This window comes from Lontra canadensis, unplaced genomic scaffold (genome assembly GCF_010015895.1).
Source record: "Lontra canadensis isolate GAN:19392208 unplaced genomic scaffold, GSC_riverotter_1.0 scaffold45, whole genome shotgun sequence".
In the NCBI taxonomy this organism is placed as follows: domain Eukaryota; kingdom Metazoa; phylum Chordata; class Mammalia; order Carnivora; family Mustelidae; genus Lontra; species Lontra canadensis.
The window spans coordinates 9,850,331-9,920,657 of record NW_022631039.1 but is presented as its reverse complement, the minus strand read 5'-3'; the positions used below and the strand labels follow the sequence as shown (position 1 = coordinate 9,920,657).

The 70,327-nt window shown below is 53.0% G+C and overlaps 1 protein-coding gene across 2 annotated transcripts; it reads right to left on the bottom strand.

Moving 5' to 3' along the window:
- Window positions 1-51,821: 51,821 nt before the first annotated feature.
- Window positions 51,822-67,968, bottom strand: TMEM130 (transmembrane protein 130). 2 transcript variants are annotated; one of them, XM_032872678.1, is made up of 8 exons: window positions 67,718-67,968; window positions 61,305-61,610; window positions 59,853-60,012; window positions 56,538-56,704; window positions 55,671-55,755; window positions 54,323-54,525; window positions 52,425-52,537; window positions 51,822-52,093 (listed from the first exon to the last, which is right to left on the bottom strand). In XM_032872678.1, exons 1-8 carry the CDS (start codon window positions 67,800-67,802, stop codon window positions 51,905-51,907), a joined length of 1,308 nt encoding a protein of 435 aa, XP_032728569.1. In that variant the 5' UTR covers window positions 67,803-67,968; the 3' UTR covers window positions 51,822-51,904. The 2 variants fall into 2 exon arrangements, with proteins under 2 accessions (XP_032728569.1, XP_032728570.1); XM_032872679.1 differs by having other exon boundaries at window positions 51,822-52,057; window positions 67,718-67,967.
- Between the last annotated feature and the right edge of the window lie 2,359 nt (window positions 67,969-70,327).

Below are 70,327 nucleotides of genomic sequence, written 5' to 3'. Positions count from 1 at the left end.
AGGTTTGCATTTTTCACACTGTGTCCAGAAAGTTTCTCAAATCACGCCATTAGCTTGGCCTCCCTCCCAGTCCCACAATTCAACAGCCACACACGAGGTTGATCCGGAGGGAGGGTGGGAGCAGGAGGCCGAAGCAAGACCCCGCATCCTGCCCCAAGATGGAAGCCTGGGCCTCTCCACACTGGCAGGAGAAAGACTTGTTTTTCTCGAACTACGTTACCAAGGATACGGCATCCAGTCCTCCGGATCTGAATGAAAGAGCCTGGTTTCCGGGGTTTTTTTGTGCATTTCATAATTTAGAATGTGTTTGGCTTTCATTTGCAACCTGGCCTGCCAGCCCATCCTCCCCACAGCTCTGCAGAGCTAACCTGTAATGAACACGAATAAATCAAACCTTCTATGCTCTAGCTGCCTCATGGGGAAGAATTCGGGGTGTTGGGAGGATCAGAGGATTCTCCTGGTTGGGGTTTTTCAAGACTTACCCTGGGAGCATCACCGAGGGAACTTGTGCAAAATGCACGCTTAAGGCTCCCCGCTCACAGGGTGAGGCCTCGGTGGGTTTTGCAGAAGTTCACCAATTGTTTTGGCACGCATCTTGCTTAAGAACCTGGATTCCAGCACCCTCCCTTCTGGTGAAGAAACTGAGGCCCAGGGTAGACAAAGGAAGGTCTCCAGGAGCAGCCCCGAAATTCATTAGCGGCAGCTCCAGGCCTAACACCCCTGATAGTACCATGGAGATAGGAGCAGAGGTCCTATTCCTGGCTCTGCCTCTAGCTGGCTGTGTAATCTTGAGCAAGTTGCTTGATGTCTCTGTGGCCAACTTCCTTAGCTATAGAATGGGGACAGTGACAGTGGATCTTCTTGTTGGGTTATGGGGAGGCTTACAGGAGATCATGCACGTACACAGTGGCATATGGTGGGACCCCAGCAGTGTCCAGTATTAACTTCATCATGTGTGTTTGTTGGTCCTGCATTAGAATGAAGAAAGTGGGGAAGTGGGGTCTTGGAGATGCCTTCCTGCCTCTGCTAGCAACCCCAGACATTTCCAGGGACTGTCATTTCCTAGCCCAACTCTTGCCCAGGCTGCCCTCAAGGGAGCAGTGAGCCATGCAGGATACCCCAAGGGCCTTGGGCACACAGGCCTCCCTACTGGTTTCTGAACCTGACATGTACACCCAGCTCCCCCTCTTTGGCTGTGTCAACCATGCACCCAGAGCCCTAGAAAGCCTCTGGAAATCCTGGGAAATTATTGCCCATCTTGGAGGTGGTATGAGTTTCCTGTAGCTGCTGTAACAATGTGTCATAAGCTGGGTGGTTTATAAAAACAGAAATTTATCCTCTCATAGTTCTAGAGACTAGAAGGCCAAAGTCAAGGTGTCAGCAGGACTGTTTCTTTCTGGCAGCTCTGAGGGAGAATCCATTCCATGGCTCTCTCTCCTGGCTTCTAGAAGGTGCTGGCAATCCTTGGTGTTCCTTGGCTGGTAAGAGCATCATTTCAATCTCTACCTCTTTCCCCCCATGGACCTATGTCTTCCCTTCTGTTTCTTATAAGGACACCTGTCATCGCCTTTAGGGCTCGCTCTGTTGATCCAGGATGATCTCATCCCAAGATCCTTTAATTAATTAACATTTGCAAAGATCCATTTTCCAAATAAGGTTACATACCCAGGTTATAGGGGGTTAAAATGTGGATATATCTTTGGGGAGGGCCACAATTTACCCCACCACTGAGGGGATTTCAATCTCTGTGTTTCCCCGATTCTAAGATTCCATTTCCTCCCACATTTTAATGGTCCTGAAATCTGCATGTATCTCACAACCAATGACCATCTTCAGTGCAATATTTCTGCCTCCCCCAAGCTCTTATTAAATTAGGGGTGGTTGTTTCTTCTTATCTGTGATGACTTGACGAGGAGGTGGGTAGCTCAAGGCTCTGGTCAAAGGAACCCCAGAGGGCCTCCAGGCTGGAGACTCTTCTTGCTGGAGGCCAGCCCTGTCGCTTCTCCCTCTGCCACCTGCTAGCTAACATGGGGCACCCCGGTTGCATCTCAAAGGGCTCTGGACCAGATCTCCCCTGTAGGCAGGGCCAGCCTAGCTCTTTCTCACCACCCCTGGATGGCTCTTGGTTCTGTGGCCTACACCCCATCAACTGTAGCTCTCCAGGCCCAGAGAGGAGAGGATCCTTCGAATGTCACTATAAATGTTACCTCTTCAGAGAGGACCACCCTGTCCCAGGCAGCATCCCTCCCCTCTCCCCTTCTCATCCCACCATGCACACACACACAGCTAGTCCCTCTTGATCGTGACAGTGGTATTCATTTTGTTCATTTTTTTGCTTTGTTTTTGTCACTCTTCCCACTGGACTTTGGCTCCATGATGGGCAGTGCCCAAAACCCACTCATTCAGTCCAATTTCCACATTTCCAATTGGCCACAGGAAGTGCCCAGAAGTGAGTGAATTAGCAAAAGAACACATCAATGAAGAGGGAACAAGTCAGTGAGTGACTTCGATCCACACAACACCCTGGAGAGACTCTTAACAGCCAAAGACACTGAGCTCAGTAAGTCATGCCTGACGTGGGGACTGCACAGACAATAAGTGGGGCTCCCAAATCCTTTTTTAGCAACAGACAAGTGCCATCAGATACAGCTCATGGTGGAGTCGGAGCTGGCCCCTGGCCCACAGAGGGTCCCTGTAAGGAGACCCTTTCAGAGCCCTGACACTCAGCCCTGCTCCTCAGGGTGCAGCCTGGGGGATCCCGAGCAGGGAGGTCTGAGACCCCCAGTCTGAGAGTCTCCTTGCAGACCTCTCCTTGCAGGGAGCAGGACTGACCCGCCCTCCCCCATGGCTGTACCCTGAGACCCACTGCTCCCAGGTGGTGATGGAGGGTGACAGGGTGGAAGGTGGAGGCTCCACGCCTCCCCAGCAGCCTTGCTGAGCCTCCCTTAGATTACATAGCATCTAGGATGCTCCACCCCACATACTCTCCACTACTCTTGCCTTCCCTTGGGTCCACCTTGCACGTGGGCAGACCGCCCCCCCAACTTTTCCTGACTTTTCCCCATTTTTTCCCACAAGCGTTTATCCTAATAAAATTTAAACATGGGTCATAGCTTCCATTCTTGGGGGTGCAGAGGAAGTCCTGTCTGCTTGTGAGGGAACCTACAAGGCTTAAGCTCCAAACAGTCACTCTCAGGGGGAGAAAGGACAAAGATGGGGTCCCTGGGGAGGCCCACGAGCCTGGCAATGTGCTGGCAACTGGGCCTGATGGGTTGGGAATGCAAAGAAGCTTGCAAACTAGAGCATTTTCAGTTGCCAGCATTCCAACTCAAACTGGCAGATGTAAAAAACGAAGGGCTCACATAGTAACCGCAAAGTCCAGGGAAGCCTACCTCCCGACCCAGGCGGGTCCAGGGCTCCGGCCTGGGATTCGACTTTCCCGGGAGCTGGCCATCCGCAGGGAGGCTTGCCACATCCCAACTTCTAGCACAGCCAGTCTGCGGAAAAGCGGGCACGGAATGCTGTTTCTGATTGGCTTGGCTGGGGGGGGGGGGGGTGTCACATGCCCACCGCTGACCAATCACTTTGGCCAGGGAGATCAAGTGTCCTGATTGGCCAGGCCTGGATCACGTGGCCGTTCCATGTGGGAAAGTCTGGGTGCTTGCTCCTCAGAAAGGGGAAGCTGGAGGGTGACGGCGGAAAGCGGCCCTTCTCACCGGGGCAGGGGACGCCCCAACCTCAGGTAACAGGGTAGAGGGGAGCCCAAGGCCTATGGGGGCATCCGTTATGCAGAGTCTGAGCTCAGACAGGGACAGGACCTGAGACGTGCCGATACACCCCAGAACTTTCCAGAACCTCATCTGCCTTCTCTCCGAGGTCAGTGGGAACGCGTGAATGTGAGGAGGGTCAGGTGGGGCTTGGTCTTGAGGAAATGGCACAGATGTGTGGGGGAAGCTTTAAGAAGGAAAGGGAAGAGGCCGAGTCCAGGGCTGGGAGAGCAAGGCGGGAGTGGGGAGGGGTTGAGGGGGGCGGGGACGGGACGGCCAGGAGCTTGAGCACAGAACCTCCCGAGTGCATGCTTTGTGCATAAATGTCCACCAAAGACACAACCCTGTGAAGCAAGTAAATAACAAGGAACAGAAATCTGACCAGCCAGGTTAATCTTGATAAATAGGTCTATGCCCGTGGCCCCTCATCCTCTCAGAACCCACAGCCACCTTTGATGCCTTTCACAGCTGGGCCCCAATATTTCCTGGTTTGGGACAATAGGGCCTTTGGATTCTTTTTAATGGAAGAATCTGGAAGCTAATTAGGCCATTACTCTTCAAAGATTTAATTTGCTTTGATGGACCCATCTATAATCATATTTCCAAACAGCTTCTATTTAATTACTGCACAAAATGAATGAGGTCCTTGAGCAATTTGTGTCTGATAAACTCACCTCCTGTTTTAGTTCCCGAGACAAAGAAAGATAAGGGGTGGGGGGCTGGGGGGGGGGCACCAGATGGAGGAGGTGGGGGTAGGGGCTGACACATCAGGTGGCCATTGTCCCACCAGGAGAAGTGTTGTAGGGATCTTGTCTCTGAGCACTGTAACTCCAGCAGGAAAGACCCCGGTGGGAAAGGTGAGACCCCACTTCCCTCTGGAAGAAGATCATCAGAGGTTTGGAGGTGGAAGCCCCATGAGGGTAGGGATTTCATCTGGCTTCTTTACTGCTATAGCCCAAGTGCCTGAACAGAGCTGGACAGAACTCTAGGTGCTCAGTAAATGCCTGCTAAGTGGGTGCCCTGGGTGAAGTTGACTGTGTTCTTACACCTTGAGATATGGGAGAAAAGTGTTGATTGACACCATGGCCCTCCGCCATCTGATCACCTGATCGGCTAGGGGTTCTCTTGTACAAGCTCAGCATTCATTCTCCCTTCTTCAGGGGATGGTACTGTCACTTTGTTATGAGGGGTCCCCTTGCTCCCTGTAATCTGTCTTGGTGGGTATTATAAATTGAATTGTCTCCCCCTCCCCAGATTGGTATGTTGGAGTCCTAACCCCCAGTACTTGAACATGCGACCTTATTTGGAAATAGGGTCATTACAGATGTCATTAGTTTTGGTGAGGTCATACTGGAGTATCTGGGCCCCTAATCCAGTATGATGGTGTCCCTGTAAAAGGGAGAAATTCAGACAGAGACACACACACACACACTCAGACCACCACGTGAAGCTTGGAGTGATACTACAACAAGGCAGGAAACTACCAGAAGCTGGGAGAGAGGCCAGCAACGGGCTTCCCCCAGGGCTTGCAGAGGGAAGATGGCCCTGCTGACACCTTGATCTTGGACTTCAGCCTCCAGAACTGTGAGACAATACATTTAATAATAAGTTACTCAGTTTGTGGCACTTTTCTCTAAATAAGCTATACACCCAATGTGGGGCTCAAACTCAAAACCCTGAGATCAAGAGTCCCATGCTCTACTGACTGGGCCAGCCAGGTGCTCCCTGTTTGGGGTATTTTTAATGGTGTAAAAGTCCACAATGGACTGATATCATGGGAGCGTCAGTCACAATGCCCCCACCTGCTCTGGCCAAGACGCTGACCCGACGCCCCATCCCCAAAATTTGAATCCCGAGGTTGTCAAACATGAGTCCTGCCATACTCCGCCAGCTGGGTGATTTTCCTGTGGGGAACCCCCTTCCTGCCTCCCCCCTCAACTCTGAGCTACCTCAAGCCTCCTAATAAGGAGGGGGGCTTACTGTATTCAGAATTGTCTTCTGTTGCTGGCCATCAGATGTTCCTGACTAACCCCAGAACTAGAGAGCCACTCCCTCTAAGGCAGGTCCCCAGGCAGAGAGGGGACATGAGGGTTGCTCTGCGTGGAATCATCTGCTCCTTCCTGCCCCAACCACACACATTATTCAGCTAATTTAGATCATCTGCTTGGTTCAGGGATGCTGCAGTGAATAAGGCAGCAGGAAGAGAGATGATTAAAGAAGCAATTTCAGTACAGCAGGGTGGGCGTTAGGACGGGAAGAATGAGGCCATGTGGGTGCACAGATGAGGGGCACCCAAGTTGTGGGTAGGGTGGCTGGTCATTAATGAGGAAGGAGCAAGGTTGCCAAGGGTAGGAGAGAAGGAAGCTAGGGTGACCAGCTATCCCAGGTTGCAGGGACTGTCCCAGTTTTAGCACTGCAAGTCCCAAGTCCTGGGAAGCCCCATGGCGCCAGGGTTGTTCTCCCCGAGACGGGGCAAAGAGTGTAGGACAAAGGGTACAGAGAAATTGAGAAGGGGCAGGATCCTCAGGAGTCTTGCTGTCGGTGGAGGAAAGTACGGATTTTAGCTAAGAGAAAGGGAAGAGTTGGGGGTGTCTCATGGTGGAGTGGGGCATGCTCTGAGCTCTGTGACTTTTCCAAGGGCTCCTCTGGCTGCTGTATGAGGAATGGAGTATGGGGGCACGTGGGGGGCAGGCAGACCCCTCACACAGGTGCACTGCAGGCGAGGCCCCAGGTGGCCGTGGAGGTGATTCAGGCAGTGATTCTGAGCCTTGGAGAGAGTGGTAGCGGCAGACCAGCTCAGACAACCTGATGAGGGCCATGGGTACGCTCCTCCTAAAGAGCCACAAGGCTGCACGCTTTCATAGGCTCTTTCTTGTGCCCCTGTTGCTCCATTGCATGCCATTTCAGGAGTTTTCCAGACCCCCAAGATCCACCATGGAGCCAAGATTCTGAATCCTCCATTAGAGCTCTGGGCAGACACATACTGTGTTGGCATTTGCCATTTCTTTGTCAGTCCTGCATCACGCCTCCCCTGCCTGTCCCTGCCTCCCACCGTGATGGCCAAGGCACTGGACCCCCCAGCTCTGCTCCCCAGTTCAGTAGGGGCAGAGGAAGACCACCAGGCTCATCCATCTGGCTCTGACTCCAGGGTCTCATCAGCCTGGGGCAGTGGCACAGTGCCTTATCTCCCGCCTGAGCCACGACCGATCCTCTCCCAGGCTGTCACAATGGTCCCTGCCTCCCATGCATTTCCAACCTGGTCTCCTCCAGTCACTTGTCACCTGTCCCTCCAGTAAATCTTCCGCTTAGGCTAATTGTCAGGTCAGCTGGTGGACCCCAGGTTCAAACTTGGCTAGATCTGATGCCCAGCACATCGCTTTTTAAAAAACCTCAACACCTGCAATGTGTGTGTGTGAGAGAGAGAGAGAGAGAAAGAGAAGAGGTGAATGTCCAAGAGTCTCCTTTCTATTTGAAGATGATATTACAGATGAAGGAACCGCCTGCACTTGACTGAAATACAAATGTGTAAGCAATTCTGTTCCATTCCAAACTCCACAGAGGAAATTGTGCCTGATGTGTTATGACGGCTTCTTGGGGCAACACAGTGGATATGCTCTCTCTTCTCCAAGGGGAAGTCACAGTCTTTAACTTTACCACCCAGCATGCAGGCCCAGGAAAGAAATCACCTATCCAATGTGCACATGATGATGCTGTCTCCAGGAATCAGAGGCAAAGCAACCAGGCAAAATAATAAGTTAACATGACCCAAGAAGAGAAAGGAGTTCCCTGCCTTCTCTCGAACGCATGGAGACATGGATTACTGATGGGGTTTTAGGGTCTCTGGAAAGGAGACACAATGTTTGGAGCTCCTGGGAGATAGTTATCATGGGATGTTGGCACAAGCTGCAGGAGTCTGTCGGGGTGACCCCTGGGGGTCCAGAAACGAATGTGAACTATACATTCCACCAGTAGAGACTTCCTAAGGTAGGACTTGAAAGCACTTGGAATTTTCACAGCAAGCATCTGGAGATCTGGCCTTTCTCAGCAGGGCTCAGCATGGACCTCAGATGGACCCTATCTGGGCTGTACCCACACCACCACCCCACACCACCACCTCCAGTGAGTGCAGATCCCCCCACACTGAGATGAGACATGGCTTTTCTGGCCCCATCCCCTAGCCTTTGAGCCATGCCACTGGCTGCCATCAAGTGCCCAGGATTCTCCAGGGACTCTCTGACTGGTGCTTCCCAGACCTAAGCAGTATTTGGGCTTGACCCTGGCCTGGCTGTCCTGCTGTCCTTCTTGCTGCCTGTGGTTCATGAATCAGGAAGCAGCAAAGGCAGTGATCTGGCCCAAATGGTCACTGAGGACACAGACAGTGCTTTGGGGCATAGCAGGAGGAGACACAACTTCACCCACAGGTCAAGGTGGAGGGAGACATGAGCCAGTCCACCTGCCATCTGTCCAGCCTGGAACAATCCCAGGAAACAAACCGACTCAGCTTGAGCCTGAAAGTTGGAGGCAGCACCAACTGACTTCTGTCCCACTGTCCGGCCATCTTGGGCAGGAGTCTGACCTCACCAAAGCTCTTCCTCCCCCCTCCCTGGGCTCTTCTGGTGGTTAAAATATGTATTCATTCTTCTAACAAAGTACCACAGACTGAGAGGCTTGAACAACTGAAGTGTATTCCCGGACAGCCTGGAGGCTGGAAGCCCAAAGTCAAGGTGTCAGCAGAACTGGTTCCTTCAGAGGCCTCTCTCTGTGGCTTATACACAGCCGTCTTCTCCCTGTGTCCTCATGTGGTCTCTGTGCGTGTGTCTGAATTCTAATCTCTTCTTACAAGGACACCGATCATAATGGATCAGAGCCCACCCTAATGACTCCATTTTAACTTAATCACCTCTTTAAAGACTCTGTCTTTGGGGCTCCTGGGTGAATCAGTCGGTTGGGCATCTGACTCTTAATCTCAGCTTAGGTCTTGATCTCAGGGTTTGAGTTCAGCCCTGTGCTGGGTTCCACACTGGGCATGGAGCCTACTAGACAGAAGAATAAATAAATAGATAGATGGATGGTTGGATAGGTAGATAGATGGAAGACAGATAGAGACCTTGTCTTCAAATACAGTCACATTCTGAGATCCTGGGGTTAGGACTTTGACATAATGAATTTGGGGGTTATGTAATTCAGTCCATATCAAATGAAATGCTTCACAGAGACCCCCAGACACGTTGAAGGTGTTTGGGAAGCAGTAGTGAGTATGATTCCTTTATTTAGGGCAGCTCAGAAGGAAAGCAGAGACAGAGTATAGGAAACATTGCAGAATTCTGGCATCTTTTCCCAGTCAGCCCTTCTCTCCACCAGGAAGTCATCCCGGGCTTCATGGTTGATTGTTCCAGAGAGAAAGTAATTCAGTTTATAGCCTTATGCAAGCCTGCATCTCCCTAGAGTTTCCAGGGATGGGCTAGTGGGGCCTTGAGGCGGGAATCCCAGGGCCACTGCCCCGCAGCTCTAGCCAATGGCTGGTGTGGATCATGGAATGTTAGTAGAACCTCCAGCCCATGTTGGGATCGTGCTGTCACTGCCCTGCATCCTCCCATGTTGGCGTCCACCGAGTCACCAGGCAGGGAGGCAATCAGTTTTGCCCCTCTGGCTTTCTTTTTCTGACCTGAACCTGTTGGCAAGATTTCTTCCCAGATGACTGTTTACCCAGGAAGGGCACTGCCCCCAAAGCAGGAAGCAGGCTCCTGGGCTCTCTTCAGGACCCAGCACCCTGAGAAGGATCAGAAGGGAGAGGTTTCTTGGTGCACCAGACTGATTGCAAAGCAAGATTTCAGAGCAGCTCCTGGCCATTTTTCTGGTGGTCTCCCATCTTCCCCACAGATGTTTAAATCTGCCCAAACCCAAGATAGGCTTTTCTATGCTGGTTATGTCCAAAGTGGGATCTTCTTGGCCTTCACTGGCCTTCCTTCCCATCATACATGATTGTCCTTGTCTTCCCTGAAATTTAATGCGGTCTATCAGTTGGAAGATATTTTCCAAAACCGTCAGCAAATTGGTTATAATTTTCTGCCCGCAAAACACAACTAAGACCTTTTATTAAACATTTAAAAATTGGATTGCAGGGCCACACACCCCACCCCACCCCTGCTGCCCCAGAGGCCTGTCTCTATGAAAACAGTTATTTTGAGTCCAGACAATTTGACTCTATGCATTAACAGCAACGATGCCCCAGCCATCACCACTTGTGTTCATTATGCACAGAACTGTGTCTTTGCCCCCACTAAGCCACACTTTGAATAATGGAGTTGCTGCTTCTTCCCATCCTGCCTGGTGGATCTCAAAAGCCATAAACCAGCATTTGGGGTGAGGCTTCAGGACCTGGATTGTGTAAGAATGGAGGAAAGGCAACCCCCCCCCAACTCTCTCCTTCCCCAAATCATGTGCTATCTCCAGAGGAGGCTTTGTGTCATGTTGCCTACCCATCAAAGAGCTCCTTTTCTTCTTTCCCTTGGAAATTTGATGAGATCAAAGTGTCAGCTTTCACCAGCAAAGCCTGAAGAAAGTGAGAAGGCAGATGGGCCTCGCCCACCTCCATGGCCCGGAGCCATGCTGCCAACGCCTTTTGAAGGAAATGCTAGACTCTTCCCGCATGCACCTGGTTCCCCTGCAAATTCATAAATGGCAACGCATGGAAGAAGTGGATGAGTTCCTCAAAAAATTAAAAATAGGACTGCCATATGATCCAGTAATTCCACTTCTGGGTATTTACCCAAAACACTTGAAAGCAGGGTCTCAGAGAGATGTTTGCATACCCATGTTCCTAGCAACATTATTCACAAGAGCCAAAAGGTGGAAGCAGCCCACATGTCCATCAGCAGATGAGTGGGTAAACAAAATGTGGTCCATCCCCACAATGGAATATTATTCGGCCTTAAAAATGAAGGTAATCCTGTCACATGCCACAATAGAGATGAACTTTGAGGACATTATGCTAAGTGAAATAAGCTAGTAGTCCGTTTAGAGCCTTGTGCAAGCCTGGATCTCAGGCAGATTCTTACGACTCCACTTACATGAGGTTTCTAGAGTAGTCAGAGAAAGTAGACAGAAGTCAGCAGGCTCTCCTCCAGCTCCCAAATGTCATTGGCCACAAGGCTCTTCCGTTGGCTCCCAGCACATGTGAATCTGTCCTGCCCATGTGTGGATCAAGAGCATGCCCACGGCGAAGTTGGAGGGGCTCAGCCGGGCTGCCCCCTGCATGACACGCACTATGTGGCATGAAAGTTTAAGGGGTCTAGACTACTGCACTGGCTCCCACCTCGGGCCAGTGTACATTCAATGTTACATGTGCCATGAAGATTCTGATGTAGCAAGTGTGGGATGGTCAGAGGTCAGAGGGGACAGGAGCCCTGTGAAGGTCAAAGTCCCCCAGTCTTGGCTGAGTGTAAATCAGTAGAAATAAATAGAAGAGCATGGGCCTTGAAACCAGGAAGCATGGGTTCACATCCTGCAGGACTGGGATGCATCGGCGCATAACCTGGAGGCTTATCTCAAGATAATAAATTCTACAGGAGGGTGTCTGGGTGGTTCAGTGGGTTAAAGCCTCTGCCTTCGGCTCAGGTCATGATCCGGGGGTCCTGGGATAGAGGCCCGCATCGGACTCTCTACTCAGCGGGGAGGCTGCTTCCGCCTCTCTCTCTACCTGCCTCTCTGCCTACTTGTCATCTCTGTCAAATAAGTAAACACGATCTTAAAAAATAAAATAAATCCTACGTGATGGGGAGAGTGGTGTGTAGCCTATGAGGCTTCACCCTTGTGAAATCCCCTCTTCTTGCATGTGGGCTGGACCTGGTGACTCACTTCTTTAAAAAAAAAAAAAAAAAAAAGAATATGGCAAAAGTTATGAGCTGTCACTCCCAGGATTAGGATACAAAAAGACCGTGACTTCCACCTTGCTTGTCAACTTTTGTCCCTCCCTTGCTCCAAGGAAATTAAGCTGCCGTCTTGTAAACCATCCTTTGGAGGGACCACATGGCACAGAAGAGAGGGCAGCTTCTGGTCAACAGCCAGGAAGGAACTGAGACCCTCAAAGAACGGAATCCTGCCAACAGCCTAGTGACTGGATGTGAAAGTGGACCCACCCCAGTTGAATCTTTGAATGGGACCACAGCCCTGGCCCACACCTCACTCACAGTGAGAGGCTGTGAGCTGAACATCCCAGCTAGGCTGTGCTCAGATCCCTGACCCACAGAAAAATATGAGATAATAGACATGTGTTGTCTCAAACTACTACTTTTGGGGTAATTTGTTATGAAGCAAAGGACCGCTGATAGAGGGGGTGCACAATTTGGCACACAGTAATTTCCCGACATTGGTTCTTTTCTTTTTCCTTCCTGCCACTATCCTCTGTCTCGTAGCTCTACCAGCCTTTGGAGCTCCTGCACCCAGAGAAGACCAGCACCGCATCAGAAACGTTACCATGCTGAGTGACCCTGAGTCATCGGAGCAGGTCACACTGTGCCAACCCGTAGAAAGCTGGGTGAGTCATGCCATTGTGAAAGTTCACCTTGAAAAAAATGAAATCATCCTAAACATAATAATCATTAAAAGTCAGGTCATTTAGTCAAAGAGAAAGAGCTAGGATACATCACAGAGAACTGGAGTTTCCCTCTTCACCTTACAAGTAGGGAAAACTGAGGCCAGAGAGTGGGAAGGACTTGTGTGAATAGCAGAATGAGTTCGCAGAACCAGGCAGTTAATCGTGAAAAAGCAACACTTAACCAGGTGTGTCTGGGTGAGCAGAGAATGGAGTCCCTGCAATTGGGCCAGACTCAAGTCGTGATTCCTGGGAGAGAAAAGCCGGGCTTCAGGAGGTCCTCGGGGGTGCCTGAGATAAAGAGGATCCTCAGGAGGGAGAAGGGGCACCATTTGCTTGAGCTCAGGAGGATGGCACGCATGTGTGAGTGGGTGGTTGGCTAGAGGTTACACGAGTGAAGAAAGGACTCCTGTTTTTGGAAAGCCAGATGCTCCTGGACTCCCGTAGACACCTGCCAGAAGGCGGTGCAGCCATGGCAGGGAGGGGTCCCAGGCTGATGGGAGAGGCCCCCAGGCCAGCACCTGGCTGGCCCTCAGCACTCAGGGGAGCTCTTGGACCATCTTCATCTCTCAGGAGGTCCTGCCAACCCTGAGAGGCCTCCCGTGGGATGGAGGGAGCCCAGGGACTCTAAAGATGGCTGCACGCTGAAGCTGCTTAGGAGAAGGTGGAGAGTAGGGATGAAGTCTGGGTGCCATTAGCTCCCCAGCACCTCCATATGATGCCCGTGCTCCCTACCTCTGAATCTGCCCCTTGCTGTCTGCTGTAATGTCCCCTGCAGTGGTTCCGCCACCATGGAGAACAGAATGGCGCTCCCTTTGAGAGGTAAACAGAGAATCAATGTGTGCCCCACCACTTCACCTCTAGAAACATACCCAAAAGGACTAAAAGTGAGAACTTGAAGAAATATTTGCTTCTAGCACTGTTATTCACAGGAGCCAAAAAGAGGAAGCAACCCAGATGTCCAACAGACTAACGGATAAACGAACTGTGGTCTCTCCACATAATGGAAGGTTATTCTGCCTTAAAAAAGGAAGGAAATGCCAACACGTGCTCTACCAGGGAAGAACTTCGAGGACACCAGGCTGGGGGGATGAGCCAGTCTCAGACAAAGCTGGCATGATTGCAGTCGTCTGGGTCCCCAGAGTTGTCGGATGCAGGCAGGAAGCAGAATGGTGGCTGCTCGGGACTGGGGGAGACAGGCAACGGGAGTCCATGGGTCATGGGTGCAGACTTTCATTTTGGGGAAGATGAAAAGCTTCTGGAGATGGACGGTGGTGGTAGTAGCACAACAGTGTGAGCGTGCTGAGTGCCACTGACCTGCACCCCCAAAAATGGTTATAACAGCAAATTTTGTCTGTATTTTGCCACACACACACAAAAAAAGAATAAATCAGGGGCGCCTGGGTGGCTCAGTGGGTTAAGCCTCTGCCTTCGGCTCGGGTCATGGTCTCAGAGTCCTGGGATCGAGCCCCACATCGGGCTCTCTGCTCAGCAGGGAGCCTGCTTCCCTTCCTCTCTCTCTCTGCCTGCCTCTCTGCCTACTTGTGATCTCTGTCTGTAAAATAAATAAATAAAATCTTTAAAAAAAAAAAAGAATAAATCAACTCGCTAGTGGTTAAGGGGCTTTTGCTCTCTCCAGAATGAGCACCCTCTTCGTGTCTGAGCAAACCCAGAACCTGTAGTCGCAGTGTCCTCGCGCTGAGGCAGCCCACCCTGGGGTCTGCAAGAAAAATCCCGGTCTGTCTCAGTAACCACCAGGCAGAGAGAGCCCGCGGGCACTGGTGGCGGAGACTATCTTTCGAACTGAGTGCTCTAGGGAGGCATCAAGTCCAATGCCACACAAGAAGGTCACATTGCTGCCTCTGTTCTTTGTGTCCAGCTGTGTCAGAGGCTGGCGGAAGGTGTGAGCAGTATACAGACCCATTAGTGCACATGTAGGGACAGAGGGGGGCACTGGGTCTGGACTGAGGACCGTGAGGGAGGAACAGGCAGCTCTGTGTCCATGGAGCCTTTTTAAGACCATGAACTATGTGTGGCTCAAGCCTGTCCTTCCCTGTCCCTGGTCCTCAGTTTTCTCTGCACAATGAGGGTGGGATGGTCCTTAAGAGCTATCCCAGGACAGCGACAGTCTGCTGTTCTGCTTGAGGGATGAGCATATCCTAAAGGTGTGGAACATCTCAGCCAGTGTAGTGTAGCAGACCCCTGTGCTGTCACCTGGCCAGTGGTTCTGAGCGATCTGGAGAGCTTATCGAATTAGAAGTGCCCCACATTGACCCCCCAGGAGCCAGCTTTGGGGGGCCTCCTGGTGGGGCCTGCTCCTGTCTTCATACAAAGACTCCTTGATGATTAAGATATACCATCCCAATGCTTCTGAGCCTGGGGTGGCCCCCAGAGCTCACTTTGCTGATGAGACCCCGGAAAGGTGAATATGGTATCCAGAAAGATCTTCCGAAAATAATCTGGAGGAGGCAGGTCCCATTCCTCTCATTTCTTGGGATCCAGCTAGGCAGGGCCAGGCAGGAGGTGGGGGAGGGGAGCATGGCGAGACCGGTCTGGGAGCCATCTCTGTCCCTGAAGCATCTTCATCGCCATGACAACAGTAGCTGTGCTCTCTGGAGTGTTCTAGGCGCTGATGCTTTACGTGGGATTTCTAATCCCTCAAGACCATCTTTCAAGGTAACTGCTACTGTCCCCACTTTATGGGTGAAAAAATCAAGGTTCATAGTGGTTGGGAGACTGGCTTAGGGTCACACAACAGAGAAAAGGTAGGGCAAGGATTTGAACGTGTACTAATCACCACCCCCCGCCCCATCGTGCAGTCCCTGAGATCCAGAACCCAAGGGACACCTTGAGCAAGGTGGATGACAGGAGCTGAGGCGTACCCCCATCCCCCGTGAGTGTGACGGGTCCCCTGAGCAGATTCTTAGCCCTGGGCTCAACGGATGCTGCTGGCCCAAAAGCCCAGGAGCTGGTCCAGCCCCAGAAGCAGGCTACCGTGCAGCACACCCACCAGCATCCAGGAGCGGCGCTGTCTAGATAGCGGACGCCAGCAGCAGCTCCAGAGGGCCTGAACAGTGGGCGCGGTCCCTCCACTGTCCTGTACATCTGTGCCCCCTATTCCCGGCCAGCTGTGACCTGCCCAACCCCCGAGAGGCTCGGCTCTACCCACAAGTGTTGGCCCAGTTTCCAGCCCTCTCAGGGAGGTGCTGAAAACTCTCGGCACGCATAGGCTCGGTTTGAATTAGGTTGCTGTTGATGTTATTATTTGGGGAGGAATGTTCATTTCCAGCCCCCACGCTGCACACACAGATGAGGGCTCATATCCAGGACTGAATGCCAACTGATTCCAGGGAGGTGGCGGCGGAGTGAACTCCATTCCTGGGCTGGAGTCCAGGGTCAGGCTCAAGCCCGATGGGGAACTCCAGGGACTTTGGTGTGTGGAGCAGGCTGGTGAGACCTGTATGGGCTGCGGGGAAGGAAGTGGACAGGCAGGCTTGTCCAGGTCTTGGAAATGGCAGCATCTGGTCTAGGGTCTAGGTTTGCCTCCCCGAGCCACCAAGCCCAATGTGTGAGTCCCACAGGGTAGCAGGCTAGGCCTTGCCAAGCCTGGAAGGGAAGCCTGGTGTGCAAATTCAGCTTTCTCTGAGCACCACCCACAGGCTCCCGGGCCAAGGGCCTGTGGTGAGAGAGGGCAAGGTCCTATGTCTCCTGCAGGGATGGCTTCTCCCCTCCAGCTCTCTCTGGGACTTACCCTTTGGCCCTCTCCTCTGGGTATGTCCACATCTCTGCTTTGGCATACAGATATCTGCATGCATCAGAGCAGAGACGCTCTAGCATGTGCCTCTTGGACACACACCTGAACTACACTTCCCAGCCTGCGAGTCCGGCCCATCAAATCCTCCTCCACCCTCCCTCCTTTCCCGGATCCCAGGGCTCCAGGGGAGATTGGAGCCACTCGATGGAAGAAGCCTGGGCCCCCACGTGACTGTGTGGAGCCGAGCACCCATCCAGCCCACATCAGGCTCAGGCATGAGAAAGAAGTTAACCTCTACAGTGTGGGAAGTCACTGAGACATACTGTGGGTTTTTGGTTTGCTGGAGCCCCCCGGGCTCGCAGGAGGCCGATGGAATGAGGGCTACCCAAGGCAGTAGCAGCTTCCTGTGGCTTCACGAGCAGCAGAAGGAGAGGAAGAAGAGAACAGGAGAGGAACAAAGAAGGAGAGGAAGGAGAGAACAGATGCTTCCTTACAGGGGCATCTGAGGACCTCCAGGACTCCGGGGGCCTTAGTGGGTAGGGGGATGGGTCCCATGGTACAAGTGAGTCACAGGGCCTGCACAGAGCTGCAGCACTGGCCAGGGTTCTCTGTGAGCCAACAGCTACAGCCCTGAGACCCCAGAAGGCCAAGGAGACCCAAAGCTGCACATCCAGTGACAATCCACCCCCTCATCCCCAACTTTGCCCTTTCCTCTGAACACTACAGGAAATACTGCCACCGGCTGCCCAAAGTTCTCCTTGAAGATATGGCAGAGTCTTGTGTTGGGAACGTGGGCAATCTGGAGTTGCCTCCCCATTGCACAACCAGCTTGCTCCGGACATTAGCTTTTGAACTCTGTCAAGCCTATGTGCGAGTGCGTGCCTCTGGGTCTCTTCTAAGGACACTGCTCATTGAACCAAGATTTAAATCACATGAACTACCTGCACCCCATTCTCCTATCCATGGGTGGGGGCAATGGAGCAGGCTTCTAAGATGGCCCCGGTGAACCACGGCCTCCTGGCGTTCACACCCTCATGCGGTCCTTCCCCCTTGGAGCCAACCCCGTGATTCGACTGTGGCAGAGACATGCCGGTTCCAGGTCTGGCCTGTCAGAGGGCTGCCGGCTTCAGCTGCTTCCTCCTGGACCCTGCACCTTGGGGAGCTCTGTGCCCCATCTCCAAAACGCAGGTCCCCTCCAGGAAGATGACCCAAGAGGCACTCTTGGACTGCATGGAACAGAGAGAAGTCCAGCTGTCTCAGGGTCCAATCAAGCCCACAGATGACAGCAGCCCAGCCACTCTCTGGAGGTTTGCAGTGGAATCAGAAGAACTGGCCTGCTGAGCCCAGCCAGCCCAGCATAATGGGCTGGCGATATCATCGATAATGGGCTGGCTGTTTGGGGCAGTCCGTTAATTGGCAGTAGAGAAAGGAAATTGTAGGATTCATCCTCCACCTCCCTCGGGGCTGAAATCTGCAGAAAACCACTTGTGAAACGTCAGTGGGAGATGACCCTAAGAAGCACCTTAAGCAAGGCACTGGGGTAGGATGCTCTTTGGGGAGGCTCTCTTTTCCAGCCTCCTCTAATCTGCTGTCCTTTCTTCAATATTTGGAACAAAGAATTGTGGAATTGTCAGAAGCAGCGGGACCCCAAGAGACTGCAAACTTGGGAGCTACAGGGACACTGGGCTGTGTCGGGACAATAAGCCTGCTCCTCTGTCCTGTCCCCATCTGGGACTCCTTCAAAGCCCTCGCATCGCTGCTGAGAGTGTCCAGGCCAGAGAAGTGGCCTTCCAGGGCTCAGTGCTCCAGGCTGAACCCTGGCTGGGCAGAGAGAGAGGGGCAGGAGAGCCGCCCCCCACTCAGCATCCTGTCCCCTCTGGCTGCAAGCACAGCTGGACGAGGGCTGATGGGTCGTCACGATTGTCATCTGCCCTGGCAACAAGCCAAGGCTGTTACTGAGAGTGCCATTGCCATGGAAACCATGAGTCAGGGCTGCGCTTAGCAGAGCCACACTTGCCAGGGGCTCTCAGGTCCTCTCGTCTGCCAACGCGACATGCAACCCCAGCACAGAGCATCTCCTTGGGACTCATTAACAGGGCGGAGTGGGGGTGACAGGGAGGGGGCAGGTAGAGAGGAAGGGACAGGGAGAGAGCTGGAGGGGAGGTGGAGAAACCGCATAGCCCTGGGACCGGCATAAGGGCTGCCAAGCCCAGACCACAAAGACCAAGGGGTCTCTCCGCAGCGGCCAGATCTGCCACTTACCAAACCCAAGAGGCCAAACTCCCAGAGACCAGAGCTCAGGGCTGGGCCCCACAGATGCCGCCGTTCAGCAGCGACGGAGAATCGGGTTGCCTCTGGATCACGCGGGTCGGCCAGAGGAGGCCACCCAGCACAGCTGCTCGTTTCCAGGGGTGCAGGGAGGCTTGAGGACTTGCCCAGGGTCACGCAGCGGGTCCATGTGGGACCAGGAAGGCAAGAAGAGGAGACGAGCTCATCCCTGTCCACACCAGTCTCTTCTAGCTCCCCATTGTCCAGTGGTCGGGGGGGTGCAGGCCTGCCGGCTTCGGAGGAGACTAGGTCCACACGGGAGTCCCCAGCATGGCCTGGCCCCGGCAGGAAACAGCCCCAGCCCCAGATCTGCCCTGGGCACCCAAGTTGTGTTGGTGAGTCAGCTGCCGGGTTCCCAGGCTAGCTCGCACAAACCTCATTGCCACACCCCTTCTGCCCCATGGTCCAGAGTCTGGCTCCTGCAGAGACGCAGGGAGACCGCAGCCCAGGGGGGGCCTAACCATCTGCAGAGGCACACGCCCACAGGTGAGCTGCTGGGGAGGACTGCCCTTACCCGCCCTCCCTGGGTGACTCTTCTCTCACACCTTTACTGACAAGGCCAGTGAGGTGGCTCACCACAGGCCACGGAGCCCGCCTGAGGGAGAGCTGCACTTTGACCTGAGGACGGCACGGTGGCCACTCTGCCCCCAAGCACAGGCAACAGAAAGTTAGATGAAACGTTCCAACTGCCAGGAAAGAAAGTCAAGTCTCGTGTGCTGTCTCCCTGGGGACAGTCTACCTCTGGCCCTCTGGCAACAGAAACAAGAACTATGGGACACTGGAAAGCCAGCCGGAGGAGGAACAACGTGGAACCCGCCCCCTCTTGTGGCACAAGGGTGTGGACTTTGGCAGGAATGAACAGATCGGGGCACAGGAGGGGGCATCTCTCAGGTTCGCTGTGGCCCTTCAGATCTGCAAACCTGGGGGCTCCTGGGCTGAGACACCCACCCATTCCCATGCCAGGGAGGCCTGGGTCCGAAAGCCCCTTCCTCCTTTTCTCTAACAGACACCTCGTCCCGCAGATCCGGGCCCCAGCCTGAGCTTCTCTCTCCAGTCAGGTAAGTGTGATCCGTGCGGAGCTATGAATGGGCACGGATGTGAGCTGGTATCACACAGTCTCCCTCAAGTCCAGCGTTTCTCACCTTTTTCTTTTTTTCCCATTATCACCTATCTGAGGAGACTTTTTAGACGTTTTTTAAATAATCGTCCCAGCCCCCATGAAACTAAATACAAGGGAATATGATTTTGTTGGGTAGCAGGTAGCATTGAGCTTTGTGATAGACACAAGCCACCACGATAGCTAAGACGTCTTTGTGCCCTCCTCCCAGAGCTAATTTAGCCCCTTGGGGGTGCTGTTGCCCCACTGGTGCGCGTTGGGGATGGCTACCATTCACTTGCCCCTGTGACATTCTATGGCAGGCCCTTGGACCCCGAATCTCTTTCTGTCCCGTCCTTGCCCTGAGGTCCTCATTGTAGTGGGGGCGACACACAGGGGAGGGGTGATTCACAGATAGGGTGCTCAAGGCAGCCAGGCTGCTCCTGCTGGAAGGAGAGCAAAGAAGCATCTCTCAGGAGCAGGCAGCCTGGTCCCCAGAGTGTGACACAACACTGGCAAGTGTCAGGGTGCAGAGGGGACCCTGTCTCGGAAGCAGACTCGAGGGAGGACAACGAAGTAATTCTTCCCAGATTGTTCACAGATGACACACTCCCGTTAGCCACCCAGGACCCTTGCCGAGGGCAGCCTCTAAACCGGAGGCAGTGGAAGCGGTCACTGGGAGAGAAGGGTGTATCGTCCCGGCCGGCGCGCTGGACCAACCTCTCTGCAGGGAACAGTTTTCTGGTCACCAAGACACAGGACAGGACCGGACATGCGCCCCCAGCTCCTGTCTCTTGAAGTCCCAGCTCTGTGACCACACACTTCTCCTGCCTGCAGACAGGACTTCCTGCGAGGCTCGGGGGCAGATGCAGCACCCGCGTCCCCTCTGGCTACCGGGCTTCCAGCTCCCAGCCTCCATGTCTAGTGGCCCCGAGGACTTTCTCTTGGACAAGCAGCTGGCCAGAAGTCTCCAGGGCCAGTCCCCAGCCAGTGACTGCTGAGGGCAGTGGTGCAACAGTTCCCTGCCAGCCCCCAGCAGGGTGGGTAACCCCAAAGTGTGTGCTCCACACTGTCTCCCAAGACTTTCCAGAAGCTTCCAGCTTGTTTCCTAGATGTGAGCTCCCTTGATACTTCCCCTTTCATTGGCTACCTCACAAATGCCCCCTGGACACTTCCCAATGAACGGGCATTCGACTCCTCATACCGGGTCTGTTATTGGAGGAGCCTGGACTGAGATGGGTTCCCGTCCTGCCTCATTCTACGACCTTCATTTGAGGTCCTCGGTTGCCGTCTGCTCCGTGGATCACACTCTGCAAGCCAGGGCTGATTATGGGTCACTCTCTGCAGAGGGCTAGACGAAGCTCAGGGGCAGCAGAGAATGGAGTTAGGGTAGGCTTGGCAGAGGAGGGGCCACTTGAGCAAGGTCCCGAAGTGTAAACAGGAGTTTGCCTGTGAAGGAAAAAAGCGCAGGAAGGCCTCCACCTCCCCCATCTTAGCTCTGAGCTATTTGCAGAATGTGCCTGGACAGTGAGTGGTACCCACCTCTTACCCGCGGGATTCCAGAATGGGAACCTGCATAGCTCTGACTGGCCACTCAGCTCTGAAACCTGCAGTGGCTCCCCATGGCTTGCAGCAGGTCCAAGCTCTTTGGCTCTATAGTTGGAAGCCATGTGCAAACAGGCTTCACTCGGCTCTCATGCCATTGTGGCTGCCGACCACCCTCCCCAATGAGCCCAAACTGGCCAAATTCAGTCTGTCCTTCTGGGCCATCCAAATGCCCTCTCCCCCAGGAAGCCATCAGTGATGACCTTACAATAACAGCTCAGTTTCGTGCCCTTGGAGCCCCGTTGCCAGACTCCAGGGTGCCTCCCAGCTCCAGACCAGGGAGAGTCACTGATCTGGGTCAACCGGAAACTCTGCAAGGTCAAGACCCATTGCACGGGGTTCCCTGTATCCCCACATCCCGGCAGTAACAACAATGACGCAGTGCTTCTGGAACATTTCAAACCTCCCTTCCATCTCCCCTTTGACCTTGCATGGAGATCTCTGCTCCACCAACAAAGGCTGGTCCAGATGGCCTTTAGGGGGAGCCCATGCAGCCCCCACTCCCTCCGTCGGTCCCCCACCCCATGTCTGGATTTACTATTTGATTCATGGTTTATAAGGGGAAGGATAGAACTCATCAGGAAGGCCGCAGCCATGGCAAGTGCTTTTTTTTTTTTTTTTAAAGGTTTTATTTATTTATTTGACAGAGATCACAAGTAGGCAGAGAGGCAGGCAGAGAGAGAGGAAGGGAAGAAGACTCCCTGCCAAACAGAGAGCCAGGCGCCCCTGGCAAGTGCTTTTTAATTGAAAGATGAGGGTCCCACTCTCTTAGAGAAGAACCCCTCCTTCCCTCTTTGCCCCAATGTTACAATGTCAGAGGCAAGGGTCGGCGAAGGAGACGCTCCAAGTGGGCACAATCTGGGGGACTCAGGATTGTTCATGAGCCCGAGGCCCAAACCAGGAGTTTGAATGGATTCCTTAATCAGAGCTCGACTTTGTTCATGGCAGCCCACCTGAGCGGGACCCCAATAAGACCGGGCAGCATTGTTGTCTTCATGCTTACGAGGTGGATTCCCTGGAAGAGCACATTCTAAATGAGATTACATCTTATACATGTTTAATGTACTGTTCTCACCATTTAAAATGCAGCTCTATTAAAATAGCAGGGAGGGAAAATTGACTCTCGGAGCTGGGTGTGGAGAGAATAGATCACTAGTGAAATGAATAATATATTAACAGAATAATGATGTTGCTTCTCATATTAATCGTATAAATCACAAGATTCTCAAGCTGTCAGCAGAAGTTTAAAAAAAAAAAAAAGCCAACTTCCATGGGGCGCCTGGGTGGCTCAGTGGGTTAAAGCCTCTGCCTCCGGCTCAGGTCATGATCCCGGGGTCCTGGGATCGAGCCCTGCATCGGGCTCTCCACTTGGCAGAGAGCCTGCTTCCTCCTCTCTTTCTGCCTGCCTCTCTACCTACTTGTGATCTCTGTCAAATAAATAAATAAAATATTAAAAAAAAAAAAAAAAAACAACTTCCAGCTTTCCAGGTGGAGAACACTGAGGTCTGGGGAGAGGGAGGGGGAATGAGGGAGCTGGCTCCCCCCCACACACACCGGGGGTGGGAGATCACACGGGTTATGAAATGGAGGTTTTCCGGGCAGGCTGGTGAGGCTGCCAAGGACCTGGGACTTGCCTTGGAGGCGGCCGCAATGTTGCAGGAAGGCCGCAGCTTGGTTCCAGCCTACATCTCTTCCTGGGGCCAACCGTTGGCCTGGGATATGAGAAACATGAATGAGACATGGTCCCCCACCCCCAGGCCAGGCTAGAGGGACAGTAATGCATCTGGAAGGCTCCAACCACATGACACCAGCTGGGACAGAGACTCAGGCATCGAGGGTCAAGCAGCCAGTCCTGCTCGTAGGTCTGCAACTGCAGTTATATGTTGAATGAGCAAGGGGGACACGGTCCGGACATCCCAGTGCTCTTGAGAAAAGAAAGGTGCTGTAGAAATGTGGGAAGCTGGGTGTATGGGTGCACCAGGGGCCCTAAGGAGTGAGTACAGTGGTTGCAGTCAGTGGACGCCAAGGGCTTATGGGTATCCGCACACCTTTTGCACTGAGCTCTGGGGTGGAGGCTGGAGAGGTAAATCCAGGCAAGGAATTGCCCTCGGAGTGGGGTGTGGTAAACCAGAAATTGGGGCTGGGAGCTTCCTAGAAAAGTTCCTCCCATCCCCTCAGGAATGCTTATTATCGGGACTCAGCCCTCACGGCCCCTTTGCAGGCCCGTGTGCCAGCCTTCTCCCAGGTCTCCCACTACCGTAAGGAGCGCTTCCCCCAGGGAGCTGCAGGCCCATCAGCCCTGAGTCCCAGAATGAACTCAAAGGGCAGAGCTAAGCCCCACCTGCCTCATGGAGCAGAGGTGCCCAGCAGAGCCCAACCGGGTTCCGGGGCCCACAGTAGATCCACAGGTCCACAAGCACGAGTGTAAGCCACTGTGAGCCACTGAGTTCTGGGCTGGTTTATGACATGGCATCGTTGTGGCCATTTCTGGCTGACCCAAAGTCAGAGCCAGGTTCGCCAATGTTCTAAACCACCTCCCACGGATGCTCATACAGGCCCACCAACTCTTTCCAGCTTGGATCCCACTGACAAATCTGAGGAATTCTTTCTGTACAAATAAACCCCCCTCCTGCCATGGCCACAGCCAGTGTACTCCTCACCATGGACGTCGGAGTCAGGTCTCAGGTCTAGGCCCCCTTCCCCGCTGGACCCTTGGGGCCCGGGCCACCGTGTGCACCCACCAAGGCAGGAGTATTAATAATTTTCAGAACCAACATTTCTGAGCTCTGATAGCATCCATCCCTTTGCTGCGCCATTTCTCGCCATCCTCATTATCCATGAAGGGAGCTCAATTTTTGGAGGAGGAAAGCGAGGCTCAGACCAGTCAAGCAACTTGCCCAGTATTACACAGCTAATAAATGCTGGAGCCATTTCTCCAACATAACTCGCTACAGAGTGTTCCCATACCCTGTACCGGGGGTTCAGTCCAACATCCACTCCTCCACCCTGGGCCCTGGAGGGGGACCTCTGGGTGCCACCCAGCAGTCCACCTCGTTTCCTCCCACCTGGGAGGTCAGCCCAGGCTCATGGAGGAAGAGGGCGGGTATGTTGAATCCGGCCTGGCCAGCCGGCCCACAGGTAAGACCGGACCAGGCAGACAGGTAAGCAGGCTAGGGCCTCACCAGGTCAAGGGCACCGATGTGTCTGTGGAAAAGGCCCCACCTCCGATCACCTTCACTGCCCTCTTCCGCACGCTCAGAAACGGGCAAACCCCACCCTCCGTTTTCCTACACACCCATTCTAACCACCAGGAGGTCTGCCTCTCACCTGAGAAATCATTGGCAGGACATCCCTATGGGATTATTGAACATGCTCAGAGACAGTGTCCCCCGGATGTCCACAGTGGTGGCTCACCCAGGCCTGCGGCCACAGGCTGGCACTCCAAGGGCTCCTATCTCCCCGGATGGAAAGGGGAGCTCATGGAGGCTGGCAGGTTGAGCCCTCAGCATCTTGGGCTCGCCACAACTGTGGCCATCGGTGCAAAGCTGGGCTCTCTCCAGTGCTGTGTGGCCTACCCTGTTTCCCTGGCTGGGACCACCTCTGAGCAGGAAACTGCCTAGCAGGGCCAGCCTGGGCAGATGCAGCAGGGGCAGAAATGGGACTCAGCCGGCTGAGAGGCAAAACGTCTCCATGGCAACCAAACCTTCCCCCCCACCCAAGAGGGGGTCATTGGCTTCGGTTTTCCAGGCCACGGGAGGGCAGCCAAAACCCACAAGCTGGAGAAAGTGGGGCACAGACCAAAGGCTCTCCCTGCCCGGGATCACAAGCTCCCCAGGCCCCTCGGCAGCCGCGGAGCCCGAGCAAGCTGGGAAAGTAGGCCAAAGCCCGGAAGTTCCATCTCCCCCTTCCCCACATGCGCGGGCAGGGCCCTTGAAGACTGGAACCCTGAGGACATCTCAGGCTTTGGTGGAGGCGGCCCTGAGCTACGACAGGGAAGGGAAGCTAGCGTCAGGCCACCGGAGGGGAGAGCAGCAAGGGCTCCCCTGGATCTGTGGGGAGGAAGGAGAGAAACCTTTGCCTCCCTGCTGCCCACTTCTGCTAGCCAGGGATGACTATCAGGGCCCTGGATGACACAGAACAGGTCACTGTGTACATAGTTCTGCCTCCATGTAGGGAAATCTAGGGGACACCAGCAAGGACACCAGCTGGCCTCAGCATCCCCCAGTGACCCCAGCTGTCCTGACTTCCAGACCAACCACTGAAGTCACCTTGGGAGGTTTTTAAAATCCGGATGCCCAGGCCCTATCCCAGGCCCATGAAACCAGAGTCTCTTGGCAGCCGCGGCCCTGGGATTTTTGCCAGCGTCCAGGTCCTACCCCTGGGGTGTCATACCACTGCCCATCACCCCCCCGCTCCCCAGTGGGCCTCATCCATCGGCTTCAAAGTCCTCCCCAGGGCTTGAAACACTCTTTCTAAAGCAGCTTATGAACCTTCTCCCCGCAGTCTCGTCTACGTCCTTCACTCACTTGGCAGATCACCTCTTCACAGATGGTTCCAAGGTCAAGTTTAAATGATCAGAAGTTCTCTTGGGGATTCTGGGCGGTTCAGTCGGTTGAGGGACCGACTTTCGATTTTGGCTCATGTCATGATCTCAGGGTGGTGAGATCGAGCCCCACATCGGGCTCTGCACTCAGTGTGGAGTCTGCTTGAGATTCTGTCTCTCCCTCTCCCTTTGCCCCTGTCCCCACTCGAGCTCTCAAGTGTGCTCACTCTCCCAAAATACATAAAATCTTTTAAAATAAATAATCAGAAGTTCTCAAGTGGAGAACGTTTAAGTTCCCTTTCCTTCCTCCACCCAGCCTCTGTGGAGTTACCGCCTGCTCACACCCACACCCCTTCCTGGGGGTTCAGTCTCTCTCCTCGGCACCACCCCGCAGGGCTGCTCCTGGCTGTCCTTCCCATCCTGGTCACTGAGCACCTGCAGCCACATCACCTCCTCCCACCCCCACTCTCGGCGTGGACTCCGTGTCTAACTCACACCCCTGGTCCCTGGCACCGTTCCTGGCCAAACAGGTGAATTTCGAGGTGTACCCGTCATGATGATGGCCATCGGGTGAACTTACAAACATGAGATGCTGGGACATCCCCATTCATGGCTTTGTTCCATCCCAGCCTGCCCATCTTGAGGTCATTGTCTCAGAGAGTGGCTCCTTTGGAGAGGTGAAGCCCTGTGAACATTGTACTCTGCAAAGTTGCGTGTAGCTCCCCTTTTGGTTATTTTAAGGAAAATCTCCACTCCTTCATCCTAATTTACATGACATGGGCTTTCTGGGTTCTACAGACTGAACGTTTGGGTCCTCACCCTCCAAATTCACAAGTTGAAATCCGAATGCCCAATGTGATGGTATTTGGGGGATGAGGGGGACCATTGGGCGGTGATTAGGTCGTGAGGATGGGGCCCTCTGAATGGGATTAGCGTTCCTATAAAAGAGGCCCCAGGGGGCTCCATCACCCCTCTGACTGGCGAAGACACAGGGAAGAGATGTAGTCCGTGAACCAGGGCACAGGTTCTCACCAGACACCAAATCTGCAGATGCCTTGCTCTTGGATTTCCAATTTCAGAATTGTGAGCAATAATTTTCTGTTGTATATAAGCCTTCCCCCCAGCCCCTGTCTGTGGTAGTTTGTTCTAGAAGCCCAGCTGGGTGAAGACTCTGGGTCAAGCACTCCATGGATGCATAAGCAATATTTAGCAGACAAGGATCCAGTGATCCAAGGAAGCCTGCAAGGCAAGCAGCAGCGAGGTCTGGTGGGAGAGCCGACAGGTTGGGGTCCTGATTCTGGCTGGGCAGCTTCCTGGCCCCAGGGGCTTGGGCACTGCCTCTGCGCACTCACAGATGCACCTCCTCGTCCAGGGGCCATCTGAGGTTGGGGGCCAGGGTCTCCAAGCACAGTGGCTCCACACAGACCAACAGCCCCCAAAGGCGAGCTCCACGGCAGTGCGTGAGGTTCTACCGACCAGAATGCTTGCAAGCACCATGAGCCGTGCACAGGAAGCCGGACCTCTTCCCATGGAAAAAAGAGGAGGAAGGAGGAGGAAGAGTCCAGCATCAGGACCCCAGGCTGGAATTTGGAATGCCCAGTGGGGATCCAGGCTGCAATGGAGAGTGTGGTCTGAAGATGGACAGCGTCCTCCATAGTCACGCCAGTGGGGGAGGGGCACTTCTTCCTGCACCTGCCCAGAGCCGACGTCAGCCATGCTGTCACCTCTCTGTGCCCATCAGGCCTGCATCTTCCTCTCTGGGACAGTTTCTCCCAGTGCCCATCAGGGAACATGTGGCCCAGCCGGGGCCATGGTGGGGACTCAGAACAAGTCTGTGGAACAGAATCGGCTCTCACAGACGCAGACTTGCTTTTCCTTTTTCCACTCGGTGGGCCCGCACGCCCCTCGCTTCTAGCTTGGGCATCAGCAAAGGAGGCTGTGAGTGCAGAGCCAGATCGCTGTTCAACCCAGGATGGACAAATCAAAGGCCGACTGAGAATATCTATGGTCCCTTGGCTCATGTGGTCAAAAGGAGATGGAAGATCAGAGGATTGGAACAGGTTAATGGAATGTTCTGGGTCTCAGCTATGAGAACCTTTGCTCCAGGGTAGAATTGAAGGAATGAAGGAGGAGGGGGGATTTTATCCTGGTCTCATAAAAAAGCAGTGTGAACGAGCCTCAGCTGCTATTGGACCCATTAAAGGCCTAATTTCCATTCACCTATAACTTTATTAGGCTCATCCCAGCTATTCATCAGACAAGCCTGTCTTGAAAAGGGTGGATAGTGGCTCTTATTAAAATGTCTTCCCGGCCACTTGGGGCGCCTGGGTGGCTCAGTGGGTTAAAGCCTCTGCCTTCGGCTCAGGTCATGATCCCAGCGTGCTAGGATCGAGCCCCGCATCGGGCTCTCTGCTCCGCGGGGAGCCTGCATCCTCCTCTCTCTCTCTGCCTGCCTCTTTGCCTACTTGTGATCTCTGTCTGTCAAATAAATAAATAAAATCTTTAAAAAAAAAAAAAATGTCTTCCCGGTGGCAAATGCATTAGGTTTTATGGCCCCACACACTACATCTGCCTTCACAGTGGGAAAGAGCTGCCTCACCACTGCTGGGGCCAACAGAGGTTATAGGTGAGACCTAAGAGACCAGATGTCCCAGACACCCATCCCCTATGCATGGACCTTGGAGTCTGGAGTGGGTCCTTGCCTCACCTCCGGAAGTCTAGGTAAAATTTTCATCTCAGAGAGCTACCAGATGACTCTGGCACAGTTCGGCCCCCAATTCCCAGCTGCCCTGCCCTTCAGCCATGTGCTGGAGCCACTGCGTATTTTTGGAAACTGATCCCAGAGCAGAGCCTGGAGAGTCTGGGTAAGGGATGGCCATCCTGCTTAGAAAACTGTGACAGGCAGCCCTGGGTAGTGGGGGGTGGGGTGGGGGTTGGGGTCTAGGGCTTGGCAGGTTTCGAAAAACATGGAGGGAAAGTGGGTGGACAGGCAGAGAGCCGATCAGTGGTACAGAGTCAGGGAGAAGACCCCGCAGTGCTGGGAGAGGAGGGCCTTCCCTGATTTACCTGTGAGCCTGCAGGTCTCCTCCTGCCTTGGACAGATTCCCAGACAAATTCCTCATGGAGACAAGTAGGAAGATCAGAGTGACTCCCCCAGGATCAGGGCAAGCTTGGCAGCTTTGCCACCGAGTGGCCAGGAGTGAGTGACTTAGCCTCTTGGAGCCTTGCTCTCCTCATCTGTAAAATGGAGCTCACACGCCCCAAGACGCTGAATTGCTGGCAGGATTGAAGCAGACAGATCTCACAAAGCATTTAGCAGGGGGCCTGGCACATGGCGAGCCCAGAACTCACATGAGCTGTTAGTGTTAGAGTCGCAAGGGTGCTCCCATGACGAGCAAGTGTTGAGGGTGGCAAAGTTGCCAGTTTTTCCATCCCACACTCAACTGGAGTGGGGGCGGGATGGGATATGAACTCTTCCAGTTTATTACAAAACCAAGTGGCTACTGAGCCCTAGCTGACCACACGGAGGGAGGGTTGTGCTCTAGCCCAGCTGAGTAGGGCTTCCCGTTTGCCTGCCTGCCCCAGGAAGAATTTCTAAATAATTAGTCGTTGTTGACAATACTTGTGATGTTACTAAAGAGAATGTAATGAAAGCCGGCACATCTGGAGATAATAGTACTAACCTGTCTCGTGGGCTGTTGTGTGGATTAAATGAATCCAGTTACAGAAAGAACTTGGAGCCAAGTGCCGTGTACGTGCCCATGTGCGTGTGTATGTGCATATTAGGAAGTTTTCTGTGGGAGTCCGGCTGCCATCATGAAACAAAATGGCGGCCAGCGTATTTCCCAAGGGGTGATCTCTGATTATTCGGGGGTATTTCCTGCATTGGTAGAAGTTGTAGAGAGAGGGGAAGACCCCAGATGGAGCCAGCTCACCTCTTGACCCTAGGTCCTACTCGAGTGACTTACTATAGGATGAGTGTCTCCAGCATGAGAGAACCTGAGTGTTTCTTCCCATCCCCTTGACCCACTGGAACCCACGACGTCCCCTTGCTGCAGTATAGAGTCCAGAGGGACCCTGAGGGAGACTGGGAGACTCAGCAGGGGCGGGGGTGGGGTTGCGCCTTAGGGCAGGGGTGAGGCATGGTCTGCCTAGGTTTTAACGGCTGAGACCAGATCATGAGGGGGTGGGGACAGAAAGTACAGCAATAATCTAGGCAAGAGAGGGTGATGCCTCTTGGACCCAGCTAGGAGCTGTAGAAGTGGAAAGAAATGGGTGGATTCTGGAAAAGTTGTGAAGATTGCCAGTGGGATTTTTCAACAAATAAATGAGCTCATTGAAGAAAGAGAGAGAGATCCAGACAAAAGCCAAGCATTGGCCTGAGACACAGGAAGGGTGCAGTTGCCGTCAGCTGAAGGGGGAGGTTGTGAGCAGCAGGATGGAGATAGCCCAGAGCTGGGAAGAGACTGAGGGTTCCCCTCAAGCCCACTGGGAGCCTGTTTCAGGAGACAGGAAGAGGAGGGAAGGGCAGGGAGTGCGAGATCCAAGGAACCCCCCAGCCATCTGCTTTCTGCGTGTTCGTCTTCAAGAGGGCTGTCCAGGGGAGCCCTCACCAGAGAGCTGGGTTCTCCCACTCCTGCAAAGGCTCATGCCTGACTCGAGGGAAAGATGAAAAACACCTTCAGGGAGGTGATTAGGGCAACTCCTCATTGCCAACAGATGACACAGCCCAGAGCTTCCAACAGAGCAGAGTCCCCTAAAAGGAACGGCCCTGCTGCCCCCTCTGTGATGGGCTCAGTCTCCAGGCTCAGCGCCGCTCAGCCCAGAGCCTGCGTGGACATCCCGCACAAAGGTGCCACTCTCCTGGTAGAGATCCAGAATTCCTCTCGCTTCAGAAATAAAACATATGCGTCTGCCGGTGGTCTTACATCTCTTCCTCTCCGTTCGCAACATGAGGCTTGGGCTCTTTATAATTCATCAAACAGGCCACACATAATGAGCTCCGCTCTCACTTTGCAGTCAGGGCTGTCAGCTTACCTTTGAAGAGCCCCCACACGCTGGCTGGGGACCTCAGATCTTCTTGTCCCGAGGCTGGGGATGAATCACCTGTGAGTCTGACAGCAGGCCTGGCCAGCACTGCCCTCTACCTGAGGACCAGCTGTGTTACAGGGGGCACCGGGCTGTGACCTTTCAGAGATGCCCCCTCGCAGCATCCTCCTGACTGTGCTGGACGGAAGGTACCTGCATACCCATCTAGAGATGTGAAAACTGAGGCACCATGAGGTCTAACATCTTATTGGAGGTCCCTTGGCAGGTGTCTAGTAAAGAATCAACCCGATCCAAAAAGAGATCTTGCCTTTGCCCCTAGCTCCTGGGAGGTGATCTCTTAGCCCTTGGGACATCCTGCCTGATTAGAGAGTTTTTGTTTACCTGGGGGTTGGGGCCGTGCCAGACAGTGAACAATGTGATTTACGGTGGGGGCTTTGGGTCATGCAGGGTGAACTTGACCTCTGGAGGGGCTGGACGCTGAAGTCAGCCACGCTGCAAGTCAACCATGTTTATAGGCCTGAATAAAGAGTTTGATGGACACCAAGACTCAGGTGAGCCCCCCTGGTGGGCAGTGCTCTGTGCCTGCTGTCACATGTTGTTGCTGGACAATGTAACCACCGTTCTTGACTCCACCGGAAGGGGAGTGGTCACTGAAAGCTCTGCATTTGGAGCCCTCCTGGATCCCGCCCCACGAGCCTCTTCCCTCAGCTGATCTTTGTCTTTTCTTTGCGGTAATAAACCATTGCCATGAGAGCCAGAGCTCTCGCTGAGTTCTGTGGGTCCTTCCGGTAAATGCCAGAACCTGAGGGTGGTCTCGGGGACCCCCCAAATTGGCAAATGGTGTCAGAAATGGGAGTGGTCTTGGAGATCCCTGAACTCTGCCACTGGGGTCAGAAGTGAAGACTTTGTGTCCTGTCCCCTAACTGGTCTCCTGGTCCAGGAGAGGATTTGTTGTTTTATGTGAATAGAAGCTCAGGATGAGGAGGTCGGCTCCTCTGCAACCAGCCAGCGGAGATCTGTGGTGATTTTACGGTGGCCCCAGGCAACAAATGCAGGCCCTCGCCCTAGAGGTTTCTGCTATGGCAGCATCTCCGGCTTCATTGGCTCCAACAGGATCTTTCTCAGGCCAACAGCAACTTGCCTTCGTTGTCCATTCATTGCTTCCACCATGGTGGTGGCCATGTGGGAACGTGCCACAGCTGCCTCAGCCCCAAGGCCACCCTTCATCATGACCAGGGGGCATGAACAACAGAAATGTCTTTTCTTATAGTTTATGAGACCAGACCAAGTTATCAGCAGGATTGGTTCCCGCGGGAGAGACCACTGGGAGCCTCTCTCCCAGCTTCCCATGGCTGCCAGCAATCCTTGGGATCCATCATTCCAATCTCTCCTCCATCGCCACATAGCCTTGTTCCCTGTGTGTCTCTGTGTACTCCCACCCCTTCTTGTAAGGACCTCACTCAGGTTTTTAAATAATCCCTAAATCCAGGGTGATTTCTTCTTGAAGTCCTTAACTAATTATGTCTACAAAGACCCAATTCCAAATAAGGTCACATTTTGAGGTCTGGCAGGAGGACATGGCCCCTGGCCTCATAGGTCATAAGGTTTGGGAACAGGAACAGGTGGGGGAAGGTTAGGTCAGGGATGGAGTTGCCTCATGCCCAGGGACACCCACCTCCACCGGGGTTCCCTGCCTCCCAGGGGGGAGGGAGAAGGGAGTCACCATTCGTGCTCAGGGGAAGAAAGACCCAGTTCTGGAGCCAGGCCCCGGCTTCCAGGGTGTACGTGCTCCGGAGGCTGTTGCATTGATGAAAATACCACAGAGCCGTCTGCAGGGCTCTTCCTCTCACTGCCTCTCCAGCGCCAGAAATAAATGAAAAAGAGATGTTCCTGGCAGAGTCTGAGGAGGAACTCCATGGCAGGAATGAAAATTGGCTGCAGCATCCAAGAAATCCTTGAATGGAAAGGGATTTCTAGGACAACACACCTCTAGGAACAGAAAGTGTCAGTGGTAAAGCCTGGGGGAGGGAGGGAGGGAGGCCTGCAGGGAGTGTGTCCGGGCACGTCCGTGGGCTCGCCCACGAGGGACACACCTACGCAGGTGCACAGACCTACTGGCCGCGTGTGAGCTGGTGGGCGGGTGCGGGGGGCGCAGCCCAAATCGCGGCATGGGCGTTCTGCTACTGTTGGACCATCTGTCCGCCTCTCCCATCGCCCCCATGCCCGCCAGCCAGCTGGGGTCACCTTGTCCTGTTACATTTGCACAAAATTGGCCTTGGCCCGGGCCCAGAGCCTGGGAGGGACGCCAGCCTCCTGCCGGTCCCGGGGGATCTGCTGAGGCTGACGAGGCTCCAGAGTTCCGACTTTTGCTGGATCCCCCATCTGCCTTGTACCGTGCGGGCGGCTGCAGCAGCCGGCCCTTTTCTCCAGGGCTCACATCCGCGGAGCTGCGGGGACTTGCCCCCATCAGCAGCTCTCTCCTGGCTCTGTCACAGCCTCCGACATCCTGCAACCTTTAAAACAAGGCAACCCGGTGGCCCATCCTGCTCTGGGAACTGTCCTGGCCAGAGAGCCCTCACCTACCCCTCTCCAGACCTCCCCAAGTCTCCTCTTCCCATCAGAATGGCCCATCTGGGGTTTGCTAAACAAACCTGTCCTTTCCCCAGCTCCTTGTCCTTCCTGTCCCCCATCCCTGCCTCAAATGTTATCGGCCTGATTTATAAGCTTGGTGCTCCACTTGGGCCAGTAATGTGCCCCCTCCCAGCGCTGCTCTGGGGGGTCCTCCCAGCCTCCCTCAAGGCAGACAATCCCTTGGTCCTTCTACAAACATATCCTGGAGAGACTTGCTGGGGTTTACCCCATTGTCAAGCTGCAATAGTGAGAATCCAGGAATGTGTGTGCTAGGCAACCCGATCTTGAAAACCTTTTCTTACAGAGGGAAAACTGAGGCCAGAGAGAGAATCAGCTTGCCCACGTCATGCCATGGGTAAACAGTCACAGGCAACACAGAGCCCAGGTCTCCTGACTCGGCCTGAGGTCTTTATCCCAGTCCATGGGGCCAGCAGGCACTCCTAGGCACAGAGCTGTGTGTGGGTGCTCCTTGGACACCCCAGAATCCTCGAAGGACAGCTCTCTGAATGTCTTTTCCTTGCTGTTAACAGCTGAGATCTCTGAGACAGCTGAAATTCAGTTGCAGGCAGGGCCTAGAGGGCTCTTGGGAACCCCTTTCACCTCTCCAGGTTCAGGGGTGCTAGACTGATGTGGGGAGAATTTAACACCTTCCTCTCTTGTCCCCTCCACTCCAGTCCCCAAAGTACTCAATGTCCCCATCCTTATCTCCCTTGGAGGAGGACATTTTCGCCAAAACCATTATCGAACTGTTACAGACTGAAAGCTTGTGTCCTCTCCACCCCCACCACCAAATTCATACGCTGAAGCTCTTATCCCCCAATGTGACTGTATTAGGATATAGGGCCTATTAGGCTATAGGGCCTATATAATAAGGTCAAATGAGGTCACAGGGAAGCACCCTGACCCAACAGGCTTAGTGTTCTTATAAGACAGAACATCACCAAGCTGTGGGCATGCATGCACTGAAGGAAGGCCTGGTGAGGACAGCGCGGGACGGTGGGCATCTACAGGCCAAGCACAGAGCTCCCACCAGAAACTGAATCAGCCAGAGTCTTGACCTTGGACTTCCAGCCTCCAGAACGGTGAGAAAATAAATGTCTGTTGTTGAAGCCGTCCTGTCTGTGGTATCCTGTTAGGGCAGCTCTGACCAATTAAAACCTGAGCTGCGGTGTTTACACACTGAATGACATCAAGTCTGAGAGATGCCTCAAAACAAGGCAGAAGAGAAACCCAGCAGAGGTGACTCAGGATCTGCCCTGTGCTGATAATTGCTGGCGTTGGTGACAGGTTCGTGCGGAGGGGGGCTTATAATTTCCCCCCTCTACTTTTGTGTTAGATATGTTCCGTAATAAAATGTTGGTCAAAATAGTAGAGTGGAGGGGCACCTGGGTGGCTCAGTGGGTTAAGCCTCTGCCTTTGGCTCAGGTCATGATCTTAGGGTCCTGCGATCGAGCCCCATATCGGGCTCTTTGCTCTGTAGGGAGCCTGCTTCCTTCTCTCTCTCTCTCTCTCTCTCTGCCTGCCTCTCTGCCTACTGGTGATCTCTCTGTCAAATAAATAATAAATAAAGTCTTTAAAAAAAATAGTAGAGTGGAGTGGGTCATGAAATCAATTCAGTGGGTCATACCAGCACTTTTTTTTCTTATGAGAAAGAATAAAATAGAAGATACCAGAAAGTATCATGTACAACAATGTAGTTTTTTTTTTTTTTTTTCAGGGATGGGTGTGAGTGTGTGTGTGTGTGAGAGAGAGAGAGAGAGAAAGAGAGAGAGATATGTCCTGGGTCTGAATGTAAAATGTACTTCTTACTGTATTTATGGTCAAAAGAGCTGGAAAGTTATCTCTCATAGCTAATTTGACCGTGGCTTCTACAGTCATTTTGCCTAGGTTCTGGTTCTGCCATTTACTGGCTGTGTGGCCTTGAGCAAGTTACTGGACTTCTCTGTGCCTTAGTGCAGCTCATAATCCCAGCCCCATCATAGGACTGCTGTGAGGATCAAGTGAGCTAGTAAATGCAAAGTGCTTCCAGCCCTTCTCCTAACACATTGCAAGGGCTCAGGAGGTAATAGCTATCACTCCAGGGGCCATAATATACATAACGGCTATTACTCTAGAGTCAAGAATTTGTTGGCCTGCAGTGGGAGGATGTGTGTCTCCTAAGAAGAGAAAGGCTTCACCATTGTTTTTTTTTAAGATTTTATTTTTATTTATTTATTTTTAAGATTTTATTTATTTGACAGACAGAGATCACAAGTAGGCAGAGAGGCAGGCAGAGAGAGAGGAGGAAGCAGGCTTCCTGCTGAGCAGAGAGCCCGATGCGGGGCTCCATCCCAGGACCCTGAGATCATGACCTGAGCTGAAGGCAGAGGCTTTAACCCACTGAGCCACCCAGGCACCCCAAGATTTTATTCTTTTTTATTTGACAGAAAGATCACAAGTAGGCAGAGCAGCAGGCAGAGAGAGAGGGGGATCCCTGCTGAGCAGAGAGCCCGATGGATGGATTCGGGGCTCTCTGGGCTCCATCCCAAGACCCTGAGATCATGACCTGAGCCAAAGGCAGAGGCTTAACCCGCTGAGCCACCCAGGAGCCCCACCGCTTCACCATTGTTAAAGAACAAAAACTCAACTGAGTAAATTTGAGCATCTAATCTGCTTTCTTCAACCATTCACTCAGCGCATGGGGTGAAGTCCCCTCCAGTAAACACACAGAAGTTCCCAGAAGCTGTAGGAAATAGAAGACTTTGACAGACAGAGGGAAAGGACAAGGAGATTATTAGCAAAAGAAAGGAAAGGATTATTTTAGGCAAGGTTATCCTCCCTTCAGGGAAGAGATGTGGTCTTCTCTTCCAGATGACCTCACTGACCAGGAAATTCCAGACCGATTGCTTTCAAATTCCACTCCCCACTCCGGGAGAGACTGAGAGTTTAGCAGTCTGAGAGGCTTGCTGTCCTGGGGGCAAGTGACTCTACTTTGAGTCTGTTCTTTCTTCTTCTCTCGGTTAAGCATCTACCTGCAGCTCAGGTCATGATCCCAGTGTCCTGGGATGGAGCTCCCCACTCAGCGAGAAGCCTGCTTTGCCCCCTCCCACTCCCCCTCCTTATGTTCCCTCTCGCTGTATCTCTCTCTGTCAAATAAATAAAATCTTTAAAAAATAATAAAAATAAACACCGTGAAGTGAATAATGCTGGACTCTCAGATTCATCCTTTATGAATATTACCTGTTTGACTCAGTGTTACGAAATGCCCACTGTGTGCTCATCCCAAGACACTGGCCACAGAGAGATGAACAAGGCAGACACGGCCCAGCCCTCATGGAGCAATATTGGGACAGGGAACAAAACAGGGTGATGGGGAATGGCCCAGAAGGGAGGCAGTAACCTGACAAGGGGTGCCTGCCTCGTTCAATCAGTGGAGCATGTGACTCTTGGTCTGGGGGTTGTGGGTTCGAGCCCCACAGTGGGCGTAGAGATGACTTAATAAAATCTTTAAGGGGCATCTGGGTGGTTCAGTGGGTTAAGCATCTGCCTTTGGCTCAGGTCATGATCCCAGGGTCCTGGGATCGAGCCCCGCATCGGCTCTCTGCTCAGCAGGGAGACTGCTTCCACCCGACCCCCACCGCCTGCCTCTCTACCTATTTGTGATCTCTCTCTGTCAAATAAATAAAATAAAATATTTAAAACAGAAGACTCAGCCAAGAGGAAGACAGGAGGCCAAGGCTGGGACGCGAGAGGTCCGCGAGAGGTCTGGGGAATGACAGCAGCTTCCCAGTAGGGTACCCACTGACCACATGTGGCCTTTACGTTTAAATCCGTGAAAAGGAAACAAAATTAAAAATTTGGTTCCTCGGTGCTCAAAAGCGTCAGACAGCACATGAACAAACGTAAAGAGCATTCTCATCATCTTGGAAAGTCTGCCGGCCCGTGCTGGTGGAGAGCCCAAGCTGCTCTGTCCACTGTGGCAGCCACTGATCACAGACAGCTCTGGAAAGGTGACTAGGGCCACTAAGGAAAGGAATTCCAAGTTTTAATTTTAATTTGTTAAAATTAAAATTGAAAAATGGATCTTTAATTCTGTCACTGGAAGGCTTTTAACTCTATTTGGAACAAGTCGGGTATGTGAATCCACTTTTCCAACTGTACATTTTATGAAATCTAAACACAGAGCAACTTGAAATACGCTCTAAGAGGAAAATACACACACCAGATGGTGAAGATGTAGTATGAAGAAACAAAGGTAAACCATCCCATTAATAAACTTTATATTGACTATATGTTGGGATGATAATATTTTGAACAGATTGCACTAAGAGAAGATATTATTAAAATAATCTGGCCTGTTTCTTTTCATTTTCTACTGTGGCCATTAGAAAATTGTTGATCACTTTTTTTTTTAAGATTTTATTTATTTATTTGACAGACACAGAGCGAGCACAAGTAGGGGGAGTAGCAGGAAAAGGGAGAGGGAGAAGCAGGCTCCCCACTGAGCAGGGAGCCCTGCGGGGCTTGATCCCAGGACCCTGGGATCATGACCTGAGCCGAAGGCAGAGGTTTAACCAACTGAGCCATCCAAGTGCCCCAGAAAACAGTCAATTACTTACGAGGCTCAAATGTATTTCTATGGGACAATGTGGGACTAGGGTTTAGAGAGCTGGGCAGTGAGCTGAGAGGTCTGTAGTGGGTTTGGAGATCCTGGTGACTCAACATAGAGTTCGAACTTCTTTCTGGGTAATGGGGATCCACAGAAGGTGTTCGAATAGAACAGTGATGCCTGTGAAGGATCTGTCTGGCAGCTTGGGGGATAGTAGGGGAGCAGGACACCAGTTGGAAAGCCATTGTCATCAACGTCATCAGACAGGTTAGTGGCTTGGAGAGGTGGTGCCTGTGTCCCTTTTAAGGGTCCTTTCCACATGTTTCAACCCAAACTTCTGCTTTTCTCTTATCAGCCACCCCCAGCTGTAGGGGGACTGGAAAATGTAGGCATTTGGACTCATGGACGTCCAGAAAAAATGGGGAGCCCCCTTCCCATTATAGAAAATGAAAAAAAACAGAGGTTGGGTGGGCAAATAGCCACTTTCCCTGGGAGAAAGTCAAGAGAAGAAAGAGACCCAAGGCCCAGCCAGCAGGGTGGGAGGGAACCCAGGAGAGCACAGGCTCTATAGATTTCTGGGAGGTGGGCCTGAAAAAGGACGTCACCCACCTTCATTTTGGCCTCAGACTTTCTAACTGACAAGTGATTCTTTCCAGTTTATCTCTTAATTCAGGCAAAAGACCCTGTGGGCCAAGCAAGCCGGCGAGACCCCGCCGTTTGACCCCAAGACAAGGATCGACCTGACCTTCGCTGCCCACCTGCACATCCCCACCAACCGTCCGCATTTTGCTTCTATAAACCGGGAAGCATTTTCAGCCCTCCGGCACAGTCTTTGAGACTCTAGTCTGCTGTCATCCTGGTGTTGGCCTCGCCGAAATAAACCCCTTTCTCATTCCGCCTCCCCTCGTCTCTCTGCTTTGGATTTTGTCAGCCGAACTTGGTCTGTTTGGGACCCCCGGAGCCGGTTCTTGGACCCCTGCCCCCCAGTTCCGGGCTGCTGCCCAGGACCCCATGCCTCTGAACGCCCAGCAAGATGAGGGCTGACAACTGTGGGAACAGTGCCCGGCGGACACGAGGTACTGTACAAATATTTGTCCGCTAACGTCCAAATTCAGTCATGCGAGCATCACTGATAACCTTAGGAAGAGCAGGTCAGAGGAAATGTGGGCAGAGGAAAGAGAAGAAGGTGAGACTTGAGTGGGCATGATTCTTTCCAGAAGTTTGGCTGGGAGGGGAGGGCGGGCAGAGCCACAGAGGGAGGCAAGTGGAATGAGGTGGGATGGAGAGAGGGACTGTGCTGTGTGGTCTGGTCCACTCTGAATCCCAGGACCTGACGTTTTTATTATTTTTACCCCCATGCAGATGAGCCAGCTAAGCCTTCAAGAGGTGGGGCTGCCGCCCCAGGTCTCCCGAGGGGACTGAGATTTTCCTCCCCACCCCTCCCCCATGCCACCCCTGCCCTCTCCCACTCCTTCCCAGCAATTCATTTTTCTTTAATGAGCTGGCTCTTTGATAATCGCAGTGGGCCTTTTATGAACTAAACAAACCGAAGCTGCAGGGTATTTTTTTTTTTTTTAACAAAAGAGCTCATTGAATAAGCAATGGGTTTCTGTGCGACTATTTTTAAAAGATGGAGCTGCAGGCGAGGCTGTGAGGAAAATCACAGAAAGCGATCTTCTGAAGGTCACCTGGCACTTAGGGAAAAATCCAGAGCTGGGGGCACCCCCCATGGCACCCCCGCGCTAGACCTTAGAGGAGGGGGAGGTCCTGAGTGAGAATCCTAAAACCTAGCTGGCCCCAGGAGCAGCCAGCGAGGCACTGGCCCAGCGTGGCCCTCCATCCATCACAGTGTCCCCAGCTCGCTCCCTTGGACCGAAGGATTCTGCTTTTTTTTTTTTTTTTAATTATTTATTTATTTGAGAGAGCGCACACAAGGGGAGGAGCAGAGGGAGAGGGACAAGCAGAGCCCAACATGGGACTCGATCCCAGGACCCTGAGATCACAACCTGAGTGGAAATCAAGAGTCAGACACTTAACCCACTGATCTACCCAGGTGTCCCGGATTCCGTTTTCCAAAACGAGATGCCACAACTGCATTCCCCCCCAGCCAGCGCCTCCACAGTTCCCTCCCCCTCCGGATCCTGCCTCTGGCACCCACAGGCGGCTATGGTATTAATCCACTCCACGCCCTGTGCCTCCTGTGTAGACACGGCTCCCTGTATTTAGGGCATAGTCACTGCCTACACTCGGGGACCCTGCTTCCTGGGAACCAAGTCCTCAGACCTGGTCCCTGCCCTCGAGGGAGCTTCAAGGTGGGACTCACGTTTCTGGGGATAAAGCCTTCACACGCATCTCCACACCTAATCCCAACCACTTCCAAGACATCCTGTCAGAGACACTGAGGCGCAGAGAAGTGAGTGGCTGCCGTGACCCAGCTGGGGCTCCATCCTGGGCCTCTTTCTGTGTCCACGGTTCCAGCCTTCCTTATACACTGTAGGGAGCAACCTGTCCCATTATAAGCTCAGGTTCAGGGGACTTGGAATGTTCTGGAACTTTGTGTGAGGGCCAGACCGGGAGGTGCTGCCAACCAGAATTTTAGTTAGCGCTGGGTGGGGCAGATTCACTCTGGCTTATGTGCCACTACCCTTGACTCTCTGGGCCTCAGTTTCCTCTGCTTTCCATCCAGGTTGATAACAGTACCTGAACTAGTAGTGGCAGCGAGTTGTCACCGGTCCTCACCGTAGGGCACATGGCACAGAGTCGCCAAAGCCCACACTCTTATTTCCCGCAACTGAGACAAGGAAAGTGAGACTCAGAAGAATAAAATGACTTGTCCAAGGTCACACAGCTTGCAAACATTTGAGCCCAGGCAGCCCTGCCCCGGCTCACTCCTCCTGCTGTGGGGAGGATGCCAGGATGTGGGAGACAGGGCCTTCCTGTCCCCCTCCTCCGAGCCCGGGCGCCCCCTGGTGGTCAGAGCCGGCCCTGCGCCTCACCTTCTGCGTCCGCAGCTCCCTGGACAGGTGCCCCCACCCCCCACCCAGGGCCTGAGGAGCAGCAGCCTGGGAGCCCAGCGGGGCAGGGCATGCAAGCCCCGCGAGCCAGGAGGTCAAATCCCCCAGCTCTGAGACCTTGGGCGAGCTGCTCAGACAGAAGAAAACCCCAAAAAATTAATTCGTGTTTTGTTCTCCTTGCATTTTCCCCTTCCAGGTTCCCGGTTCCAAGAAGAGAGCTGGCCTCGATGTCCCTTTGCCTCCGATGACAGCTTCCTGACTTTTGTGGTGAATGCTGAACTGGAGGAGGTTTGCTCAGGCGGGGGTCCTTGGGGAGATGGGGTGCTGAGTCCAGAGGGAAGCATCCATTCCTCAGTAAGAATGACTGAGCTCAGTTGTGTTCCTAGGAATCCTAGTGTTGGCTTGTTTGGACACGAAAGCACTTTCCCCAACATCCCATGAGCCCCTGTGCAAAAGCCAAGGCAGGTGGGTATCTGCTGCTCCGCCCCTGTGACTTGCTGACCGGAACCATCAGGGACCATCTTACGTTGCTCCTTCTAGAGTGTCAAATAAAAATAAATCCAGACTTGATAAGAGTGACTTTACACAAAAGGATTCTTGCAAGGCGGGGGAAGAAAGTCTTGCAAGAGGGAGAGGACTCTGACCATCGGGTCTGCGGGCGTCGGAAGAGAGGCCAAGAGTTTCTCTGCTTCAGAAAGGAGCAAACGAAGGCAGAAGGAATCCAGTGTGGGGAAGCGGGATAGAAGATTGGAGAATGTCTAACCCTGTTCCGGAGCCATTCCAGGAGGGGCTGTTGGCTGGCTCAGGCTGAAGATTGACGTTCAAGGGCCCGGAGGAAGGAGAGACATTTAACCAAAACCTGGCTGACAAGCACGTTGCTCCCCTTGACCAGTGAAACAAGCAATTCAGGTAATCATTTATGGGTCCATGAAGGGGATTTTGAGGGTGTGTGTCTGTCCTTGTCAGAAGTGAACAAGGTCACGGTGGGGGGCAGGGAGCATCCGTGAGTCTCATCTAAATCGTGTGTCAGAGGTTGCTTCTTTGCAACAAGTCATTTTCCAGAACAGAAAGGGGGGGGAGTCCTGTGAGCCCTCCTGTTTTCCGGGAGCACAGGGCTGAAGAAAAAAATCAACATAGCCAAGAGTGAGAACTCTGTTCTCATTGGCTGATTGAATCTGAAGATAGCGAGAATGTTCTTTGTGACCATAGTGAACTATAGGAATAAAGAGATCTCGGGCAATAATCTCTGTCCTGGTTGTTAAAATCTGGGAGAAGTGGGTATATGGCCGTGGGAGTAGCTGGTAGGGATGCTTGTGGTCAGGTGCCTGCTGGACCAAGTGTATGGTCTCTGCCCCCTTGAGCTCAGAGTCCTAGAGCAGCTCCCTGGGAGACCTGGGTGGGGGTGGGGGAGCAGGGGTGGGGAAGCCTCCTGGTTTTCTGCGGAAGAGCCGCAGGCCATCAGCAGAACTGTCAACCCTGTGTTCTGGGCTGGAGTCCGGAAGCTCAGTCTCTTATGGACCAGTCCCCATGCTGGGCGCCGGACAGATTTCGGGCATGCTCCCCAGGCAGGTGTGAAAGAGAGGCAGGGGGACAGCAGGAACCACAGCCCCTGCCATTTGGTGGCTGTTTCTGCGGTTCGTGGCATGGTGTTGGTCATCCCAGGGATAGGAAGTCCCAGGAGGCCGGGCCTTGCTGACTCGTGGCTGCGTTCCCAGCACTTGGCACAGTGCACTCTTGCCGAGTGAATGAGGGGTGAGCTCTGACAGCAGGGGTGGGGGGGGCAGGGAGATGGTTAGGCCACATGCATTCTGGTGAAGGGGGAATGTTATCGTGAATAAGGCAGGAAAGCTAGGCATGAGGAGCGTAAATGCCAAACGAAGAGTTTGGATTTGGTACTAAAGGTGATGGGGGGCCTTTGAGGGTTTTGAGCTGGAGAGTGAGCGGACCCAACCTGCGTTTGGGGCCAAAAGTTGTGGTTTCTCTTTGAAAGAAGATGCCATATCCCCTCCCATCTCCTCCTGGACCAGGTTAGGGGTGGCCTGGCGCCCACACAGTCTTGGGGAACCGAGAGGGAAGGGGCTGGGGGGCAGAAACTACAACCAGAGTGGGTCATCCTCTCCCCCCCACCTCCAGGCCTGACCTTCCCTTTCGGGCTCTGGGGCTGGCTCCCTCTCAGAAGAGCTTCTAGCACCCCCTGCTGCCCGTTCCTAGACGCACACGGGGGCTGTGGAGGAACAGAATTAAAAGGAAAGCAAGGCCCACATCCCCGCCCAATGCTCCAAGGCGATTTGCAGAGCACAGGCTCCAAAATACGGCACCAGACTCTCACGGCTTTGCAAAGTGCCCAGGATGCTTTCCATGACGGGCTCCTGAAGCGGGTGTGATTCTTCACGTTCCTGCTCCTGGGGGTCCGCTGAGCTCCTCTTGCACTCCGGAGTGAGGGGCGCACACCTGCCTTGGCGCGTGCAGTTTACCGAAAAGGAGAGACACAGAGGCAGAAGTACTCGATGTGGAGGGAGCCTGAGGTCACAGTGGTGGAAATCAGGCCTTAGGGGGGAACAGCAGCGCCCAGCACTGAGGAAGAGGTGGGGCACCCAGTGCTTAGCCGCCCCCCGGATCCCTAAAGTCCTCCCTGCTCTCCTCAGGGCCCGTGTGCAGGGATTCAGCCTGTGACCCTGCTCTCCCTCCCTCCCCTCCCCAGCTCTGTTTCCTCCTAGCTGCTCTTCCTCACCTGGTGGCGGGGATGAAGCTCCCTTGAGCCGATGAGAGACGCTGCCGTCGAGGCAGAGATGGCTTTCCCACCTCTGGGCCTCGTGTCCCTGACAAAAAGATACTCGCTGAGATACTCGCGTGAGTTCGCTTAGGACCCCAGCGAGGGGTGTGTGCGTCTGCCACCAGGATCTGGTTGGAAGCTGGAAAAGATGGCGGTGGAAGGGCCCCCAGGAGGGTTCTGCACCTGCCTTCAGTCTCCCCTCATACTTGTTTCTCCAGAATCTTCCATCTTCAGTCTCCACAACAGCCCTTTGCCATGAGGCAGCAGGCTGGGAGAGAGCCTGGACCCGCTGGGTCCCTGGTACAAGGTTCATCAATGCTGCCAGAACATTCTCTGAATGAATGCCCAGAAAATGCACCCATTCTCTCTCTCTCTCTTTAAAGATTTTATTTATTTATTTGACAGAGAGAAATCAGTGAGGGAACAAAGCAGGGGGAGTGGGAGAGGGAGAAGCAGGCTTCCCACTGAGCTGGTTTATCAGAGCCTGATGTGTGGGGCTCGATCCCAGGATCCTGGGATCAAGACCTGAGCCCAAGGCAGATGCTTAATGACTGAGCCACCCAGGCGCCCCTCTTTTTCTCTTTTCAATTGCAAAAAGAGTTGATGAAATTCACATGACATGCATTTGACCATCTTACTCTTTTTTTTTTTTTAAGATTTTATTTATTTATTTGACAGAGAGAGATCACAAATAGGCAGAAAGGCAGGCAGAGAGAGAGGAAGGGAAGCAGGCTTCCTGCTGAGCAGAGAGCCCGATGCGGGACCCGATCCCAGGACCCTGAGATCATGACCTGAGCCGAAGGCAGCGGCTTAACCCAGTGAGCCACCCAGGCACCCTGCATTTGACCATCTTAAAGCAAACAGTTCAGCAGCTCATTTCTCATGTTGTATAAACTCCACCTCTCTCTCCTTCCAAAATGTTTTCACTGGCTCAGAAGAATACCCCCTACCGAGTAAATTATCACTTCCTGTTCCTCCCTCCCAGCCCCCTGGCAACCACTCGTCCACTCTCTGTCCAAGGATGTGTCTGTTCCTGACATTCCCTATAAATGGAAACATACATGTGGTCTTTGGTGTCTGGCTTCTTTCACGGAGTCTTATCCTTTCAGGGTTGACCCAACATTGTAGCAGGTGTCGGTACATTATTCTTAAGCCTGAATAATATTCTAGTGTGGGCATAGACCACAATTTCTTTATTCCTCTGGTCATGGACACTTGGGCTGTTTCTACCTTTCGTCTGTTGCGTATTGTGTTGCTGCTGTGAACATTGGCCGTGAGCAAGTTCTTTGAGCATCTGTTTCCCTTTCTATCAGGTGTAGATCTAGGAGGGGAATCACTGTGTCACACACTAATTCTGCATTTCGCTTTTTGAAGGACCACCAAACCGTTTTCCATTCTCACCGGTACAGCCCAGCCAATACTTATTTGGTTTCTGTTGTGTTGTGTTTGGGCTGGTTTATCATAGCCATCCTAGTAGGCATGAAGTGGTATTTCATTGTGGTTTGATTTGCATTTCCCTGATGACTAATGATGGTGAGCGCCTTTTCATGGGCTTATTGGCCATTTGTAGTTCTTCGTTGGAGAAATGCCTGTTCAAGTCCTCTGCTCATTTTTTAACTGGGTTGTTTGTCTTCTTGTTGTTGGATTGAAAGAGTTCACTCTTTGTACAAATCGTGCAAAACAAAGAAACTAGAGCTCAGACTGTCACGTGCCCACGGTCTCAGAGCCTGACGGAACTCAGATGTCCACTTCTGCCGCCCGCTCTTGGCCCCAGCTGCAGTTAGGTTTTTGAGGCTGGAGTTGGCTCGTGCTGACCTGTGCACACCTCAGAAAGACCATTAGGGAAGGTAGAGATGATGCAGAACAAAGGAGGCCCCCTCTTCCAGAGTCCCAGGAGTGCCTTTTGTCTTAGAAGAGGTGGAATGCTCTGGAAGCTGATTCTCAGGTAGGCTGCTCTAGTTGTATGAGCGTGAGCTACCTGTGCACGTGCGTGTGTTCACGCACGTACACAGGTGTGTGCGTGTCTGCGGGTGCCAGAGCTGCCTGGTCCCACACCATCTGTGTTCCCTGTGTCCCCTCTGTGGCACCTGAGAGCCACCACTGCAAGAAGGAAACTGTGCAAGGATGGCTGGGTGGGGCTGCCACCTGCTGGTCATACTGGGCACTGCAGGCAGACAGGCAGGCGGCCTGCTGGTGGGGGTGGCCCCGCCTGGTTCCTGGGTCAGATGCCCAGGGTAGGAGCCTTTAGGGTCCCCGGAAGGATCCTTTCATCTGCCCCAAAGCAAACAGAGTCCCCCCACTGTTTCCCCCATGCCCTTTGAGCCTCTTTAAGGAACAGCTACAGAGGTCAGATAGCCTTCTGGTACCATGAGCTCCCCGCTGGTTTAATCAAGCCCTTAGAATAGTTTTTAAAAGTGTATAGGATTACAAAGGAAACCAATTATACTGAAATACAGTTGTCAAAATAGTATTGTAACATATGTGCTTAGTGAAATAAGATCCAGCAGCAGGTCTAACAGCAGCTGTAGTTTTGAAGACATGATCAGCATAGCTGATGTTTTGAGAGACCCACAACAACTGGAATGTGATGTGAACACATTTACTATTTCTATGGCCCTCGAAGTTAGCCACAACAGCTGCTAACAGCACTGCCTACATTTACAGCCGATGGAACCACCACAATCTGATCAAAGGTTTATAATGTTGAAGATGCAATTTCTTCCTCTGCCCTGAGTTTTCGAATTCTCTCCATGGATCCCTTGGGGGTTGGGCACCAAGAGCCCAAGGCCCCAACCCTGTCTGGTGGCCCCAGCTCCTCCTCAGCCCCTTGGCCAGATGCCAAGCAGGTCCCAGCCAAGCTTGCCCCTTCAGCCCCGTAGCCTGGCTGCCTCCCTGCTTCTACCCTCAAATCCTCCTCCTCAGCCCCAAATGAGGCATCACCGTCAGAGCCAGCCTGAGGTGGACAAACAGCAGAGTGGGTTTCTGACATGCCATCACATGAGGCAGCTCCAGGTCCCCAGCAGGAAGGAACCCCCACCAGAGAATGGTCTCTCCCTCCAGGATCCGGGCAGGGAGGCCTCTGCATCCTGTCCCCTGGACATCACCCCTTTGCTCAAATCAGGACTTTCCAGGCCACTTTTGTCCTTCTGGACAATCTGGGGAGACACTGAGTCCTTTCCTTAGGATCTTCTCTTTCCTAAACTCCAGACATTATGAAGTCATAAATGGGGGAAGTGGTATTTCCCCCCTCCCTTCCTGGATGATATTTAATGAGCTCCTACTATGTGCTAGGCACTGTCCTAGGTGCTGGAACTATAAATAGTGAACACAGTAGTCAAAGCCTCTTCCTTCTTGGAGTTCCTGGAGTTTTTATTCTATGGGGGAAGGCAGGTGAAAGCAGTAAATTAGTGAAATTAATAGTATACTCTAGGGTGATCATTGCTATTGTGGGTGGGGGATACAAAGTACAGGAGGCAGTGGGTGTTGTAATTGTCTCACTGAGCAGGTGGCACTTGAGAGTAAAGAAGCAGAGGGGGAAGCAGAGTGTATCTGTGTGGGCGGCGGGGTTTGTGTGTAGGGAAGAGTGTGGCAGGGGGGACAGCAGAAGCAAAGCCCGAGGAAGGCAGGTTTGGAGGGATGAGCGGCAGGGAATGAGGGCAGTGAGGTTAAAGTGGCCAGGCCATGCCAGCCTTGGGGCCACTGGAAGGGCTCTGAGCTGGGAGACATCGAGGGGTTTGCATGGAAGAGGACATGGTCCTGGTGCACACATGTGGGGCAGGGTGAGGAGGAGACAGTGGAGTGGTGAAGGCTCCAGGGTGGGGAGAAGTGGTCAGATGCTAGATCTGCTGGCTGGTTGGGTGGATGCAGTGTGAGCCCAACTGCCACAGGGACACGGAGTTACATTCATTTCCTGTGGCTGTAGAAGCAAACACCACAAACTGGTGGCTTCAAATGACAGAAATCTATTTTCTCCCAGTTCTGGAGACTAGAAGTCTGAGATCAAGGTGTGGTGGGTTGAACTGTGTCCATCCAGATTTCTTATGTTGACCTGCAGCACCTCATTAGGTGACCCTCTTTGGAAATGGAGCCCTTTTTAAAAAATATTTATTTATTTATTTATTTATTTGAGAGAGTGAAAGCACTGGCCGGGGGAGTGGCAGGCAGAGGGAGAAGTAGGCTCCCTGCTGAGCAAGGAGCCCAATACAGGGCTCAATCCCAGGACCCTGGGATCATGACCTGAGCCAAAGACTGAAGCTTAACCAACTGAGCCACCCAGGCATCTGGAAATGGGATCTTTAAAGAGGTCATTGGGTGGGTCCTGATCAAATCTGTGTCCTTCAAAGAAGAGATTAGGACACAGACATGCTCAGAGGAAAGGGAGACAGGGGACAGCCATCAGGCCAAGGAGAGGGCCCCTGGGAGACACCACACCTTGATCTCTGAATTCCAGCCTCCAGGACTATGAGAAAATAAATGTCTGTTGAAGTCCCCTAGCCGTGGGGCTTTGTTATGGTGGTCCATGCAGGCTAACCTGCGTGAATCCGTTCTGTGCCTCCCAGCTTCTGGTGGCACCAGTGACCCTTGGTGCTCTCATCACCCTGTCCCTGCCCCCCACCGCATGACCATCTTCCCTGTGTATCTGTCTGCGTCTCTTCTCTTTTTATAAGGACGCTGGCCATTGGGTTTAGGGTACCCCTCATTCCAGTAAGATCTCATCTTAATTTGACTACATCTGCAAAGACCCTATTTCCATATCAGTTCATGGGTGTGGGTGGACGTGAATTTGGGGGCAGTCACTATTCAACTCAGTACCAGTGTGTTCATCTACATTTCCTTGGAAACCCACTTTATTTATTTTTTTTAAGATTTTATTTATTTGACAGAGAGAGAGAGATCACAAGTAGGCAGAGAGGCAGGCAGAGAGAGGGGGAAGCAGGCTCCCCACAGAGCAGAGAGCCCGATGCAGGGCTCAATCCCAGGACCCCAGGATCATTACCTGAGCTGAAGGCAGAGGCTCAACCCACTGAGCCACCCAGGCACCCCTGGAAACCCACTTTAACCCCATCAGGCTCAACTGCTCAGAATCCTTCCAAAAAACACCCCACTCTGTCCAAGGTAACTGGACCAGGCTTCTCAAAGGGAAAAAGAGCTCTTCCCAAGTCCGGGCAAGAATACATTCAACTGATTCTACCCTTGACTCCCTGTGGTCATAGGAACCCACAGCCTCTCATCGGCGTTACTTGGGTCCCTTCTAGAAGGGCAGGCTGTGAGAATAGCTGCCCCGGCCCCTCTTGCCAGCAGGGGCTGCGGGGATGAGGGGATATGTGTGTGGGAAGGGCTAGTATAGAATTGTGACACCGCTTATGAAGACACCAGGGGCTGGTGGGTGAGTATACAGTTAGCTCCCCACAAGTCCCCCCACCTGGCCTGCAGTCACCTGTATCCCCACCACCCCCAGCTGAGACAGCATAGCAATGTGGGAGCACCTCGAAGACCTGCCTTGCTCAGGGTCAGTGCTCAGAGCTCTGCGGCTCAACCCAGCCGCTGTCCTCGACAGCCTGCGTACTCCCAAATTTTGCAGGTCAGATGTTTTCCTACTAGATTGAACTACAGTTATATGAGTCTTCCATTGGCAAAGTGTCTCTTATTGTTGTGGTTGTCATTTTCTGCATTTCCCTTCCAGTAATTCTTTCCAGCTCTTTTACGGTGGTTAACAATTTGGTTTCTTAATTGTTTTAACTTCTGTAAGAGAAACACCTGAGTACCGCGGTTTTTAGAGCTAGATCTCCTTTTGTAATGAGAACAACCACTTCTAAATTCCCCAGGAGGGTTGGGGAGGGGGTTAGATGTTCGAATCCCAGGTTCTCTCGAAGGCACGTGCAGAGATGGGGAGCCGTGTCCTATGCCAGCTGGGAGTGGCTCGAAACCACGTGTCGCCTCATCTATTAGGAACACAGTAAAATGATTCACGGCAAGGACAGTCCCCTCCCCCCACCCCATCCACCTTTTCCAAGGTCTTGTTTGATCCTCTAACCAGTTATCAGGAGGCATAAGGGTCCCCTGTAGCACACAGGTGCCTGACACTCTCACCCCTGGCTAGGGGGAGGTCAGTGGAAAGGTGTGTGTGGCAGCATTTGCCCCCCATGCTGGTGCTGAAGTCTGAGAAACTTCCCCAACTGACTTGGCTCGTGGAAAAGTGGGGCTTCCCAGAGGGGTACGGCTAGGGTGGGGGTGGGGTTCACATCCACCCATGTTCCAGCTTGAGGATTGGGCACACTGGCTCACTGGGTTGGGTCGTGAGGATGGCAGGAGAGCACAGGCAATTTAGAAAAAACTCCAGATCTCTTATGGAAGAAAGGGAGCTTAGGATGGAAGGCGACTCAAGAGGAGGGCAACTGTAAATGCCGTCCTCAGACCTGGCCCATACGATGCATCTGGGATCTTGTTAGAAACCCAGATTCCCAGGCCCCACTCCCAACGTCCTGAATGAAAGTATGGGGTGTGGTGAGACCTCTGGTGCCACCCAGGCACATCCAAGTTCAAGTGCGACCAGAGGCGCCCACCCCTGATGGTGCACCAGCATTCCTGCTGGCCTGTGGGAGGGGACCGGGGTGGCTGCCCCCTCAGCAGGTGTGGATTTGGGTGTGAGCAGGGCGGCAGGATCGGTCCTCTGGGCTCTAATCCTTCGCCAAAGCTGCAGGCTTGGCTGCTGGTTGGAGTCATGGGGTGGGGGGACCTGGACCCACCTCCAAGAGACAACCCTCCCCCCCCCCCCCCCGGCTCTAAGTCTGGTCAGTCGGCCATGCAGCCTGAGCAGAGGTTTAAGGAGTGCTGGTCCCAACGACCGACCCAACGCCCCAGACAGCAGCTCCATCCATGCTTGCCTGACAACACAGCAGGGGCGCTGGTTGTGCAAGACCCAAAGCCCCAAGCCCCAGGCCCAGAAAAGAAAGAGACTCGGGGCCCCCTGGCATCTGCTCGGCTATTCTGAGAGCACACAAGCTTTATTCAGCACTAATGGCAGTGTTTCATGAGAATGAGCAGCACGACAGCGGGAATGCTCTTGTCTGCACAAAGTCCGAGAGCAAAGATTACGGCAACAGAGCTTCGCCCCCACGGCCCTGCCCCCTCCCGTCCCAACAGGCCCCCAACTTGGCTCCCCAGGCTCCTATGCAGCTATGCCAGGCGGGGTGGGGAGGGGGCTCACTGTGGTCTCTCTCCGCAGGCACCTGGATCCGCTGTCTCCCCCAGCTCTAGGCTCCCCCAAGAGATCCCTCCAGACCTGCCTCCTCCTCCCCCAGGCCATGCAGAGGGCCAAGGACACCATCCCCCACAGCGAACCCATGTCCCCACTGGCTGGCTTCTCTTTTCCCTTCATGGAAGTTAACAGACTCAGGAACAGAAGGTGCTGTTTATAAAGCCCTCCGCACTCACGAAGCGTTAGCCCTGCCCCCACCCCACGCCCAGCAAGCAGGCAGGAAACGGGGTGTCCTCAGAGTGGACCCCAGGAGCCACAGGGACCAGTGCACGAAGGGAAGGGCCGGGCCTGGAAGCGGCACGTGGCCAAGTGCAGAAAGTCCCATGTCATTTTGGTCCTAATTCAGGACACAGCAACCAACATCACTGATACAGAGGACACCGTCGGAGATGCCTGTGTGACATGTGTATCTGTGTGTGTGTGTGAGTGTGCGCACACATGCGCTTGTTTCTGTGTGTATAACCTTTTGTGTTGTAGCCTCAACCCTTGGTGACATTCCTGCCAGTTCTCTGACCTGGGCAGGGCCACCCCGGGGAGGAAGCTCAGACCCCAGACAGACAGCAGAAGGGCCAACACGGGGGGAGGAATGGTGAGGGGAAGCCAGGCACCCTTGGGAGAGGGGATGGACCCCAGTGAGCGTCGGGGCCCCACTTGGGGCTCTTCAAAGGCAAGGGTTGGGAGGGTCGGACTGAGAGGGGCTCACAGCAGAGGCCAGACTGTACAGATGGACGGATGGCAGGGGTGTGGGGCTGCGGGAAGCTCATGGTGGCAGCTGGAGACACAGATGGATGGCCAGCAGGGAGGACAGCCCCGCATCTGGAGCCCCGCCTGCTCGGCGGTGTGCACCACCCTGTCCGCAGAGCCCCGCTGGCGGTAGTTAATGCCGCGACGGGACCGGGGGGCGCTCACACGGTGTACGTTTTGACGGATTTGTAGAGGGGCGGCAGCAGCCCGTGGTTCTCGCGGACAACTTCCAGGTACTCCGAGGGAGTCTCCAGCAAGAAGGGCCCACAGCACATCTGGCAGCAGCAGCGGACCCCAGCGGGAGGCTCCGGGTTCTTGTCAGACATGGGGGAAAAGTCAAAATCAGCCACCTATGGTGAACAAAACCCCACGGGTCAATCACCCGCCTGCCAGTTCTCTGACCTGGGCCTTATGAGCTCAGCTGTCTGGAGGCTTGCAGTGCTGCCCCGTGCCCTTGGCTTTTCTGCTCCTGGCGCCTCCCTCCTCCAGTTGCCCTCCCTGGGGCCCAGCTGCTGGCAAGGGCTGAGCACAGCGGTCAGTCAGATGGGAAGGGCCCAACTCAGCGTGGTCTATGACTCTTTCGGGCACATCGTGCCCAGTCCTAGGACCTCGCTGTGACGTCCACGCCCCCTTCTCTGGTCAGGGCCCAATGGTCCACCCGCCACCCTCATGAGCACCCACCTCTACCATGTCCTTCTGGTGAGCGGCATTCCGTAGGGTAATGTACATGATGAAGGCAAGCATCATGGTGATCAGCGTGGCGCACGGGAAGGCAAAGACGGCCGGCTGGATGCCTGGGAGTGAGACACGGTGAAGTCATGGGTCTGGGGAGTTGGTGGGGAAGGCCAGCTCTCAGACCGCAGTGGGGGACAGACCAGTCAAACCCCACAAGAGCTATTTTTAACTTAGGCACGTGGATCCCAACTAGGCCAATCCCCAGTGGGCCAATCTAGGAGTCTACAAAAACCAAGGAGGGGTGCGTTAAGGTTTTAAAATATGTCCACATGTTACTGGATGGTCACTTTCAAGAGGGGCAGCTAAGTCCCCCACCCCCTGAGAGTGGGCCAGACTTAATGACTTGCCCTCATGAATAGCACAGGATGGGAGCCATGACCAGGCCATCCAAGAGCCACAGTTGCCTCCCCACTCTCACTTGGGCGACTTGCCTTGGAGACGGGAAGGCTGTTGTGAGGACACACCGGAGCCTTGTAACCTGCTGTGGCTGTCTGCCAGCTCTAGGCTCCACCCCTTGACCTCTTGAGTCAGAAAGGTGCATGGGGAAACAGGGAGAACCCAGGGTCTGCAATAAGGTGGTCCTGGGTTCGAATCCTGGCTCTGACCAAACTCCCCGATGCTAATGCTGACCCATGAGGCTGCCTCAGGGATGCCACGAGGGGAGGGGTGTGAGTGTGCCAGGGGCATGGCAGGTGATCAGCAAATGCGGTCCCCCTCCCCCTTCCTCCCTTATCCACCCTACCCCTGGTGTAGATGCCACAGTGTGCCAGGAGGCTCTGCTTCCCAGGAAAAGGCAGCGCAGATGAGCTGGAAAGCTGTCTCCTCTGCAGGATTCGGGGGGCCCCGGGGCACTCAATGCCCAGGAGGGGCTGGGAGAGGCAAGACCCCAGACCCCCAGGGAGGTCCACAAGGCCAGCCAGGGCTCAGAATGGAGCACGGCGTCTGCCCAGTGGCTCAGACAGGGACTGGGGAGACCGGAGGAGACAGTGGTGCACTTGTAGGTCCAACCCGGGGGACGAAGGCACCTGGCGAGGTTGCCGTGTGTACCCTAAGGGCTGTGACCTGGCTGGGCCCCTGAAACACCATCCCTTAGGGTTCTGGGATCCCACTTTCTCCTCTATGGAACTAAGTGCTTTTCTGGGGTCACAGAAGAGCTCCCACCCCTGGAAAGGAAGGGTAGAACTTCAGCCATCATCAGCTAATCCTGTGACTAGCCAGGGGCCGGGCCTGACAGAGACTCGGGGAAGGACATTCCAGGGGAGGTGGCCAGGGGTCCTGACAGATGACAGGGACCCCACTTCACTGCTGAGCGGCACCCACTCCCTGGGGCCTGGTTTTAGTGGTGACAGCAGTGCCAGGATCAAGGTGATGGCAGAGGAGGGAGGCTTGTGATCGCGGGGGAGTGCTTATGATGGGGACAGTGTGGCATTGGTAATACATGGGAAGGACACCGGGGACCGTGATAGTGGCAGCAAGCGAGAGTTAAAGCTGTTGGCTGCTGGGTAGCATGGGATCGAGGGCCTGGGCGCAGATGGCAGTGGCGGGGCTGGTGGGAGGAGTGGAGATGGTGGTGTCTCCTGGGTCTGGAAGGTGCCAGAAGGGCCATCGGGAGTGTGTGTGGTAATGGCAGCAGAGCTGGGTGGTCAAGCTGGGTGTTGGTATGGCCCACGGGGCTGGTGTTGGTAGAACCGAGAGGTATTGGGCTGGCCAGTGACGGCACGGGTGGGCTGGGGGAGGTCTGGGCATAGAGTCAACAGTGTTGGTTGGGCCGTAGGTTTGGTGTGGATTCTCGTGTTGGTGGGCTGGCTTGCATGTTGGCGGTGGTGGCCGGGAAGGTCACTTACTGGAGGGCCACACCTGGATCCTGTGGTACTGGTGTGTCTTGCTGATGACGTTCTCAGCCCGGATGCTGAAGCAGTAGTCCCCGGGATCCCTGAAGGTGTGGGTCAAGTTGTAGGCCGTGCTGGCCACCGACACGGGGTGGCATTCCCCTTCCTCCAGCGGCAGGCACTCAGGCTTGAGACGCCAGCACACGGTCAGAGGGGGGCTGCAGGGAAATGGGGGTGGGTCCTCAGCAATGGCTCAGCAAGCAGTGTGAGCTCAGACCAAGCCTGAGAAAGGCCAGACAACCGTGAACTTAAGTGTCCTTTTCAGGACAAAACACCTAGCTGTCCTGGCCTCTGCTTCACCCCTTCCAGACCCAGAGAACACAATGGTAAATAAAAGACACCCCCCACCCCAGACCCCAAGGGAGTGCCAGGCTAGTAAGGCAAACAGGGATAGGCACAGAGTGCTGGACGAGGCAGGATGATTGCTCCAGGGACCCACGGGGTGTGCTGTGGAGGCACAGGGGACAGGTGGGCACATTCTTAATGGGGAAGTCAGGGAAGGCTTCCTGGAGGAGGTGGCATTTGAATAGGATCTGAGAGGGTCATCCACCCGCCACAGCCCAGGCTCAGGAGCTGGAAAGCATAGGTCCATCTCAGGAATGTGGAGCAGGCCACCCCAGGCCCAAGTAAAACACACTCCTGCCACCTCAGCCATTGGATCTGCCAAGCCCGAAAGGCTTCCCACCCACTCTTCAAGTCCTAAGCACCTGCCCGCAAAGCTCCCCACAAGCTTTAGAAACCTCCCCCAGCCCCACGGCTCATATTTCTCTTTTCCTGGCTGCGTAGTTTGCTCCCCATCAAGCCTTGCTTCCCTCTGTCATGGCCCTGAGTTGAGAGGTGGGGCCGGTCCCCCCAGCCAGAGTTCCTGGAGGGCTGAGCCCTGACCACTGACCTCTGCGGCTCCACCCACCCTCGTGCAAAGAACGTGCCCGGCTTCTACATCCTCAGCTTAATGCTGTTCTTGCCAAGAGCTGGGCTGGTTCCCACCCAAGGTGGCTTTCTGGGGGCTGGAAGCAGGCCTGAGCCACAGGCAGAGGGCTTTTCACCTGGTTCCTCGCCTGCCTTTGCCTTGATGCCCACACTGCAGACAGCTCCAAAGGGCCTGTGCCCTGTCCCCTGGATCTCGAGTATGGAGCTGTGCCCAGAACTCTCTCACAGCTGCCGGGCAAGGTGGTGGAAGCTTCCACTGGCCCCCAAATTTGGGGCCTCTCAGGGGATGGAGCTCTCAGGCTCACTCTCACTCATGGGAGAGAGTGTGGGCAGGGCAACGAATCACCCTCTGTCGTCTCTGGGGTTCACTCACCTCCCCAGGAAATTCAAGGTCACTGTCATCTTTTGAAAGGTCTGGATTAGGGTGGGCCCCAAGACTTGGATGCCTCGAAGGGTTTCTGAAAGGCAGAGACGGCACCATTAGACCTGGTGGCTGAGGACGGTGGTCTCAGAGCTCCCAGGGCTGTGTGACTACCACCCTGTGAGGGTCTCTGCCAAGGTGAGGGTCGCAGGTCTGTCCAGGGCATGCCTGAGTCCCACTCTGCCCCCGCCCCCCACAGCAGCAGGTGCTGGAGCTGCTCAGAGTGAGGATGCTGGAGGAAGCTGGCAGGGCTCTGGTAACCAGGATGGAGGGCTAGCTCTGGATCACCACCACCCCTACCTGTGCAACGCGGGGGAAAACAGCACCCCATTCACACCCACTGCAGCACAGCTCAGAAAGCTGCCGCAGCTGCCCAAGCACCCCTTCTTGCCAAAATCAGGGAAAGGTGGGTTTGGGCATCTCCTCTCTTCAGGAGACCAAGGCTGTCGCAGCCCCAACAGGACAGTCCCTGGCAGGACGCCAGTGTGGCCAGAGAACAAAGAGCCACGTGGACCCACTGGCTCACAACACAGTGTCTGGCCACAGGCTCTGGCTCTGGGAGCAGGCGGGCCTGGGTTCAAATCCAGCTCTGCCCCTTGGTGGCCATGTGACATCCTCCGTGGCCTCCAGTTCCCCCTCCGAAGTGGGGATAGTGGCCAACTGCTCAGAGGGCTGCCCGGGGGACGCAAAGAGAGGACAGGCATCCAAGCTCAGCCCTGCCCCATGCCCAGCTGGAGCCACTCTGAACTTCATGGGCTCCAATCCCAGAAAGAGTGCTGCCCAGGGCTCCCCAGGGGGCCGGACACCCCGGAAACCCACCCTGCAGCTTCAGCGAGGCAGAGAAGTCGCCTGTCTTCTGCATGATGCCCTTCCCGGCATTCTGTATTGCCTGTTCCCACTCAGCCACCACCTTGAGCTTCACAGTGAAGGTTCCAATGATGGAATAGTTGTAATAGACCATAGCGTCTTTAGTCACCATCTGGGTGCTGTAAGGTGACAGGAGGGAGATGACAGAAGTGACTCACATGGCCTCTTAGAGTCAGGGGTGTCCGTGGAGCGACAAGCTCGGCTACCAATGACTTGTGAGCAAACCGGACATCATCACAGCAGCACCCCCCAAAGCCAGCCAGGACGCAAGGTCAGCCATGCTTGGGTGAAGTGGCTGCAGGTCATCTTTGTGCTTTTAAGTGACAGGTGGGAGAACTCCCAGCAACAAGGGCCTGTCAGCTGCCAGGAAGTGCTCTGCCCCGTTCCACCAGAAATCTAAAAGAGCCCCTGCATTAGAGACAAGAACAATCCTGATAGGGAAAAAAGTATATACTTTGGAGTTATGACATACTTGGCTCTGAATCTCAGTTCTAGATTTCCTAGCTGTATAAGTCTCAGTCTTACTTTTCTCATCTGTAACACAAAATCGTATCTCCATCATAGGTTACAATATGACATGTAAAGTATATAATATCATGCTTTTTCCTGCAATTACCTGAATTATTTCAAAGGAAGTTTAATAATAAAGAAAATCTTTGTTGATTTCTCAATGCTCTTTACATATGAAGTTTAGCCCATTAAATATCTTCCAGATATTTTCTAAACCCAATTTAACCCAGTTTAACTTTTGCCTTGTGGTTTGATTTACTTCTTTCATACTCAGATTTTAAATCTAATGAGCCAAATCTAGCATTTTCTTTTCCTTCCTAGTTTCTGCCTCTGTTTCTCGATTCTTAGAAATGCTTTCCCCACTGCCAAATTATCCAATTGCAGGGGATCGTTTACATTTCAATCTAGTCCTGGTTCATTATATTTGATTTTTCAGTTTATCTGGAATTGCTTTTGTTGAGGATAAGATTGTTTTTCTTCTAAATAGTTAACCAACTGCCTGAGTGCCATTTATTAAATAATCTATCTTTACTCACTGGCTAGAAAATACCACCGTTACCATATAATAGATGTGTGTATAAACTCAGGTTTGCGTCTGCCTTTTCCAGTCTGTTCTGTTGACCAGCCTTTGATTGCTGCAAATTATTTGTGACTTTTTTTTTTTTAATTTTACTTCTAAGTAGTCTCTACACCTAATATGGAGCTCAAACTCACAACCCAGAGATCAAGAGTTGCAAGCTCTACTGATGGAGCCAGCCAGGTGCCCCTATTTGTAGCTTTGAAAATACATTTATGTATGCATTTCTACTTCTCCCCATCCTCCCTCATCAGCTTTCTGCTTTTCTTTTCTTTTTTTTTTTTTAAGATTTTATTTATTTTTTTGACAGAGAGAGATCACAAGTGGGCGGAGAGGCAGGCAGAGAGAGAGTGGGAAGCAGGCTCCCTGGTGAGCAGAGAACTCCAAGCGGGGCTTGATCCCAGGACCCTGAGACCATGACCTGAGCCAAAGGCAGGGGCTTAACCCACTGAGCCACTCAGGCGCCCTGATCATTCTGCTTTTCTGATCTTTTTTCCTTTTGACAATATTGAGGCATTCTCTCTTCATTTTTTTAAGGTTCTAGATACAATCTGGAGTTTTATTTACATAAACCCTAACATTTTGGGCTAAGTTTATTCTTAGTTTTCCTGTTTTATAACTATTATAAAAGTTTTTTTCCTATTGCCATCATATGGAAAGGCTATGAATCTTTGTTTTATAACCAGCTATATCATGAAAATCTCTTTTTAGTTCTAAGATTTTTCAGTTGAGTCTCTGGTGTTTCCCAGATCATCTATGTGTGTGATGATTTTTATCTCCTCCCTTACAGTAGTTATATTTCTTTTTCTTGTCTTGTTTCATTGGCTAGTCAAAGAATGTCCCATTATAGTAAAAATAGTGAATAAAGTATTTAATGTGAAAAGAAATGCTCCTAGTTAGTATAGAGCCTGTCCCCTTGTTTGTGACAGATGTTCCAGATGTTCTTTAGGTTATGAAACCACATGTATGTTTGTAATGACATATATTTTTATACATGTCTATATGTATATATACACTCATGCATACGTATATGGGTGTATACATGTGCATACTTAAACACCAAATTTAGATGAACTGTAGAATCTTTGTCACATTCCACAATTATACCAAATGGAGTATTTATTGGGCTTGCATCAAGCTTATGGGATAACTAGAGGGAAATGGACATCTTTGCAATATTAAGTTTCCATCCTGGACACGGTGTCCATAACACATCTACTCAAATCGTTAAGACCTCTTAGTTGGGGCGCCTGAGTGGCTCAGTTGGTTAAAGCCTCTGCCTTAGGCTCGGGTCATGATCCCAGGGTCCTGGGATGGAGCCCCGCATCGGGCTCTCTGCTCAGCGGGGAGCCTGCTTCCTCCTCTCTCTCTCTCTCTGCCTGCCTCTGCCTCTCTGCCTACTTGTAATCTCTGCCTGTCAAATAAAATAAATAAAATCTTAAAAAAAAAAAAAAAGAAAGCATGTTGAGCCTGTAAGTCCCACGGGGGGCGGAGTGATACACGAGAAGGATTACTAAGCCTCCGATGAACTTGAAAGATTGGTCTGTGTTTCTCTGCAAACCTGAGAAGTGTCTTAAGGAAGCTAACTGAAGTTGGCTGGTGGAAGTTGGCTTCCACCAATGGAAGGTGGAAACATATGGGATACAGTAGGAAGCGCCATCAGCCAGGGACTCGAGGGGACCAAAATGGACTGAGGGGTCTCAGCAGAGCACTACCCTCAGAGGAGATCAGAGTGTCTGTGGGCTGCCTGGGCTCCGTCCCTGAGCCCCACTCCCTGACCTGCCTCCTCCAGCCAGACTTGTTCGGAGAGGAGAAGTCTGGAGAAATGAAGCCAGAACACCCGAGTTCTGCCACATGTGTATAATTGCAGGTTCCATCAGCCAAATAGGTCCTTCCAGAGTCAAATGGAGAAAAATCCTACTTTGACCTTTCTTAAAGGGATGTCTGGGGCACCAGTGACCTCCTCTACTAGGTTGTAGGCACCTCAGAGGCAGGTCTTGTGACTGGCTCACGTTGGTCCCTACCTACCCCATGCTTGACACAGAGCAGGTGTGGAAGGAAGGTTTGGAGCGAGAAGGAGTGAGGAGGTAAGGGTGGGAAAGTACAGAGCACTTTGCGTGGGACTATGGGGCCACCAACCGCAGGCCAAAGCTTTGGGGCATCAGTGGGGAAGCACATACCCGTCTCCGAAGTCCCAGTTGTAGAGAAATGAGGCCGTCTTGAAGAAGTTGCTCGGGTCATGGAGAAGGAAGGAAACTTTAAGGACTGTCTTGGTGAGGTAAGAACTGGGCCAGGGCAGGGAGGTGTTCTGGGTGACAACGAGGTTCCCCACAAGGAGCTCTGGGAGAGAGATCATAAGCAGGTGAGTCCCCCAAGGGGGCGGGATGGCGGGGCAAAGGAGTGACGTCAGAGGCCAGCTGGCAGGACAGCCTGTCCCCACCAGGACCTTCTGGTTGTCAGAGCTAGTGGAGGCAGGAGGGGACCCTGCAGGTCACTGAACATAGAGACGCACAGCCCCCACATCTTTGCCCTGCTGCTTGGGACCCTGGGACACTGGTTAAGACTCACAGCACAAGCCACACGCACTGCCTTGCTCCCACGCCACTTTCACCAGGATCCCGAACTTTCTGGCATAAAAGATGCCCAGGACCAGGAGAAAAGGCATAGGCTTTGAAATAAATTCTCAAGAGAGATTTCAGATTATTAGATGTGTCTAGAAAAAAAAATTAGCACTTCTACTGATCACAGCTGTACTCCCAATGTGCTGGACTGGGTAAGGATCGCTGTTCTGTGTCTTCTTTTCTACCCCCCAAATAAATAAATAAATAAATAAAAATTAGGAGCTGATTTTTTTTCACCCCAAATGCAGAAAGTAAGGTGTGCTCAATAAAGCTCATTTGGAAAAATGCTGAAATGTAGGATGAAAAGAAACCACCAGTCATTCAAACACAACTTTTGTTGATGTTTTGAAGAGCTGCAAAGCATTTGTGTGTACATATTTAATAAAGATGCACATTACATATACATACATATGTTAAACACAGTTAAGCAAATTGGTTATAGAAGTCTGTGTTTTGCTTTTTAAAATTTTATAAGCAGGAATATTCCCTCAGGACATTACAAAGTCTTTGTAAATGTCATTGTTATTCATTATACAAATTATATCCACATACTTAACCAGTCCCTTTATGGTTGCAAACTTAGCTTGGCTAATATTTTCTTCTGTTGTTATAAACACCACTTCAATGAACATATTTGTGCATAAAACATTATCCAAATGGAAATGTACTTCCTGAAGACAAATTCTTTGACAGATTGTAAACTCAGAGAGAGCAGGGACTTCCTGGAGGGAGAGCGGAGTGTTAGGGTGGGAAGCTGGAGGGACAAGAATGAACAGACCACAGACTGAAATAGTGCATAACCATTGAAAAGTATCAGTCAGCTGCTCTCCAAAGGGTTGTGTTAATTTATAGCCCCAGTAGCAACATGTGCTTTAAGCATCCATTCCAACACAGATAATGGAGAAGGGACCATGAGTCCGATTCCTGTTCATACCATTACTAACCAGACTGGATGGTTTTTTTCTGCAGCAAGAGTTTGAAGGCCCATTAGCAAACAGAAAAGTTCCTCACCTGTGATGGGGAGGACGAGGAGGCTCCTGGCCACAGGCGGGCATGTCCAGCAGTTGGCAGCAGTGACCCAGACGGAGACCGGGAAGTCCCCGGGCACGGTCCCCACGGCACGGATGGTGGAGCTGAAAGCCTCATCGGTCTTCCCTGTGAGCAGCAGCGGGGTATGGATCCAGTGGAAGTGGTAGAGGCGGGTGTTGGTGGGCAGGACCAGGCTGCCATTGTCACTGGCCACCAGGCTAGCTGTGATCGTCACCTCTGCCCCCGTGGTGGCAGGGCCATCAGTGGTGAGGTGCAGTTCATACAGCCCTAGAAGTCCAGAGACAAAGACTGTGTTTCAGGACAGGTGTGGCAAGGAACCCACCGTCACCCTCCGGGCTAGCTTCTCTTATTGTTTTATAAGTGGAGAAACTGAGGCTCAGCCTGCACAAGTGACTTGCCCAAGGGTCATGTGGCTGGTTCAGTGTAAGCTGGGATTCCAACCCGGGCCCAGGGGAGTCCAGAGATTTTCTTTTCATGCCAGCCAAGCAGGGCCCTCCAGAGCCCAGGCCTGACCTGGCCAGACTTATTTCTTAGCTATGAAAATGACTGCCAACGTATGTCACGGGAGGGACCCTCTTGGTTGCTGCCAAAAAAATTGCCCTCTATTACCCACTCCTTCGGACTAGTCTTTCCATGTCAAACAAAATTCCGATCTGAAACACAAAGTCTGGACCCTCTTAGAGGCCAAATGCCTAGACAGTGATAGACCAACCCTGGGACAAAGGTCTACTGTGATTCAAGCCAACCCTTCTTCTTCTTCTTTTTTTTAAGATTTTATTTATTTATTTGACAGACAGAGATCACCAGTAGGAAGACAGGCAGGCAGAGAAAGAGGAAGGGAAGCAGGCTCCCCGCTGAGCAGAGAGCCCGATGAGGGGCTCCATCCCAGGGATCCCAGGACCCTGAGATCATGACCTGAGTGGAAGGCAGAGGCTTAACCCACTGAGCCACCCAGGCGCCCCAAGCCAAGCCTTCTTCTGAACGTGAAGGAAAACATTCTAGATCTTCACTGCCCAGCACATTAGCCACTGGCCATGCGTGGCTGCTTAGGTTTCAGTTACAATGAAACAAAATTTAGAACCCACTTTCTTAGCCACAGTAGCTGCATTTCTTTCTTTCTTTCTTTTTTTTTTTTTAAGATTTTATTTATTTATTTGAGAGAGAGGGAGTGCACTGGCTAGAGCATGGGCGGGGAGGGGCACAGGGAGAGGGGGAACCTGACTCCCCACAAAGCAGGGAGCCCAACTCCATCCCAGGACTGGGGGTCATGACGAACTGAAGGCAGACACTTAACAGACTGAGCCACCCAGGTCGCCACCCCTGCCCAGCCCCGCGCCCCCCGCAACTGCATTTCAAGTACTCAGTAGTAAAGATACGTAATATCTTCATTGTCACCGGACCCCCAAAGCTCACTGCTCTTAAATGACCTCCGCAATTCCCACTGGGGCCAACGCTGCACCTGTAAGGCTGCTCAACTCCTCAGGAAACTTGAACTAAAATGTGGGGGATGCGGCTCTTATAGGGAACCTGGGAATCAAGTCTTAGAGGATCCTAACAGAGAACAGGGCCTTGAGTGTATGGGTTGGAGGCCGGGTCACGGCCCTTTACAAATACCACCCCCCTCCCAACTGACTACCGCATGGCAAGTAAAACTAATTGTAACCCGAAAATAGAGAAAATAGAAAATTAAAACTTAAACAATTCTCTTAAAAATAAAAATAATCAGTAACAACCCAGTGTTACCATATGTGTGCATTTCTTACTTGAAAAAAGATTGTGCTCATAATTTGGAATTCTGTATTCTATCATTGTTGTTTTCAATTCCATATCACGGGTCTTTTCCTAAGTCATTATTCTTCAACTGCTTTACTTTATGCATAACATTTTATTATCTAAACAAAGTAAGATATATAAAACAAGCTTTCTTTCCATCATGAAAGTAATACATACTTCTGTGTAAAGAATATTAGAAGGGGCGCCTGGGTGGCTCAGTGGGTTAAGCCACTGCCTTCAGCTTGGATCATGATCTCAGGGTCCTGGGATCGAGCCCCACATCAGGCTCTTTACTCAGCAGGAAGCCTGCTTCTCTCTCTGCCTGCCTTTCTGACTACTTGTGATCTTTCTCTCTCAAATAAATAAATAAATAAATAAAGTCTTTAAAAATAAAAAAAGAAATATTAGAAATGTCCCATTATCCTACTTCCACAAAACAGCTGCAACCATACTCCTGTCCTCGTGTCTCTTTTTCATGCACAGAAGTTTTTAATGTGACATAATCCCACTCTGCACACAGTTTTGAATTATTTTATTTTCTAAAGCACGTACACATCTAAAGCACGTCCATGGTCACACTAATGTGAATTTCACTCTGGGTATGATAATCCCTCGAGCAGCAATATCTTTTTTTTTTTCTCATTTTTTAAAAGACTTTATTTTTCAGCCATCTCTACATCCAACACAGGCTCAAACTCACTACCCTGAGATCAAGAGTCGTAAGCTGTACTGACTGAGCCAGCCAGGCACCCCAAGCAAGTAGATCTTGATTCCCAGAACCCCTCACTCTTGCCAGTCGCACTCTTGCACGTCTTGGTGACAATTTGGTTATAATTTGTAAACTTCCTCTTCAGGTGAGGTTTCTGAAGGGTGACAGGTTCGAGAGTGTCCAGCCTATACGAACATATACCTCACCAGAAGAGCAGACATAGATGGAAGGCTGGAGGGGCCCCAAGCCCCTCTCCACTCATTTCCCTCACTCCCACCCACCTTCCTGTCCACTCGCATCTGCTCTCCTGGTTTTGGATGCCTCCTAAACGCTGGCGGAACCAAGTAACCTAGACCTACTTTCTGGGCTCCCGAACTGCACTGAGCAAAACAGGAGCTGCTAACCACATGTAATTACACTTAAATTAATCAAAGTTAATTACTTAAATTGAACCAACACTGGAAATTCAGTTCTTCAATTGCACTAGCCACAATTTCAAGTGCTTCAGAGCCAGATGGGGTTAGTAACTACCCTTCAGGGCAGATGTAGACTTTTTCCTTCATCACCCCATGTTCTGCTGGACAGTGCTGGTCTAGGGCTCTCCCCTCCCCACACCTACCATTTTCAGCCCTTGCTCTCCATTGGGGCCAAGGGAACAGCTGTCCCAGGAATCAGTCAATCCCGAGTCCTTTGCCACTACTCCTCCCATCTGAGCACGTTTGCTTCCTCTCCATCATGACTAGCCAGCATTCAAGCCATAGTTACTGCTTCATCCTTGGCCCTGGCACTCGGCCTCCAGTCCTCCCTTCTCTCAGCAAGGAGCTTCCTCCACACCTAATGTGTTCATGGACCGGCCTCAGTGTGGAGTCCGAACTCACATTCTGGCACATCCATGCTGGGGCTGGCCACTTTAACTCTTGCAGCTCTCCCAACCTGTTCTGTCCTTCCTAACCTCAGGGCCTTTGTACACGCTGTCCCCACTGCCCCTCTCTACCTACATGTCGGTGGATATAACCTCTTCCAGGAAAGCTTCCCTGAACCCCTTTCCCTCTCAGTGCTCTCCAAGCAGCCTGGACACACAGTGGTACCAACCTCATATGGGCATGAAGGTTTCTTTGTCTCCCTTGCTGCACTGCAAGCTCCTTGAGGGCAGGGGTCATTGTCATTTCCCCATGCGCCCAGCAAAGTGCTTGACACATAGTGCGTGTTTAATACTGCTGTTGCCCAAGGCTCCTGGAGAGAAGAGTGTGGCGGAGGGACCAGCTCACCTAGCACTGCCCCAAGAGACTGTTCAGTCAGGTGGTACTGACTGAGCCCCTTCCTTGTCCCCCGCCCCACAAGTGGTGGGGGAACCCAGAAGTGTAGGAAATGCCTCTTGTCCTCAGGGAGCTCACTAGAGACTTGGTAGACTCAGCAAAGCTGGAACAGCAAAGCTGCGTCCCCTTCACGCTTAAGCAGTGTTGTCTGTTCCTACTGGGGACTCCTGCTCTAGCCTTTCCTTTGTCACACATTCCCTGTTCTGAATCCCCTGCCCCAGAGCCGTATTTTAGATTGTGAAGTCGTCTGGACTGGCACTGACAAAGGGACCTGCAGTGTCTTAATCCCCAAGAGAGAATTCCAGATGCTATGGCAGAGATTTCTGCAAGAAAATACAGTGCGTATTTTACACTGAGGGACATTGAGTCCCCTGAGGGCCCCATGTGACAGCCTGGAGTCACCAAGCAAATCTGTACCCACCCCCCTCCCCTGGGCTGAGTTCTCTTCTCCCTCCCTTTGGCTGTGAGGCAGCACTTGGCCAGGCTTCCCAGAAAGAGGGGCCGTCCCCTCCCCATCTCCCTGTGGCTCCCTCTGGTCCCCCCAGGCGAGGAGCGTGGGCCAGAGCGAGGCTGGCAGGTGGCAGGGACATTCGGCTGCATGCTAATGGCCATCCAGCATCTGCAGCGGACTGGAGACAGGCGCGTGTCAGCGCTACGCAGGTCCGTTGCCAGGGGGATGGACCGGCTGGGAGGAGGGGTGGGGTGGGGGGCGAGGGGGAGGGGCTGTGGCTAGAGTTCCCTTGCTGCAGAGGCTGGCCCAGCTCCTAGGAGCCCCCACACCTGTCCACACACTGGGAGGCTCCGAGGGCACTTTTTTTCAAGCTTTTATTTTTTATTTTTCAAGCATATGTTTCACAGTCCCTGGTTAATGCCACTCCTCTCTTCCTTGGGGCTCTAAGAAGTGTCCACGGCATCCAAGCTGAAATGGACCATGAAGGCTTTGCCACTTGTGGCTAAAGGAACCAAACCCAGATCCTGTTGCCCTACCCATCCAAACCTATCTTTCCAGGTTTGGGAGCCCAGGTGACATGGCCTTGGAGTACAGAGCAACAGCTAAGGGAGGGGCATAGGGGGCTCCATGGGTACACTGAGTGACCCAGAGCTGAAAGGGCCAAAGCAAAAAGCGAAGTGGCAACTGCCACGAAGCCTGACCCACAGGAGCCACACTCACTCACTAACAGGTGCCGTGGGCTTCCCCTTGGAGCACACCTTCCCACACATGTGGGACCCTGAACATTCTAGAAAATGGCCGCATCGGCTCTTTCACACTGCACGTGTGCACAGCCCCAAACACCTCCCAAGGGACCTTGGAAGTCTGAACAACATAACCTGGAATTCATGAATGGTCCAGTCCTTGGGCTCTGACTTTGACTTCCAGTGTGGGAATTGTCCAGTGCAGGCTGACCCAGACCCCGGGAAGAATGGAAAGGGTTTCCAAGTCTCTGTTTTGAACCTGTGTGTGAGGGAGAAGGTATGCTCCCCAGCCTCATTCCCAGCTTATTTCAATCATATCATCAATAGGCCGGGCTGGGACCTACACATGACTTCCAAAGAATTAATGTACTTTTTTTTTTTTTCTGATTTGCAGTTCAGGCCATGGTGATCATTTATTTCCAGATACATGTAAACCCAATGGACAAGAGACCGCCATCTCTACATGAAAATTCCAGGAGGGAAGCAGGTAATCCTGACCAAGCACAATTCCCACAAAATTCTCCTAATTCATCCCTAAAATGCAGGTTTTTATTTTTACCTTTTCCATTGTCTTACACGATTTGCCATTAGATCGCTTCCTCTTTCTACCATTCTTGGGGGGGCGGGGGAAGGGACATAATGGAAAATGTTGTCAATTTAACACACGCACATCACCAGAGCTGCCCACATCCCACCTGTCCCCCAACTACTCTCCAATCCGGATCCTTTTGTTGTCGCCAAAATGTGGCAGAAAGGTTGGTGCTGGCCTTTCCGCGGTGGGGAAGTAGAGAGCATAGAAGCATGGCCCGGCGGAGCGGGGGCGGGGGGAGCACCCAGAAGAACCTGTCAGCTCGGGGTCCATTTTGGAAACCATTCCAAAGACGAAATGGCAGCCTCCCTGAAGCCAACACAGAGTGGAAAACCTCTCCAGATAAGACGACATTTAAAGGCAAAGACGCTGCTCAGCGGACAACCTGTCCACGCTCTCTGGGGGGCTGTGGCGTGATGACGGGTCCCGCACATTCCCGGTCTCCCCGCATCGTCCTCCCAGCCCCACCTCCCAGAGGCTGCGAGGCCCCCCGGGCACCCGCATGGGTGCACTGGCCACCGCGCGCGGTTCCCAGGACAGGGCCGATCTGGAGGTGGCAGCAGGAACCGAGGAGCGCGGGAGACCCCTCGAGGGCGGGGCCGACTTCTGGGGACAAGGATGGAGGGAGAGAAGAGAGGGCTTCGAGGGGCAGGCTGGCCACGCTCCCCTCCGCTGCGCGCTGCAGAGGCTGCCCGGGAGGAGGGAGGTGCGCTCAGGGCGCACGGCTGGACCGCCCCGAGGCCCCGGGCGCGCTGCGGCTGCAGTGGGGCGGACGCCCCGCGCAGCGCCTTACCTGCGGCCACCCTAGCCGGGGCCAAGGGCAGGAGGCAGGCGAGCCAAAGGACGCGGCTGAGGATCGGCCAGAAGGCCGGGGCCATGGCTGCGCCGGGAGCGGCAGGAGCGCGGAGGGGACGCGGCTGACTCCGAGGCTGCGGCCGCTCCTCGGGGCGCGCGGCGCGGACTATGCGGGGAGGTGCGGGAGCGGCGCTCGCTCGTCCTCGCCTCGCGACGCTGTGTCGCTGCGCGCCGCCGCCGCCCACAGCCCGCCGCGCCGACCCCGGCCCGCGTCAGCCGCGCCGCGCCGCGCCGCGCCCCCTCCCCGCGTCCCTCCCTCCCCTCGCCGTACCCCTCCTTTCCCCACGAACCCCCGCCTTCCCGAGTGCGCTTCGCCTCCCGCGCCCCCTCCCCTCCTCTCTTCTCTCCTCCCTTTACCCCTCTTCTCCCCACCATCCTCCCCTCCCCGGGTCTGCGCCGCCTCCTCGCGTCCGCGCCCGCCGCCTGTGACTCAGCGTCCCCAGAGGCGCGCGCCCCGCTGCAAAGCCGTGCGCAGGCCCCTTTGGGTTCTTCTCCAGTTGCCATATCTCCTCTTGACGCACACGATTTGGAGAGCGACTCATTCCCGTGGAGCCCCCACTGCGTGCGAGGCGCTGGGGAGAGGGACTGCAAGCACCCCATATCCCTCCTGAGGGAGGGAGTCAAGCACCTCCGCCGAGTCTCCGGTCATTCCTCAGTTTACCCTCTGTCCCTGCTGTCAAACTGCTCGTGCCCACAGCTGCGGCTAGGTTGTCACCGAGGGCCTTGTGAGACTCAGACAGCCGCAGTGAGGGGTGACCAGGCCCCTCTTTGGCCTGTGCTGGCGCTTCCACCCGCCATAATAGAGTGAAGCAGGTCTTTCCTTCTAGAAGGTGGCTGTCCTGTCTTGTCTTCCAAGACTGGAAGCTGACGGCTTGGATCTTTGTCGCACCTCTGCCTTTGCTTAAGCCTGTACTTGAATAAGGGAGGTTGGATGAACCCCTCTTGCCTGGTGGGCTTGGATGGACCATGACTTGAATCGCAGCATGGGAGTGAAGACACCTGCGTGTATGGCCTCTGTCTCTGGGACAGCGGTGGCCTTCACGGAGGATGGGCTCACTGGCCACACTGCCATCGCACCCTAAGGGAGGGGGACAGATCTGAGTGAGCCTCCCCAGGAGAGCTGAAAGTGCTAGACAGGCGTTATCCCCCTTCCCCCCTCAGTAGCAGCAATCAACATCTTGGGGACAATACCAGGCTTAGGAAGCAGGAGACTTTGGATTCCTTCTGAGAGTTATGGGTCCTTGGGAAAATCACTTTCCTCTGAGTCCCTCATTTTCCTTTCCTTTAAAATGGAAATAGTTCCTACTCTATGAGACTGTAGCAAGGATCAAATGAGTTAACACATACAACAGTGCTTGGGACAGTACACATGATCAGTATTTGCCGTCGTCATCGGAATTGCTTACAGACCTGGGAGAGTGTTGCTAGTCCATCAGGAACTGGGGAGAAAATTGTGGTGGGGGAAAAAAATGTTAAGGTTAATAAACCGAGTTTCAAGTATTTAACTATTTAATTATTTTTTATTTTTAAAAATATTTTATTTATTTATTTGACAGAGATCACAAGTAGGCAGAGAGGCAGGCAGAGAGAGAGGAGAAAGCAGGCTCCCCGCGGAGCAGAGAGCCCGATGTGGGGCTCCATCCCAGGACCCTGGGATCATGACCTGAGCTGAAGGTAGAGGACTGAACCCACTGAGCCACCCAGGCGCCCCACTATTTAACATTATTCAAAGGTCTGGTTATTAGTGGCTTTTAAAACAAACTAAGTGCGAGGGCACTGGCTAGCTCAGTGAGTGGAGCATGTGACTTGGCCTCAGGGCTGTTAAGTTTGAGCCCCATGTTGGGCATAGAAATCACTTAAAAATAAAATCTTTAAAAAAAATTTTTTTAGGGGCACCAGGGTGGCTCAGTGGGTTAAACATCTGCCTTTGGCTCAGGCCATGATCTCAGAGTCCTGAGTTGGGGCTCCCTGCCCAGCGCAGGTGTCTGCTTCTTCCTCTGACCCTCCCCCAACTCGTGTGCATGCACAAGCTCTCTCTTAAATAAAATCTCTAAAAAAATGATCAAAAACGAACTAAATGCAGAAAAAAAAGATTACTTTTTTATGTGTAACTTGATTGCATTGAATAATTATTTTATAGTAGTCACAGATAGTCTTGTGACTACTATATGTAGTAGTACTATGTCACAGAAGCCACTGCAAAGGCCACCCTAAAACTGACGTTCAGATTACGAGGTTATTGAGGGGAAATACAGCATTTTGAGTATTTCCCCTGGTGAAATTATTACAGTATTATAGTATCATGAGATAGTGAATGGGGGTGGTGGTAGGAGCAGTGGTTTTCTTACACTGGGCCTTAAGAAAGTTGTCTCTGAGGAGGTGATATTTGAGCTCATCAAGGCTGACAAGCAGCTGTGTGCCTCTGAGGAAAGAACATTCCAGAGGTCCTAGGTTGGCCTGAGGCACAGCAAGGCCACAGCAGCTAGAACCATGAAGAGTGAGGTTGGGAGGTACATAGGGCCAGGGAATGAGGATGAGCTGAAAAGTC

Bases quoted from the DNA above. Each gene is read 5' to 3' on its own strand.
- TMEM130 (XM_032872678.1), bottom strand. From the start codon at position 67,802: ATGGCCCCGGCCTTCTGGCCGATCCTCAGCCGCGTCCTTTGGCTCGCC. The intron at 60,013-61,304 runs GTGAGGAACTTT...TCTCTCTCCCAG, and splicing joins CCTCGTCCTCCCCATCACAG to AGCTCCTTGTGGGGAACCTC. The intron at 52,094-52,424 runs GTGGGTGCTCAT...TGTTCACCATAG, and splicing joins ACCAGAAGGACATGGTAGAG to GTGGCTGATTTTGACTTTTC.